We start from the raw sequence: 62,557 nt of genomic DNA on the forward strand, positions 1-62,557 counted from the left end.
TTTGACAGGAAGATGAAAACATGAATGGGAGAGAGAGAGAGAGAGAGAGACAGAGACAGAGGGGGGAATGATATGCAGCAAAGGACCGCAGGTCGGCGTCAAACCTGGGCCCACTGTGTCGAGGAGTAAACCTCTATACTGTATATGGGCGCCCGCTCTACCAACTGAGCTATCCGGGCACCCAGTACAAAAAGAGTTTTAACCAGCCAGCCACGAGATCAATTCTGACCATAAAACATTTGATTCGGCGCAAAAAATACATTTTGAAAATGGCAAAAAAATTTAAAGGTACAAGACTGTGTACATAAACGATCATAGACTTCAGTGGTAGCAGCTCGCTAGCCGTTCACTGGAGCAGTAAACATTTCCATGGTAATAGCGAGCTCCACCAATTGGAGACGTCGCTGTTCTGCTTAAGATTGTGGGTAGTGGAGTACTTCTCCATGACATCGCAAATAAAACATTGGTTGATTTCATACAGACTTGTGGCTTTTACAGGGGCATACACCTTCGTTTCACAATCTTGTAGCTTGTGATAAGTCTACCTCGGATGGTTTAAACATTATGGCTAATAATCAAAATAAAATATAAATAAATGGGATTTTCACTCCCGGAACCACACTCTTGAGATATGGGTGTATCATTTTACATCTTTTGCAGTCTTTGCTCACGATGTGTTATGAAAGACTCAGCAACTTCAACATACCTTTATCTCTGATGACATTTGGAGCCATCCTTGCCTGACCGTTTTTTCGACAAGTGAACACCTATATCATTACAGCTTCCTCAGTATATCATCATTACGTTGTCATTTTCAAACTAATCAGTGTTATCTGCGGGAAAAGTCTCCCTCCAGTAAATTGTTCCTGGAAATGCCATTATAATTATAATTATTAACTCAGTCTTTACTGAATTATACATTCGAAATTCAATAAGATAACGACTGTTGCTACAAATTCTGCATAATGCCCAAGATGCAGCAGGCAATACCTCAAATACAGACGTACGGAATAAACTTTGTGTCTCCTATGTTTAAAATACAGTGCAGAAGAAACAAATCAGTCAGTTAAGTCAGTTTCACAAGTCCACATAAACCTGTCTTTTCACTCATTAAGTCTTTCAAGACCCGTATTCCCTTAAGTGTTTGTAGAAATTAAAATAATCTATTATTAGAAACTGACACAGTGTAAAAAGGTCCACGGACTTCTCCATTATGAAGATGACTTATGTACATGTGCTGTCTTAGTCCTGGCCCAGGAGGATCTCTGTGTCTCCTGTGTCTTATACAGCGTGTATCTGAAAAGGTCAGATAAGAGACTGGTCACACCAGGGCCGCAACAGTCCATTGTGCAGTCCACCAATTCATCATTGTTTAATCTGTAATATTATTAATGAACTAATGTGCCTGGCAGAATTCATTAATATCCACTCGCATGAAATTACAAAAGTTTCTCTGGAAGTTGAATTGGGTGTCTTTTGTCCTACAACATGAACACTGTGCCAAATGCCAAGTTATGTTTTCCAAGCTATTACCTTGAAAAGACCGTTGAATTGACTAAGGTGTATACATATTAACCAAAATACAAGTTGTACGAAAGGTGAGGTGAAGGATCTTTTTCTGCTGGTATCACTGTTTTAGCATGTTTTAATCTAGATGCCAGTAAAGCCCCGTAAAAGCTGACTGAAGTCTTTCTTTTGCGTCGTCTTCGTCTTTTGATGTGACATCTATATTACGTTCTATGTGAGTCAGCAACAAAGACAACAATACTCACTGTCTGTACTTTCTTAGCAGCAAGAAAAAGACACTTCCTAAGTTTATGTTGCTACAACAAACATGCAAGTGTGAAATGTCTATATACCGTATATTTAGGCATTGACTATAAGTCAGAATTTGTGAAATTGTTTGCAGTGTTTGCTGTTCCACCACCAGTGTACATACTCATATGTGATGAGTGCATAACACTAATACACAATGATGTCCAGCTTCTCCAAAGTTCTCCACAGCAGCTGGTGGGAGCAGAGAACATCTGTTTTGTGTGTCCATGTTGTGGCCAAGTTTTGGGTGTGTTTAAGATCCTCAGGCGTTGTAGTCAGAAAGCCTAATCTAACGTGTGTGTGTGTTGATCTTGTAGTCCACTTAGGCCTTGGACAGAGTAGAGAGTGGTTCAGGATAAAATGTGCCTGGATGGAAATACATTTTCTTTACTCCCACAGAAAGTGTATTTTTTAAAGCTGCCATTGTGCTTCTCAAGGGGAGGTGATAAGCAGCGTAACATCTATGTTTGATGTAATGGAATGTGGATATAACGGCTTATAGGTTTCATTTTCTTGATATATTGCATATAGTTACACTAATGTATATATCAAAACATGAAAGCTGATCTTTTTTTCTCCATATTTCCACATATTTCCATTCCATGGTACCTTTTTTTTTAACTGTACTAGACTGTATGCTGCCTGACATAGACATATCCACTACCTACTGTAATGTACACTGTTTCACTGCTAATAGGACTACTATGAAATGTATCTCATTCAGTGAATAGTTAATCTTATTTCAAAATGCAGAGTGCAGATGGATTTTAGAGCAGTTTCCAATAAAAATTTAAACAGGATATTAACAGGAGTTTACTTTGAAGCCAAATTGATATCAGAACGTCCATAGGCCTACATGTTTTGTTAGGATTTTGTTTTTCTGTTTAGGCTTCAAAAGATGTATTTATTTATGCCTTTATTTATGCCTTTATGTGTTTGCCAATAGTAGAGAGATGGCCCCTACACAAAACTAAGAGTCTACAACCAGGCTACTGGCTCCGTTGAGCTGTATTAATGTTCAGCAGTGCTTTGAGCTTACCGCTAACGTCAGCATGCTAACATGCTGATGTTCATTAGGTGCTTATGCTAACATTTCCTAATAAGCAAACAAAGCCATTTCATTTCTGTTCCCAGGGGCTGCTTGCAAGTCTGTCTTATTGCATAGGGGTCTCAAGGGTCATGAGCGAGACACCTCTAGTTGTTGGAGGCGGAACATTCTTCAGCGCCACTGGCTTCCAGTTACTTACATGACCTTCTGTTTTGGTCAGTGAAGTCCCTTGAGCAACTTTTGTCACATAATGACCTTTCCTACCTGGCCCACAACTCTACAGTCCACAATGTACTTTTATCTGCCAGCCCCAGGGAATCCTGCTCCCCTGAATATCACGTCTTTCCTGTGGGGGCTTTTCTGCAGTTGCAGTCTTTCCATAAAATAATGCTTTTGAGAATTTTGCAATTGCCACTTTCCTGTTAGATAAGAACTACTCAGAAAGGTCAGTATTTGTATTTAAGACCGCAAAAATGTTGTATTTGTACTTAGATAGAAACAGAGGCAGGTTTGTCCTTTGGGTTTTTTTCTATGACACTGTTTGCATTTTAGTGCATTAAAGTCATTGCCATGTTTATTATATTAATGAATTATAACAAAAATGATTACAACACCTGTATGCTGAACAGCACCTTTTGAATGCATGGAGCTGTTAAATTCATACTATACTTTTTATAGCACGTATAGTACGTTTATTTAGTCTCTTTTGGGTTTTATTTATTGGGAGCTATGATGTACAACCCACCTTGTGAATGAGTCTGCATTTTCCATGCAATATTAATGTAACTTTGACAAAAAAAAGCAAGTTTAAGCCTGCGGGTGGAGTGGAGTAGCAAAACATTCATTCATTCAATATCTCAGAATGCATGCCTAACCCTATTGCTCCACAAAACAACTTTGCCGAACATTGTAAAAATCTATGGGCTGGGTCAGCAGCTTTTCCTGATATCTTAACTGGCAGCCAGGCAGCGCACCAGGGAACATTACTGTAAGCTGTGGGCCGGAGGGCTCTGGACAGCTTGTGTCTGTCATGAGTGGTTATGTGTACGGTACTGATTGTTTGGGAAGAGAGCCAAACCTGCTGCTGTGCTGTAGATGAGAGGTGGTATAGATGAGATGTTGTGTGTAGGAGAACCATGGAGAGGACAACATCTATCAGGCCAACCTGCTGTGGCATAATACTGCACATCCACAGCCTCAGAGTGGGAAATAAGTCTTTGCCAAGTAAAATAAGTAGAGGTATTTGTCATAGAGGCACATTGACAACTTCCACAGTACAACAGCATTCTAGTCCATCCTGCCATACGTTACTGTAGTTGGACACATGATGACACATTGCATGCCCTTCGGTTGGTAATTTTATAGTGCAGAACTAAGTCAGTAATAGTGATGTTGCACTGAAAGCCACCAACTGTACATTTTTATTAAACATAACTGGTATGCTTGAAAGATTGAATAACTACAGTAAGGGGATGTTGCTTCTACTAAATAATGTGTGCACATATATTTTTACCTGTAATTTAAAGCCCCTGGAAACTAAATCCTATGTAGTTATCCATAACCCTAAATATTTAGAATTAAATAACACAGTTTAAGCAGGCAACCACACAACTGTCATCACATTCTGATTTAAATGTTGCAAAATCCTCATTGGTCCTCAGAAATACATGGCCACTGAGCCCAATCTCACCTTAAACCAGCCAGAAGATCACTGACAAAACACAAAATACACATAAATCTCTCAGCTGAAATAAACAGAACTTTTCCAACTTTGGCATGTGATTTTATATTTATGTAGGACTACATTGCTCATAGTAATAGGAGGATTGAGTTAATAGGTTTTCAGGGCCTTCAAAGTAAAAATATTGAGTGCCAAATTCTTGCATCAATTGTAAAGCCTGCCTCAGAACGGCCACTTCCTAGATCACAGACATTCTAACCTCTTGACAACTTGTTTTTATAGGAGAATATAAAGCTAACTGACTCTAAAGTCCTGTTTTAAGTTTATTTTAAGACAGGTTTTCTTAAACTTACATTTACAGATTTAATTCCCTGCTGTGTTGTGCTCTCATCCTGTTCATTATTTCATTGTATTTGTATGCATGTATGCTTTGTACCTGTCCATTACTGAAATCATTACATTTTCTGAACAGACAAGAAAAGGCTGCTGTCTACGGAAAAAAAGTGATATTCTTCTTCACTCATATAAAACATATTGCATTGTACACGAGTCAACAGTATTACAGCCTCTGGTGACTATATTTTGACTATATAGAGTTTGTATCTTCAAAGAAATGTAGGACTCTCTTGCCAAAGGAAACAATCCCATCAAATTAGGATGAGGGCAGCAACTCTTGAGACTAGACTGCAATAACACTTCATGTTGAAAACAAAGGGTTTTTATTAATGAAAAACAAATAACACTGCTGTTGTATGCTATACATGCAGAGATGATAGACTACGCTTGGGAACTGCTACCACCTCTACTTTTTGAAGAAGCTTTCACCCTTAACTTTCATCATATGAAAAATCCTCAGTCTGTGAAGTATTCTGGCAGTTATTTTGTAATTATATGTCGTAATTTTCCTTTGTGTTGCTATAGCTTTCTTTCAACCTGCTTCAAGCACGTCTACCCATTTTTTTTTTTTTTTTGACGGCTTGGGAGAACAAGTCAGCTCTCTTATTCAGCTGTGGTTTACTGGCTATAGAGTTGACTGGCAGGATTTAAGAAAGGTGACCACTACCTTCTCAAAAGTGAGAAAATAAGACTATTTCACCTTGAATGATAAATAGATGAGCCAGGCCGTTTTGTACAGGAGTTTTGCCGAATTTCCAGAGGGACAGAGAGTGTGTACAGCTTAAGGTCTCTGCAGCCAATGGGCACATGCTTAAATACCTGAAACAGATAAAGAATACACCTGCTTACAATGGCTGTGACTCATTCATTTGGTTGTTGTTTTCAGTGGTTTTGTTGTGGTAACATAACTACAGCTGGTGCCTTTTTCCTATTCGTGCTCTGTTGGTGTTCATTTGTTTTACTAAAAAAAGAACAATGTGACGTAGCAAGGAGGGAAATCCGTCAGTTTAACATTAATAAATATGGATCACAATGCTAATTTTGACACTGGAGAAGTTGAAAATTTGTATTCATATTCATATGATATACCTTACAATTATGAGCCTGCTAAGTGTCCAAGAGACCTGGAGCAGCTGAGAATCAGGAGAAGTAACGGCCTTCGGAGAGAAATTGAGTTGTGGTGTGAGGAGAACCAGTGGAGAACTGGACAGGGGTGTCTTAGTGAGTGACTGGCATTAGCTTAGAGAGATGAAAAGACGCTTCCCTGCCAAACTTTTAGTTTGATAGGAGCTTGTGTGGGAAATGCCAGCACGTGGCCTCAGCTGTGGAGAGTATGTGCTGCAAGGAGGTGGATGCAGGGCTGCAAATTCATATTTCAAAATTTCCAAAAGTTACCAAACACCACTCCCCATTTATTTCAGTGAAAAACGGGGCAAGACATATTTGCTTCCAGTTGCCTTGTTCACTCTGCACATAGTTCAATATTTAACCTGCACCTTCACAGTGCTGTCGCTCAAAACCTTAGCATGGTCTTTTAAGGGCTTGTTTCCTAGTGTAGTCACTCATGTTTAAGTTATGTGTTTATGGCTCAGTTAGAAGCTGCTTGGTGCATTGGATAAAAGTGAAAGAAATGTTAATATCTAATATTATTTCCGTGTGTATTTGGCTGGTTACTTCCTTATTGCTTGGTGTTAAGGTCACATAGTCAGAGTTTAGATCAGATCAGTCTTGGTGGCTTTGATGATGTCATTATGATTCCCATAACAGGCTGTCCTGCCAAACACACACACACACACACACACACACACACACACACACACACACACACACACACACACACTCACTCATTCGCAGATATTAGGATGCCCTCCAACAGCTCAGGTCACTCCAGATTGCATCAAAGGCCCTTTAGCGTTGACATTATCACTGTATATTTGAATAAACCGTGCTTGTGTTATTGTATAGGGTCACTGTGTGTGTGTGTGTGTGTGTGTGTGTGTGTGTGTGTGTGTGTGTGTGTGTGTGTGTGTGTGTGTGTGTGTGTGTGTGTGTGTGTGTGTGTGTGTGTGTGTGTGTGTTTTGGGTTTTTTTGGGTTTTTTCTGTTTTCTGCCTGCATATCTATCTGTCCTGTCCTGTCTGTTTACCTGTATGTCCTTTCCTTAAGGTATACCTCTCTGTCAGATTGATGTCTCTCCTCTCAATGTTTTAGGTCACTCAGTGTTGTTTGTCATGGCCATCTGAAGATGACTGTAGGAGGAGGAAGGAAAATAACTCGAAGTGGAAAAAGTGTATACGTGTATGGCAAATGGCTGCTGAATATACCCTTTGTTGTTCTCTCTGCACACAACCATTTATACAATCACTTCAGTTTTTCTTTGAGTTTTATGAGTGCCTAAGACACAAGATAAATAGAGAATGACCTGCGATATCATGCTTAAAAGTTAACTTTAGAATTTGATATTTATATCTGAGAAAATGGAGACACCTTCTCCTCTCTTTTACCACATTGTTTTCCTTTTTATCACGTCTTATCGCCCCTACATTTTCACTCTTTTTCACTATGTCTGTCTGTAGTCAACTTTCTTTCCTCTCTCTCCCCTTACCATTTTCTCCCTATTTACCTTTGTTTTTCTTCACTCTCTATGTATGACCTCCTCGTTTCACTGTCAGTCCTCCTCCTGAACCTTTGTGTTCCTCTTCCCCCCTTGTCTTTCCCTTGCGTCTCTTTCTGCTTCCAACCCAGTCTCTCAGGTCCATTTCTTTTTTTATCTTCTCTTATTTTCATTGTTCATAGCGCCTTTCTTTCTTTATTGCCCACCCCTGTCTTTGCAAGCACTGATATCCAACCCCATTTTCTTCCAGTCCTCCTCTAGTTTCCCCTCCCCATTCACCCTTTTCCTGACTTCCTTTGACGTTGGTGGGGATCCACTCAGCTGACAAAAGGAGAGGCGATGACATCATAGCAGACATGTTACACCAGCATCTGCTCTGGTCTAAAAATACACACCACAGGGCACACACAGTCAGTCGCAGCTGCACTCAGCATTTGTTTCCACCTCCACGCTCTACTGAGATGGCCCAGCTTTTACACAACTGGGGCTTGTGGGCACTCTGGGTTATATGCTGCTGGCCCACAACTGAGCAGCCTTGATGTGTTTAGATAAAGACTCTAGGTGGATAAGGGTGTAGGGTGGAGGTTTGCTGGTATGAACACAGAGGAATGTTGGTATATTTATTAGATTAACATCCAACCTGTCATTTACTGTATGAATTAATTAAACATTTGATCCATGTATATGTTATCTATATGTTTTACCTCAGACAAATGGGTATCACTAAATTGAAATTTGTTTTAAAAATCATTTACTTTAATCATGTGAAAGAGTTTCTGGTATTATAATCAAACTACCCTACTTTATGTGAAGGATAATATAGAATTGAGGTTACCTGCTGATAACGCCTGCGTCCCAGTCGGGACGGTTAACTTTACCGCTGATGAGCACAACTCTCCGGTGGGAAGCATGGGCGGAAGCCCAGTGAGTAAGCTAACTATGAAGCTGACTAATGCTCTGTTTGCACCATAGCCATTAGCGCTGTTGGCGATCCCCGTTTTCTCCACCCTCTCTCTCCCTATGTGATCCGCTGATTAGCGGTACACATCAAAAACGATTTTATTGATTTAAAGTGGTCCTCCAGAGTCTTTGATAAGTTCTCCATCCATGGCAACGAGGTCCGTTATACAGAAATAACATACTGTACAATGCCATGATTGACCAATCAGAATCAAGTATTAAACAATGTTGTGTAATAAAGCTGGAAAACTTCACTGTAGCTGAGGATGACCTGCCACAACCAAGTAGCTTAATTAGCTTAGTTGCGTAGAAGCATAACATGGAGAGATAGACTCATTAACATTACACACTTCAAATAGCCTAATACTGGTGTGGCATTTAAATAATTTAAAAGTGATGAGCATAATAGAAACATTGTAAAAAATCTAACAGTGATCTTTAGAGTTGTTTAATTCAATAATCTTTTATCATTACAACATTGTCTTCAATGTTGTCACATTCTTCTTTTTTATGTGTTGTATGAATACGGCTTGTTTACTATTGGATGACAGCTGGTTCAAGTTTTCAGACTTACTTAAGAAATTCTGGACAGTCATAGCAACACATGCTCTCCCCCCAGTAATCACTGTCTTAGAGCAAGGCACTGTACCTGCAGCTCCTCTGGTCCTCAACAGTGGAGGGTTGTGTGAGTGCTCAGTTGCTCCCTAGTGCTGAGTGGGTGTTGGAGTGTAACCCTCGCTGACCCTGCATTTACTCCCCGAGGCCATCACTGTTAATAAGAATGTGTTCTTAGTGAAGTTGCTGGGCTGAAAAATTTGTCTTTTTTTTTTTATCTGCACTGATTTTTTGCTCATATGTATGCATAACAAAACTCTGTCCTTTTTCTTCCGCTCTGATATCTAGGCTATATCTGCTACTTTTATGGTAATTGATTAGTGCCATTTCACTGTGTTTAAAAAAAAATTGAAAGTATTTAAGTGTTTACCTGAAAAAACTGAAAAAAAGATGGCTTCTTCAAGGCTACCAGAGAATGACACTAATCTAACATTTTTATTTCTGAAAGTCAGACATAGCATCCACCCCCTAAATGTTTCCAGTCTAGCATCAATTCTATATTAATTTTACTGGTGTGATTGAATTGTTCTGCTCACATCTCAGAAATGTGTCTCTGTGTTTAAACAAAAAAAAAAAGTAATGTATGCTTCTATTCTGTCTCCTGTTTGTGCTTGCATGTGTGTGTGTCTTTTGTTTTTCGGTTGCTGGTGTTGGTATGTAACTAGGGAAGTGGAGCAGGCCTTGGAGATCATCTCCCAGCCAGTGGAGGATGAGAACCAGTACTTGGCTCCTCCAGTGCAGCTGGTGAGTTTTGGCTACAGAGATCTGCCCCTTGCAGCTCTTGACCTCTCGCTGGCTGGCTCTCAGCTCCTCTCCAACGCAGATGAAGATGAAAACAGAGAAGGGTGAGTGAAGCTACTGTTGTAAGCATTGTTCCATATGATAGATACATTTGGTTTATTTGTTTTTAATATGAGTCTGTGGCAAGTGTGAGTGACAGACGTGATCATTTTTTGGTTTCAAACTGCTATTTGGGTTAATTCACAGTGACAACAATTTGCTTCTGTGAACAGTTTGGCAACAGCGAGGTGTGAGTGACACACTGGTGGTAGTGTTTTCTACTGTAGGGGACTTTTTTTTAAAATCAGTTGGAAGTGGCACAAACACATGGTCTGTGTATTTATCATACCTTAAGCTTATCATGTTATGTTTTTTAGAAAAATTGACCTGGTTCTGGAAACTGGTTGGATTTTTACCTATATAGCACCCCTTCACTTATCTCTGCTGGCTTCAGATGATCCACCATTTTCTCTTTCTTATGTTATTACTGATTTCACATCAAAGTGTAGACAAACTACTAAAAATGTCTTCTATAAGAGCTTCCAATCAGCTTCAAATCCTTCTCCATCAGCAAATGAATAGCTAGCCTGCCTTTTAAAACAACCTCTTGTCAATGCACATCATAAAGTTGGTGCACATGCCAGTGATATTACCATATCAGAATACCCTTCTCTACAAAAAAAATGAATGATGTGATTTAAACAAATATCGTGAAGTGGGATGATTGGCAGAGTTTGTGTTTTTCAGTCAGTTTCTCAGTCAACCTGTTACAAACCATAACAGATGTGAGTGAAGAATTGTTTCTTGTTTGTATGCATTTTGTTTGCAGCAGTCATTTCTTTTCTGCTCTTGATACTAGCAGCCGCCAGTTTTTTTTTTCCCTTTTTACATATGTTACAGTTAAATTCTAGAGAGAGAGAGAGAGAGAGAGAGAGAGATCCGCTCAAATTAACCTTACCATTTTGTTTGTATATTTCAAAAAAAGTATAAAATAGAGTTAAAGTAAGAGAGTATTGTGACATTACTCTTACGCCTGCATTCTGGCATGAATCTCAAAAAACCTTAGACAAGGTGAAATGCAAATTAATTTAAAATGCATAATAGCTGCAGCATCACCTGATTCAAAATGTCACACAAATGAAAATGTGTGTTGAATTTTGTGGAGAAATGGCATACACTTATGTCAAGGAGAGTTGTTAGCAGTAAGTACTTACATGCATAATGTGAAAAATGATTCAGAGTAAAAAAGGTTGCTGAACCAATTAGTATTCAGAGCTGGTCAGCTTCACCCTGAGGTGATTACATTGGCCAAAACATCAGACTTAAGAGCCAGTGACAGCAGTGGTAAGCCACTCAATCTTACTGGTCCTATCTAAACATACAGCTCTAGTGTCTTGAAGACCTGATTGATGCAAAGCAAACTTTACTGATCTTCCCATTGTCAGCAGTGTGATATTATATGGTGTATAGCAAATGTCTGCAATGAAAACATACTGAAGAAATATTGGCGATTTGCTGTGGTGTTGTGGTGTATTGCTGTGTAGCGATTTGGTGTCGTGTTGTGTGATTTGCAGTCCTGTTGCACTTCAGGGCCACCATAGCTTGGACACGAAATATTTTTAAGAGAAAGCCTGTGTTGCAAACTTGGGATTTGAAAGACATAGCACATTTTAGCTACGATTCCACATCCAGCTTATGCTACTGTAATTCAGTTTGTCAGACTGTTTATCAATAAAGCTAAACATATCTGAATATACTGACAAGAATAGACTGTCAACCTTTTGCTCAACATATTATCGTAGTTGCTATCTAGTGGTACAATATGGTATGTATGGTAGGATATTTTCACATTTAACAGACTTATACTTATTTATAGTTTTTACCCAAAAGCCCTTGTTTGTGCCTGCATGCACACACACAAACACACACACACACACACACACACACACACACACACACACGCACACGCACATGCCCCATCACATTTGCTTAAATGCCTTATACTGTATGTAGTATGCATGATTATCATCCATCATGTATTAAGTGTCCCTCCCCAAGTCCTTGACTTGCTGTCCCTGTTGCTCACTATTACGTCCATTAATCATTAAGTGACAACCTCTGGGTTGTCCAGCGTCCATAACTTAACTGAGATCAATTCATCATTTCAGACTAAATATCCCCCCTCCTCCCCCTGCCTGCTGACAATATGGGCCTTTATTGCAAGTGACATTTTGCAGCGCAGGAGCCGATAATATCACACTCTTAAGTCTTTTGTACAGTCTAACTATACATGCTGTCACGTTTAATTATTTTATTGGGTCTCACATGGGTGATCAAAAGCAGGCTGTTTAAGTTCCACTTCCAATTGTTTGATGTCATTAATGTAGTACTATGTATGAAGTCATTCATAACTTACACATTGCCACAGACTGTTCTTGACTGATTTGTAAGTGTGTTTTCTATTATTTGTATGTAACCAAGCATCATTACTTGACTCTCGCTTTTTGTTTTGACGATTCCGAGTTTTATTTTTCCTCTTACTGGAAATTCTGTATGGGTTTCTGATGTTAGCCTTCACTGCACCAAGAGCATATTGGACTCAAGGCTTACTCAATTAAGTTCTTTAAACTTCCAAAACAATAAAAATGAATTATATGGATAAAAAATGAGAAAATACCGTAATGCCATTTTAGTCAAAGGCACGTTAAATGTCTGACCTGCTGATCGTGGGCGTGGTCCTTTTCTTTTTCCGCTATAACACGATTGTGTGAAATGCTGGTACAGAGCATATGGATATGAGGTCACATCACAGCTGTCCTTTTGATTAGTCACAACATTAACAGATTTTTTTTCCCCTGTGCAAAACCTGCTCACTGTCCAGTCTTTCTATTCTGTCCAGCAACTCTGACTCAAACCTGGCTCTTAGCTCAAGCTCTCAATAGGATGCACATAAACACCATAAGCTGTAGTACAGGACCCAACACACACGCCAAATCCATACACACTACCTCATCCAAGTACTCCGTTTGACACCAAATCAGGTCTCACTCCATTGGTTCCCTTCAGTTAGCCAGTCATGGTCAGAAACAGATGGATTTCACAGACGCAACGTCAACAGTAGGCGGTGCCGACACTCACATTGTGCTTGTATCAGAGCCAGTACAGCCATTATGTGTCCTATTTCATATTAGGGTCAGTGATAGCATGTATTTCCATCCATATGCATAATGGATAGACGTGCGTATGTTTACTGTGATTGTCCTTGCTGTCTTGGGCTGGTGTTGTTAGGAAACATACAGTGATGAATTATGCATGCAGCATTTGCTATTGTAGGTCAACTTGTGAAATACCTGTAAGGCTGCTTAAGCTTAGAATTGGCCAATAACTGGGTCACGAGCCTGCTGTTGTTGAGTAATCACAAAACGAGACTACCAATATGTTCAAATGAGCTTGGGTCCGGGGGCAAGAGACTTAAGTTCTTCCTTCTGGTCCCGAGGCTGAAAAACTGAAAGCTCTAACAACAGATTTACCAGCCAATGCGGTGAAGGTTATTTTACCAGGGAGCCCTATTTACTGAAACTGTGCTTAGTGCGACGGGGTCACTATTTCATATTCAAGTCATTAGTGCAAAATGTCTGCCTGTAAAAATGCTGCCAGTGGGAGTTGTAAAAGTCATCATTCTTTCGTTTAGTTCCAGTAATATGTGTGTTACATCTCCATGATTCCTTAAAACGCTATACTAATCCCTCGCATTAATCATCTATACTGTATATCTTGCTTTGTGATAATAGAGGTGAAATATTAAGTTGTTTATGGGTCTTGCATCACATCAGGTGTTTTTGCCAACCTGTGAGATTTTTAGACAGAATACAGGGAAGCAGTGAGAATCAGCACTGAAAAACTGAGGACGTGTGAAGAAAAGAGACCTCCTCTGACATTAGGGCCACGTCATTAGAATCAGTGAGATGTAGCAAGAGTGCGTCTCACTGAATGTGTCAGTCAGCCTGACGCCCTCCAGGACCCAATTCTATTTTATTCTGTGGATTTCAGCACCGCTGGGCTTTTGGTCATTACGCCCGTGCCTCCGTCTCCTCATTAACGTATCGATCTACCTCTCAAACAGACAGCGGCCATTAGCCTCCTTAAATGACATTCACAAGCACCACGCCTGTGCACCATCATCATGTTTAACGCCGGTCTCCTGCGGCAGTGCACGGCTTTCTTAAATCAGCACTTTGACATTTGGTACCTGTGATTTGACTTTGTTGGGTCATAATAGTATGTGAGCATCACCAGGCCCATTTCTGTGTTTGCTTTCAGAATGCAGATAGAAAAAAGCTAGAGTGCACCGATTGCTAAACTCACCTTAGGGAAATGGGCCAGAGGAAATTAACCTTATGGGCGTGTGGAATGATGAAGTGAAGTTTAAGGAATGCAAGACAGCAGCAGTGGGACAGCAATCCACAGACATCAAAATGAAAATACATGTGGGAGAAAAATCTGTTAGCTGCTCCACTGACTGTACCTGGGAAAGTGGATTGCCCCACCACCATCGCCACACCTCAACCCCACTCCTTCCAGCCTGCATTAGCTGGCTCATTGGCTTCCTGAGATAGTGAAGGAGTGTCATGAAGAAAGCTGTGCATGGGAAATGTTAAGGAATGCTCTGTAGTGATGTTTGGCAAAAAGAGAGCGCACGCTCCTGAAAGTGAAAATGTCACAACCACGGTAGAGGTGTTTCATCAACATGGGGATGGCTCATTGGGTGAGGTGTGGAAGTTATTCTCTCTGGCAGTTTGGGAATGTCTCAGTGTCAGCAAAACTTTTCTCATCTACTCATTCCAGAAAGAAAGTGGGTGTAAATGAAAAATATGCAAACTAAACAGATATATCTTCTGTTGTGCTGTGTTAAAGGAACACGCCGACTTACTGGGAATTTAGCTTATTCACCGTAACCCCCAGAGTTAGACAAATCGATACATACCCTTCTCATCTCCGTGTGTGCTGTAATGCTGTCTGACGGCTCCAGCGGCATCAGGCCATCACAGAACATGCAGGTGAATGGTTCCAGCAATCCTACTGCTCCGAATAAGTGACAAAATAACACCGTGTTCCTTTTTACATGTTGTGATTTATAGAGTCACAGCGTGTACAAAAACCAAAGTAACACAGCCGTCTTCTAACTGTAAACAAACCGGGAACTATATTCTCAAGCGGAAGAATATAGTACTTGGGCGGAGTGATATGCTCGCAGCAAGCCTGTCTGAGAATATAGTTCCCGGTTTGTTTACTGTTAGAAGATGGCTGTGTCTCATGTTACGTTGTTTTTTGTACACGCTGTGACTATACAAATCACAACATGTAAATAGGAACATGTTGGCATTATTTTGTCACTTTTGTCACAATTTGGAGCAGTAGGCTAGTTGGAACCAGTTACCTCCAGGATCTGTGCTGGGCTAAGCTAATGCTGGAACCGTCAGGCTGCGTTACAGCACGCACGGAGATGAGAAGGGTATGTATTGACTTGTCTTACTCTGGGGGTTACGGTGAATAAGCTAAATTCCCAATAAGTCGGCGTGTTCCTTTAAATGTTTACATCCAAAGGAATGCACCAGCGTGTAGCGTATTTCAAAGTTATTGAACTAAAAACTACTGAAAATGAAACCACAGGAAGAAAAAAATATCACACATTTACATGTTGGGAGTAAGAGACAATCGGCAGGCTGTATTGTTTCTCACAGGTTTATAGATGAGATTACATTACATGTCATTTAGCTGACGCTTTTATCCAAAGCGACTTACAATTGCTACATATGTCAGAGGCTTCACGCCTCTGGAGCAACTATGGGTTAAGTGTCTTGCTCTAGGAAAACATTGGTTGATGTATCAGTGGGAATTGAACCCAGATCTCCCACACTAAAGGCATCTGTCATATCCACTGCACCATCACCACCCATGGTGAATGAACACAGCTTTGTGTTATTATTACTGTATGGTTGCAGCGTGTTTTATTTTAGAAAGCAAGCAGAGGGGATTAATCAAGAGAAAAGGCTCCTGTGTCAAGCTGTCACTGTGTGATGAAGCACCTACTGTCAGCCATGTTTGCATATCATAGCCTGTAGCATTGTGAAGGTGGAGCTGACCTTACTGCTATCTCTCGTATAGTGTGCTGCCCTCACTTCACATGATGGCAAAGCAGTCACTGACACACAAACCCTCCTTTATCACACATATTTGTGCATGCATGAACAGAAACACTGCACATAGAGTATTTATACACGGAGGAGAGAGGGGGGGAACAATGCCAGGCCTGAAAAGCTTTCTCACTGCACTACATAGTGGTTGTTAATCTAATCCTCTGTAATCATGGTTCACTTCATATTCCAGTTTATACTGCGCTGTCACATCTCATTAGGAACAATAGTGTTTCTTCATTGATGCTTCTGCACATTTAGATTCTTCTTTCTCTCTCTTTTGCCACCTTTCTACAAATTTCTATATTCCTCATGTTTTTTTCTCTTGCTTCTCATCCTATTCCCTGCATTTCTTAATCTTTTCTTTTTACACTCACTGTCTCATCTTTTTACATCCTTTTCTGTCCTTGATTTCACACAAAGTATGCCTTCCCATACTGAATACCAATCTGCGCTGTAACTAAACTAAATGCCAAGAAGCAGCCATTATCACTGTACATCATACTGCACACACTTGTCAGCACATCACACTGACCATCACTACCAGCGGCACCTTAAGGAGCCTTCAGGAGCCTCTCAGTTCACAGTCCTCTGGTGAGGGCTGAAGGTTGAAGATTTCCAGCACCCGTTTACAGTATTGTTGCCTAACACAGTGTTCCTATCAGTAGAGACGTGGGCGACATTGTGGGAGGTGGTTTTTCTAGCTAGCATCAGGGGGCAGTTGCAGTGTTAGCAGTTTTGGCATCATGGTAAGTGGAGTGTAGTTATTAATAGAGTTGGGCCCATCCATCTTCCTGTCTAGGAAAAATGCTGGGAGGACCAAGGTGGCGTGGGCTTGTGTTCAGCACTTTCATGGCCGCCCACTCTCCTCCAAGCTGCTTTTGTTTGTTTGCTCACTTTTTTAGGTTGAAGGGTTCTTTTGGTGCATTTCTGCTTGTATCTGTGTAGGCTGCTGCTTGTGTGTGACTTTGTCGGGGGAAAAATGCAGAGTGTAACAAAGAATGTCAAGGAGGGAGATTTGAAGGGCCTGGACCTCATCTGTGTCTTGCATCTATGGTTTAAACTGGCAGTTAAATATTCACTGGTGACCAATCAATCACTCTATCTAAAGCCAATACCATGTAAAATAATACTTTTCAGCAAGGCACCTGAAACGCCACAATTTTCTGCAATACCTGCTCAGTGGCTAGAAATATATTGCTGCCAATGTGGTATGATACACACCTAAAAAGGTATAGAGAAGGTCACAGTGTAGAGCATGATGTATGCCAATCTGATAAGGGGAACTACCTGGGCTTATTGTTGACTGAGAAAAAGGGATAACACCTGTCACCTGGATAAAAGCCTGCAGTGTAGAACTATCTTAAGATTTAAGCTCACCAGATCACCCCAACCCTCCCCCAATTTTGTTTCAAGTGCACACCTGAGCAGTGGAATGATGTCACCTCCCATCCCGGTGATGGGTGTGTGGCTGCCAGACGCAGAGACAGAAGCATATGTTGCTGATACGGCTGTTCCAAATGTGCAAGGAGTCCAGGGTTAGGTACCAACACCAGATGGTTCATCTAAATCTGTAGTGAGCAAGGGGGGGAAAGAGGAAAAACAAGTGCTCCTACCCTCTGCCACCCACCAGCTTAAGGCTATACTGGCCCGTTTGCAAGTTTCCCCCTATCCCTTTAACACTGTATCTCTATCAGTAAGTAAAACCAAAACAGATTTGTGCAACCATCTACTGTTGGTCCCTTTACTGCTCTTTTACTTTAAATGCTGCAACTTTGTAAAAGGAGGGGGAAAAAAGTCAAATGTTAAAGTTTTGCTTTTTGAAATAATGCAATCTCTGAAGGCTCTCACCTGGTCGAGCCAATTTGGTCTGATTTAATTAGAGAGCACAGGAAGTTGTCTGAGACAGCAACCGGGGAGTGACCGGCCTCCCTGTTATCTCCCAGGCTTCTTAATTCCTCTGCCACAGGGATGGCTGCCGGCCTGTACGCAGAGCATAAGTCACTCGGTGGAGTTCTTTACTTCATTGTAAGATGGTACATTACAGGTAGTCATAAGCTGTACATATTGGTAGTAGTTGTTGAAATAAACCCAAATAAATTATACATTAACATCACAGCGCTTATATCTAACGTTACTATTATCTCTTATCAAGGAGTAAGTTATTAATCACTTATTATCGACTACTGAAATTACATGTACAATTATCATACTGTGTAAGTGAAAATATGCATCCTCTCCAGTACAATGATAAACAATGATTTAAAAAAAGAAAAACTATCACACATTAGCTACAAACATGAAGGATGTAGCATGTATAATTAGCATTACTTTAGCAACAAGTAAAGCTTTCTGTCCATCAGGAAATGCCGTAAATCACAGTCGAAGCAGAGCAGCTGGAGTACATCAGAGCCAGAAAAATAATAAAAGTGAAAGTGAAATAATAAAACCAGAAAACGTTTTCTACATAAAATATATGAATACAGATACAGTTTCACCAAAATCAGTGGTAGTGCCGTAAAGCGTTGCACACTTCACCTGGGAGGTCGTTCCTGCTCGCCAAAGTTATTAAGTGCGAGAACTGGTGTGCAGTGGGAATGACAGCAGGCATCATTCTCAGTCGGTGTAGCATCAAAATGATTTTGAAGCTGTTTTTTAAAGGTGAAATAGGTACGCAATGTTGCTTCAAGTTTCACCATTATTAATTGCTCTGTACATTAGCCATTATGTACAATATGTAGACAAATATATGGTAGTTATATGCCCAAATCAACAACAAAAAAATAAGTATTAAAGTTAATATTCACAGACATGAGAAGTGTGACATTGCTTTTCTTACTAATAAGGGAGAGGGATCGAGTGCCGGAGCAAAAACCTATTAGCGAAGACCAGCTTGATTAAGTTGCAAGTAGATCTGTTTTTCTTCCTCCTCTTATTTATGGCGCTCAAAGTTAAGCTAAAATGATAATAACAATAATTATAATCCACCGACATGGTTTACACCTTGTTATTAAACAGACCATGTTAATTTAGCTCTGTTCACTTAAAGGTGCAGTAGGTAAGACTTATAAAACTAACTTTCTGTCATATTTGATGAAACTAACCCTATGTTCGGGTAGATGGGTAGATTTACCAATCAGGGCTAGGGGGGGTGTCTAACTGCGTGTCAATCAGTGCTCATGCATTCATTCTCCCTTGTGGTGGAGTGACTTAGGAGACCGTTTTGGGCTTTAGCAGAAAGGGGGGGAGGGACTGAGAAGTTGTCGATGTTCAGATTTTTTGGCTAAGTCCTGTATTTTCGCAATCCTACCTACAGCACCTTTAAAGGTATTTGAACCTCTGGTTTTGAAAGCACCATGCCTCATTAGTCTATATCGTTCACTAAGTCAAAATACTGTTTTGTTTTGTTTGCTGCATCTTAAATGAGCTTCACAATGGCTTCTCTTTCCAATCAATTCACTTCTGTCACTTCATCTGAGATCTATAAAGATAGATATAGAACATCTCTATCTATGTCTATAACTAACTGCAGTCTATAGTAACAATTTACCGATCTAGGGTGCCTCTGATTGGCTGCACACATGAATGCACACATATGGTATACATGCACAGAATACAGAATACACCCATGCGTGCACTCACACACAAACACACACACTGACCTTCCTGTCCCCTTGTAACATACAAATGAGTCTTTCCCCAGCGTTCCCACAGGGCTGCGAGGAAAAGCTGAACACCAGTTACCCTTGTTCATTGTGTTGTACACATGAGGAACTTCTCACAGTAAACCCAAGCCTCTAGCTGCAGGTGAAAAATATAATCTAAATCATGTTTCTTCCAGTATGTATGTAAATTCTGTATATATACAGTATATATATATATACACTACCGGTCAAAAGTTTGGGGTCACTTAGAAATTTCCATTCCAGACAGAATACCAGTAGAGATCAGTTGCATTGTTTTTTTTAATCAGGGCAGCAGTTTTCAGATTACATTATGTGCTTACATAATTGCAAAATGGTTCTCGACTGTTGTAGACAGAAGTGGCTGAAGAAATGCTTGAAATTCCATGCTTTTTGGTCTAAACGTCATACCCAAATTAAAAGTGGTACAGCTCCCATATACTTTGACACTTAGGGGTGTGCCTGATATCATTGGAAAGGAAACACTCAAGTTGTGTCAGGGTGATTCTAGGCCTTACTGACACAGAGTTACAAAGGCTAGAATGGAGATTTTTTATTTCTGTCCAAGTTATAAATCTGTAAAATTATTAAAATACACTGCTGTAAACACATCTGACAGGTGACAGACAACACAGCATTAGCCACGTCTCAGCTTACTACAGAAAAAAATTCAGAAGCTAAAAGACTCAAAAATGGATTTTATATGAATTCTTTTCTACAAATATGTCTGTGCATTTTTTATTTCTATTTGAAAAGTGCAAATAAAAAAGCCAAAAAACTACAAAATACAACACTTCTCAAATACACAAACAAACCCACATCAATCACCTTTCCAATGATATCAGGCACACCCCTGAGTGTCAAAGTATATGGGAGCTATACCACTTTTAATTTGGGTATGACGTTTAGACCAAAAAGCATGAATTTCAAGTGTTTCTTCAGCCACTTCTTTCTACAACAGTCGAGAACTCTTTTGCAATTATGTAAGCAAATAATGTAATCTGAAAACTGCTGCCCTGGTAAAAAAAAACAATACAACTGATCTCAGCAGGTATTGTGTCTGGAATGGAGTGGAATGGAAATTTCTAAGTGACCCCAAACTTTTGACCGGTAGTGTATATATATATATATATTTATTAGAGTTTTGTTTGTCTTTCTGGTCTTTTGCATCTCTTTCTGGTCATTTGATTGACTTTCTAAAAAGAAATTTTAACAGTCAACAGAAAACAAATGAACAATTTAAAAAAATAATGTGCTTGACCGACAATACTGTTGATGTAAGAAGGTGAATACTAAATTAATAATCCACTAGTCATATTTCTTTTTAGCTTTAGCCGGAGTAAAAGTTTTAAAAAAACAAAAGCTGCTCCATCTCTGAGCAAAAGTCAGTAACTCAGAGATTTATATCTTGACTCCAGGGTCAGTCTTTTATTCCTTTGGTTCTGTTTTCACTTAAAGTGCTGCAGGAGTGTTGGTGCTTGCCTCTGATGTGTTGTGATCAGTGGTGCATAGGCATTGGTAATGGGGAACCTCTCCAATGTAAAATTAATTACCTGCAATCTGACAGCATCGAGGAAACTCAGCATGTATTTTATGCTTAGTTGGTACTCCCCCATTTCCACACTTGCTTTAGCATGAACTGAAGCATTGTGTACGTGTGTGTTTGTGAGTATGTGCATTGGTTGTTGAAATGTGTAGCCTGCTGGAGACACATCGAGGAGGGTAGAATGCTGCCTGTCTGGTGTCTGCTTTGTTGGGTGAGACTGAATTTGACATCAGAAGACTGGGATTTTGCTTAACCCTCCTGTTGTCATCGGGTCAAATTTGACCCACTTTCAAAACATTTCTATAGTAGAAATTTGGTTTTCTTTCAACCAAAATGTAAAACAAAAATAAGATGGATGGTTTCATACAACGCTCTTCACAAGTAAAATAAATGATCAGTCCACTACTTATATTGAATTTGGGAGTTTTATTTAATTTTTATAACACTTGGAGAGAAAAAAATGATAAGAACGTTGAAAAAAGTGACAAAAATTACGGAAAAACCTTAAAAAAAAAACGTTGGAAAAGGTGCAGAAAAAAATCATCGGAAAAAGTGACCAAAAATGGAAACAAACGGACAGAAACATCTGGAAAAGTGACAAAAAACTTGGAAAGAAATGACAAAGACGTCAGGAAATGCTTGAAAAACATCTGGAAAAGTGAGAAAAATGTTTAACCCACAAAAACAAAAAGTTGCATGGTCCACGAGAAGACAACACAAGGGTTAAAGGACACTCTTAAATCCTTCCTTCAGAAAGAAGAGGGTCTTCTTGCATCTGCCCCTTCTCTTCTTTCCTGTTAAATAAAATTCCATGAGCACTGAAGTACTTCTTGACAGCATGTTGTTTGGCTGTATATAAAATGATTAGACATGGACCAACTCTGGGCCTTGTGCCTTGAAGCCGCTGATAGCAGCACTAGCTGTAGGAGGTTCTGGTTTGGCAATAGCACAAATAAACAAAGATGGTGTGTTTACTGCCAGTCAGTAAAAAAAAACTGAAACTGAAGGGCAATAATCTGTACCCACCTTCATTATGTCGTTTTTGTATTTTGTGATCGTACTACTCATGTATGCAGGAAATCATTTGTTTCTGTTTAGTAATTTAAGGAGTCTGTGAGGTCAACGGGAAGTGCAGTAAGCAAGCACAAGCTACATAACATATTTTCTTCTTACATATACAATACACTGATATATGCCCTGAGTATCCCTTGCTTTTCTGTTTCTGCTGATATGTGAGTTTTGTAACAAAACTTGATAAGTTGAGTTATGCAATGTAGCTTTAAATGCGTTAATTCTAACTGGGAATTCTGTTGATTGGTCCACCAGACTGAAATTCCTCAACAACTATTGCCATAATATCTTCTACACACAGTCATGGTTCCCAGAAGATAAAGGCTCATCAGCATCAGCCTTGTCTTTAGTGCTAATTATCATGCTCACAGAGCTGCTAGTGTGGCTGTAGACTCTTAGTCTTAACTAAACCTAAACCATTAAATGCTGAATTTAATGAACTTGAGTGAACACAATGCAATATCTTGCTTTAGCTCTCTCTCTCTCTCTCTCTCTCTCTCTCTCTCTCTCTCTCTCTCTCTCTCTCTCTCTCTCTCTCTCTCTCTCTCTTTCCCTCTGTGCTCTCAATAAGGGTGTAAATGAGTTTCCATCCACTGGGGTCACATTTCTTGCACAACACAACATAAAAAGTGTTGTGACGATATCACTGAACTTCTACATTCACAATCACACCTCTCATTCCAGGAATAGTTAGTCATCACCGATTTCAAAGCACCCTAGGTGATAAGCCAATAATAGAACCCAAAGAAAAAACTCACAAATAGTGGGTACAAATTATTTTCATATTTTCAAATTATTTATTACATGCAATTTATTACCCTTGGTTGATTGTCAGTTTGGAATGAATATGTTCTTTTGTGCCGAGAAAACAGAGCAATCAAATTATGCTTATTATAAATCATCAAAGGACTGCAGCAGCATAAGTTGTACGGTGTTCTTTCTCTCATTATTTGGATTTACAATATTATATATACAAATTTTGGCTGTTAAGCCCATGGATACTGGAAGTGGTTTTCAAACTTTTACAGGGTACAATTTTTTGTAAATGCTCTACACTGTTGAACCAAAGTGAAAGTACATGTACAGGTGTGGTTGAGTATTCAAACTAAAATAACAATTATTTCCATAACTTACACAGTGTGCAGGAGTAACCTTTACAAATTCTATGATATTATGATTATGATTATTATGATAAAGGTGCTGTGTTTGAATTTGCTGGCCAGCTGGGGCTTTTCTTTGTGAAGCTTACATGTTTTCCAGTATCTGTGTGGGTTTCATCCAGGTGCTTCTCTAAGATAAGGGAACTACAATTACTAGTACAACTAGCGTACATAAAAAATATAATTGTAGAAGATTTTTCATCTTAAATGTGCATATAATCTTCCAACATTTGACCCTTTCAGAGCCAAACAAGTACTGTATTGATCGTAATATTGTCAAGAAACTATGCACAGTGCATTATTTTCTTGAAGTTGCTAGTAAAACATGGACAAATTGGGAGTAGAAAAGTAAAAATATTTCCCAATGAGGACAACTTCAAATTGAACTTATACACACTATTTGAGTGAAAGGACTTATTCTTTATCATTGTCTATTGGACAAAGGGTGAATGAATGTTTAAGCAATATACTGTATAACCCCCTCCACTGCGGGGGAGTACTTTATCTGATGAGACCATCAGGTGCTGTGAGTCTGACAGTCCCAGTGTTGGGTGACTCACTCAACATGCTGGTATCGATTACTTTCCCTGATTTGATCTCCCTCCTCTGTTTCCCTGTCCAGCTCCACTCAATCTCACTGGCAGTGGGAAACGGTGACAGTTATATCAACCTGCTCAACACACACTGATGTAGAGAAAGAACGAGTGGACAGAGAAAGAGAGAAAACAGGAGAGCTAAAGACAGAAATGCGGAAAGAGAGCAAATGAAGAAAGACCATTGTGCTCCATGTTTGTGTCAAAAAAGTCTTATTTGACTGAAATGCAAATCAATATTAGGTTGTGAAAAAATGTGAAAACCATGAAGCCAAAGTGCGTTTGAAAGCTAGCAGTTTGGAAGTGACCTTGTCCACTGTATGTGCTTGTCTAATAGTGACTTGGGCCAGGTGGTTCTGTCAGACCGTCAGGGCTGAGCGGGTCAGAGAAACAACATTTGCTACTGTTCTGTTGCTTTAATAGGACTCATTAATATACTGCATGTGTCACCAGCAGTGTCTGACTGTGTCCCCTCTGGGCTGGGCTAGTTTTGGCATGACATGAAGTAAGGACACACACATTCACTGATTCACCCTATTTGTCTAACGTATCAAAACTGAGTTTTTGCACTGCCTGTGATACCCCATTCCTTATTTATCTGTGTGTGTGTGTGTGTGTGTGTGTGTGTGTGTGTGTGTGTGTGTGTGTGTGTGTGTGTGTGTGTGTGTGTGTGTGTGTGATGCTTTGACTTGTGCAGTGCAGTTATCCTGTAAAAAGACATTATCAATTGCTGGGCAGATTGTAACAGGTATATTGCTTTGTTGACTCATAATATCCTCAGGTGATAGATTTGCTCTTGGCCAGCATCCTGCTTTCTGATTTGTTACGCTTGTCAGTTGTTCACTTGTTCACTTTCTTGCTGAGACTTAGATGAAAAGATCGATACCACTCATTGCTAAATATGATATTACAGTAGCCCATTAGCTTAGCATAGCATAAAGACCAGAAACAGGAAAACAGCTACCCTGACTCTGTCCAAAGGTAAAAAATAAATAATTCTGCCTATTAGCACCTCTAAGGCTCACTTATGAACATAAATGGGCTGCACTATTAATTGGCCATGCAGGAGCATTAACTTCCTGCCATATTTGTCGTGTTTCATCCCTGTGTCAAGTTGTTGTTTTGAGTTTGTATTACATTTTCTGTTTTGTTTTCCACTTCCTGTTTTATCTCGAAGGTTTTCTGTTCTCGCTGGTGTTGTATTGTTTTACTTCCTGTTAGTTTTTTCCTGCTTGTGTGATTACCTGTCCCCGCCCTAATGTGTTGCACCTGTGTCTAATTTAGTTGGGTATTTAAGTTCTGTCTTCCCCTCTCCCCAGTGCGAGATTGTCTGTTTCCCATGTGTGCAGCTTTTGAGGGTTTTCCCGGAATGTGTGTTTGTTTGTTTGTTTTTGGATTCCCTGGATTTTTTAACTTTGCCTGTCTCCTGGATTTTTCCCATTGCCTGTCGTTTGTTGGACACTGCTGCTGAGTTTATTTAATTGCTAAATAAACTATTGTATTTATACTTTGAGTCTTGCCTCGTGGGTCCATTATCTGCGTGCTTGATAATATTGTTGTTACCGTGAGGTTTCCATGGCAACCAGCAGAGGCCAGCCAAAACATAAATGGTGCTTTGAAAGAACTTCCCTTAGTGTATTACCCTACCATGTGTTGGGGGTATGGAGGGAAATACTAAAATTACCCCAAAAGTGGAAATATTGTCTTCAGTGGTGTTTATTGTGATTGGCTGCACTATGACATGAAGCTCTTAAAACCTGAGGAGACCAAGGGGGTAAGCCAGCTTCCACAAAGCGTACCTCCTATGGCGCCATTTTGATGCTATCTAGCACTCACCCGCCGTTAGCATTCCATTGACTGCCATTCATTTTGACATCACTTTGACAGCGAATAACTTTACATCTGAAGCGTTTAAAGACTCTATTTGTCCATTGTTTATTTCTAAAGAAACAAGACAATGTATAAAAGGCTCCATTACCTTGTATCTTACGTTATAGCTCCATAGCAGACGTTTTTGTAAAAATAGACTAACGATTGTGTCATAACCACGCGACTTACTTACATTAGCTGTTAAGTTTAATTACTAATGTTAACTAGCATTTTAGTTAGCAATAATTAGCCTTTCAGACAGGTTGCTCACGTCACATCTATGTCTTCAAGCTCAGTTGGAGGCTGCGCAGTAACGTTCAGCCGTCACCGGAAAAGTGCTTCTAATAGCGTTCACTGGTCTCTGTAGAAATCAACGGCGTCACATTGTCCATTTCTTTACGGTCTATGGAGGAGACTGTACCCTTATAAAGTTTGTTTGAAGAGTATTTCACTTTTGGCACTTCTTTTTACCACTCCCACTCATGGTTTTTGCTTCTCTGCAGCATTGAATGAAGCGTAAAATTATTTGATATAAGATGCACTTTGATGGACTATCTAATCATATGGTGGAAGTTTGCTAAACCATAACCTCTGTAAATGGAGGTTATTTGAACCAGTGAAATGTTCGGATGACTGAAATGCACAGATTTCATTCTTTTTTTTTTCTTCTCCCAAAACTGCCTACTTATTCTCACAGAATTGAATGTTTCATACAATCACATAAAAAGGGGTTAGTTAAACAAGACTCTGCTGTATGCTGTTCAAATCCAGAAAGGTGAGAGAAGGTTATTACTGGAGGTTGACAGGTGCAAATACCCAGAGTCTCATGGACAATGTGGGTGGAGAGCAATGCAGAGCTGAAGGACATCATTCACTAAGTTTCTGTTTAAATAAAGAAACAATACTTTATATTTCTTGTTTAATGGTCCCATGATCAAAAACATGAATGTTTTAAGTCTCTCAGTGAAATAATGATGTCTTCAGTTTATTGCATTTGTCTAATTTAGTATGAAGCGTTCTTACAATGATCATTTTGTTGATTGATCGTTTGCTTGATTGGTAGTTCCTTGTAGTGCAGTTTGGAGACATATGCTGTTGGGTGTGGCTGGCATGCATGAGAAGTGGCGCTGCAGATATATTGTTCAAATGAATTTTGAGGATATGTGACTGGACACTGAGAAGTTAATTTTAGTTAAATGTCATGGCAGGATGCAGCTGCAAAGTGTTAAGGTTGGTTGGTAAAGTATTCTAAGGAGTCTGATCCACAGTTTTAGTTGTTTGTCTTGTCTTGGTTATTAATACACAGTATTAGCATATATATTAATATATATGAATACGATGATTTTGTATATATTTTATATATATGTTTATATATATATATATATATATATATATATATATATGTATGTATATATATATATATATATATATATATATATATATATATATATATATATATATATATATATATATATATATATATGTATATATATAGGCTGGCATATAGGCTCGTTCTCAGTACGGCATGATACCTGGCATCCACAGAGTCTCGCCAAGACTCAGGTGGAGCAGATTCTACACCATCTGGAGCTTGCACATTTGTGCCACCCCACCCAAAGCCAAGAAGATGATTGCTATCAGCATGATTACGCCTTTATTAGATTAGCTGTGCATTGTTTACAGGCTTGTGGCTCTGCCCATGCCAGCCTTGAACAAATACTTTCCAATGGGAGGGTGAAGTGATCAACTCAACAGCAGCTAAACACATGTTCCCTTATTGCTACATAAATGTGTTACTCTATAGGAGAAAATAAGGCAAATTTTTGAAAAATGTTCTAATTTTGACAAATTCCCTAAACTGGTTAGAGATTCAACTTAAAGTGTTGATCTGTTGTGGAGGTTGTGTGAAAATATGACAGTTATCCTTAATCAAATAGCCAAAGAGCCACACATGAAGTTAAAAAAAGACACATGCGTGGCCTCTTCCACTGACTGAGCAGAAGTTAATATGTCAGAAATGAGGAGGTGACACGTAAAAAAGTCTCCCCTGGGGGGGATAGCTCCGTAACAGCATTAAATCAACTACAGTAAATGCTCTCGGCCTGTTTTGTAGTCATGTGCTTATACAAGGAGCAGAGTATTCCTCCATCTCAATATCATCTATGTACAGTATGGACTTTTACATGATCTGATATAGAAGGAAATTGATATATTTGATCGAAATTGCACACAATCTGTTATTTCAAAGAGTATTTTTCTATTACATCCCAAAACCAGGGGTGACCCAGTTACACAGCAAACAGTAGGTAAAAGTAGGACTATTATTGGGGATTCATTTGTTTCATTCCAGTACTGTTAGAATTAATGATAGATGTTTAATTTGCAGTTTTTAAGTGAGAACGTGATGTGGTTTGATAGGCTATAACTGGTAATAAAACAGATAAAATATCCAGATTCTTCTGTAATGAGTGCAGCATAATCAGTTTTGAAGCCACGGTGAAAATGGAGCCATTTTGCCACAGTTGCAGCTCATATTAGCACCACGCCAAATAATGAAGACATGATCAGAGGAGAGAAATGCTCTGCCAGCGTCTGTCTCCTCCATGCCAGTGCATGGGGAGAAGGGAAAGGTAGTGGGCAGAGCCAACTTTCCACTCCAGCTGGAGAGCTGGTGAGAGGCATTGTTTCTATCATCTCCTGCTGTCAGCCCTTGTAGTAGCTGGTCTGTAAGACTAGCCACTATTTCAAAATAGCATTGAGTCATCTTGCCAGACACTTTAATGACCTACATGCTGGATTCTTATAGTACAGTAGGTACCTGGCAAAATCAAGCTTTTGGTTTTTCAAGTCTTCAAAATGTTCTCCTACCATTTTCTCTGGAACATACTGTATTAAAGGCAGACAGGAGATTGCTAGCTAATGTGGTTGATATTTCATTGGAAATATTTATTCCATAGATAAACAAACAATTCTCACACTTATATCTAGATGTGAATTTAATTTAAATATGTATTTATGTCTCACACTTTCACTTGTGTCTTGGGCCACTGATTTTTGCTGAACGTGAAATTGTTCCCTCTAAGCAGCATCCTCTACAGTGACTCACTTCATTGCCATGTAAAAAGGAGTCCATCAATATTCCAGTCACACCTACGGCTGCTGGTCAAGTCACTGGTTCACAGAGCTTCACTGTCCCTTTCTCTGTCAATGCTGTCTCTGACCACACTTCCTTTCCCTCTCGCTCTGGCCATCAGCAACAAACTTTGCCTGGATTAAACAGACATTACCTTTCATAAGTGTAAACTACCACCCTCTGTTGGCCATGTCAGGGAGCTCAAATATCAAGCTCAAACCATTAAAATACTGTTTAGCATTGCACTCAGCCTCAGTGCAAGCATAGGTTCATCCATAGCCAACAATGTCAGTTTAAACATGCTGTTCTGGAATATTATTCATTATTTAGGTGTCACTTCTCAGTCAATTTATTTGCCTTAGTTATAGTTTGTTTGGTTACACTTTACTTGAAGGTATCTACATAACAGTGGCATGACACTGTCATGAACGTGTCATAAACATTATAAACAAGTCATAAACATTTATGACATAACGCTTCTTTTAGTAAGTGTCATTCGGTTTTTGCCATGACAAGTTATGGTTATGGTTATGGTTATGGTTATGGTTAGAGTTAGGGTTAAGGTTCATGTGTTCATGACACTGTCATGTCACTTATGTAGATACCTTCAAGTAAAGTGTTACAGTTTGTTTAAAGGAAAGACATTGACTTCAAAAAATTCCATTTGTGGCTATGAAAGATTAATAATTGTTTTAATCAGGGGTTTGAGCCCAGCTTACTTTTATGAAATGTAGTGCCTTTTTATTTTGTTGGTATTGTATAGTCTAGAAATGCAATAAAATAACCTATACTGATTCAAATCTACTTATATATATAATATATATATATATATATGTATATATATATATAAAAAACACCTACTTCTTTTTTTGTGGTTTACTCTCTTTAGGTCCAACTGGCTGAAGCCTTGCTGCGGTCGCCGAGTGGCCCTGTGGCAGGTCTGTCTGCTCAGCGCTGGCTTCAACTGTATCCTGGTGGCCTGTGTCATCCTGGTGGTGCTTTTCCTGTCCTTGGAACTGCTCATAGACACCAAACTCCTACAATGTAAATAGTGTGCATGGCTACGTATTTGTTTCTCCTATTATTTTTTATCGAGGGAGAGGTTTGCAGAGCATGCATATTCTTCTCCAGCAATACACTGTGTGACGTTCATAAAACACCTGGGAGGCATCCAGTGCAGCGTGCAGGAGCAGCTCCACTGGAGTAGTGGGAGTTAAACGCTTCAGTGTCCTTGATCATTTAACTAAATCTTCACTAACTCCGTTGGTGCTTTTCCTCACTGTGACCTACGCTCAATGGTGTTTTAAATCCCCAACGTCTCCTTCCAGGCAGCACTGCAACCGTTGACTTCAAGGCACCTAACCCTAACCCTAACCTTAACCATAACCATAACCATAACCATTGCCTAATCGACTTCAAGGCATTGCTGCGACCGTTGACTTCAAGGCACCTAACCCTAACCTTAATCCTAACTCTAACCATAACCTTTGCCTAATCCTAGTGCCTATTGTCTCCTTCCAGGCAGCGCTGCCTGGAAAGAGACATTGGTGGCTTAAAACACTGATAAACATGACCCACAGTACCTGCAGACAGGTTCAGATTGTTTTTACTCTTATCATTTGCTGTACAGCTACACTGGCACATTTTTACACTCATGGTTTAGAGGCTATACCTTGTTATGGTCAACATAATGACATATAAGGAAGAGCATATCACAGTTAAAAGGTCCTGGTTTAAAAAAAGTGTTGTACTTAAATACAACATTGAGGTACTTGCACTTTAATATTTCAGTATTTTAATTTTATGCTACTTTCTACTTATAATTCAGAAGAAAAATATTGTACTCTACAACATTCATAGTACAATTATAGTTACTGATTACCTTCCAGATTCATATTTTTACATAAAAACTATAAAATATAAATACCACAACATTATATAAAACAATATATAGTTAAATATTAAACCAGTGCATTCCAACCTTTTTGTCTGGAGCCCCTTGTCACATTTCAGTTGTCTATGACTCGTTAGCAGTTCCACCAAAGTGACATTTCCCCTCTAAACGTCTCACATGGTTTCATTCAAATAACTGTTCAAGGTCCCTGACCCCAAGGTTTAGTGCCGCAGGACTATACTATACTGTTATTTAGGTAAAGCATCTTACTGTACTACTTCTTCCACTATATTGACTTTGTGTGTTGTGTGTATACTAGTGGATAAGGGGCCCTAAACTGTCCATAAATATGACTTAATAAATACCGAATACTGTGACAGTAACATACTGTAGACTTAAACCATAAGAAACTTAAATAATCTACACACAAGTCACAAGTGTGAATTTGAATTTGGTTCCTCATTCTATTTTACTACAGTACATACAGTAGGGCAGTTTACAAAGATTCATGTCTGAAGATCCATTACTTATAAGTAATCATCATAATGTGAATGCATTTTGTGTCCACTCTTTCCATCACTGCTGTGTTTGTAGTCTTGCCAGTCACAGAGGAGCTGGTGGTGCTGGATGGTAAATGGTTGTGATGGAGAGTGATGGAGAAAGGTGATAATGAACCAAGTCTCTTTTCAATGGCAGCAGGCACACGTCCCCATTGATTACTGGCCAGCATCCAGTTCTGATGATACCTGAGTCTCGCTGCGGTGACTGCAGGACTCTAGTCACTTCTGATCTATTGTAATCCAGTGCTTTGTCTGCTGCCACTCCTGCAAGACAAACACTGGAGTGGGCAATAAGGTGGGAGAGTGAGGGAGTGAGTGCACTCCCTCACTAAAATTAGTGGCATAGGACATGGGTAGTACATGTTGGCACTGTGGATTCATGGATGAACAGAAGGGTTTCTAAACTTAAATTCTAATTTGATTTGCTTACCTCGTAGATATAGGAACACCTTGTTTCATTGTATCGGCTCTTATGTGCTCCTCTTTGGAACTTTGCAGGTTAACATTTGTCCACGTTTCTTCTCTCAACAGTTTCCAATGCTTTCCAATTTGCCAGCATTATACACTGGATCAGCCTTATCATCCTGTCACTCTTCTTTTCAGAGGTAAGACATACATATTGTTGTCCATAGGACCTTATTTATGGTACCACCATAAATACAAATCCTAAAGTAATCATATAGTTCTCATTCTGTTATACCTTCTTGCTCTTGCAGGATATAAATATTCACAATTTAATTAAACTAAACTAAACTTTATTTAACTGTAGATTGTATGCTAGCAATACAAACCAGGTACAGGCCAAAGGGAAGTAGAGTATGTGGCTGCCATTTAATTTCCTCTATCCTCTCTATTCTAACGTCTAGTCAGGATTCAGCCTTAGCTTCAGAAATACCTTGAGGCTGGATAGCCAGTGAAATGTGTATTGTGTAAACCCTAATTGTAATTAGCCTTAATAAAATTTGAGCCATTGTGCAAAAAAATAATGTCTTATCACCACTCGAGAATTGTGAAAAACAAAATGGAGAATTTGGCCCACAGGCCTCCACTCCAGTGCAAACCAATTACCCTGACAGCCTCAGCCCCAATGCCCTAACCCAAACATTAATTACTAGTGAGCCTGAAGGAGCAATAATTAAAGCTGAGCTTAATGAGCAGTGGGGATGGGGTTACAGTGATACGATCCATCCAAACACCTCGCCCACTGACATCACAGAAGAGTCATCTGGGAACGGTGTTAGATAGATGTAGTATATCACCAACCGGTCCCACTGCACCAATCAGAAAACAGGATTCGAAAATGTGGGCGGAGTCCCTGCACTTCTCACTTGACACCAACACTGTTGTCAGACATGCACTCCGGATGATGGATTAGCAGGACCAGTCGTACATGACACCCTGTGCTAATTGGAGTGTAAATCAATGGCCTTGCTCAACAAATGGTCCCGCAACCAACAGCATTTTTTAGATTAGATTACAAATGTTGCATTGTTCTTTTGTAGGTCAACGATCAAGATCAGGAAACACATTATAGCCACAGATTTAATAGCTTTATCAAAGAGATAAAATGCTTTTGAAAGGAGAGTATTCTGTCTTCTTTGTGATGTTTCTTTGATGTGTCAAATGCAAATCAGTTATATTGTATTCATGTATTGTATGTGTGCACAAATTTCCTATTTGGTAGCGGCAATATATTTTACACTAATCAAACACAGTTATTATTTAAAATTTGTGGCTACTTTTAGGGTGTCTACTGCTCACATAGCATTCTAGCATAGTGATTATTCTCTTCTTTTATTTGAAGAATAAAATTGTTCCACACAGGCCTCTTCTCAGTTTCTAGTCTGTGTTCACAAGTCTTGACAAAGGGTGTTGGATGTAATGACAACTCAAAAGACTAAGAATATCACAAGAGCTTTTTATATGTATCTGCATACTCCCTCACCTTATCTATTTTAATGCTTTCATTTATCTCTCTCTGTCTGTCTTAGACTGTCTTCAGAATTGTAGTGCTCGGGATCTGGGACTACATAGAGAACAAAGTTGAGGTTTGTGCTGGTGTTTATTAGCAGATTTTGATGACCAAATATATATATATATATATATTTTATATTTCCAATATTATATATATATTTATTGTTTTCTTTTTTCCCCAGAGCTTACGCCTTAGAAATAGTTCAACATCTTGGAAAATAGGCTTTACACACACACACACACACACACACACACACACACACACACACACACACACACACACACACACACACACACACACACAAACAACAACAGCAACATTTGCACATATTTCAATTTTTGTGTGTGCTTGTGTGTGTGACCTCTCAGGTGTTTGATGGTGCTGTCATCGTGCTGTCCCTGGCCCCCATGGTGGCCTCCACGGTGGCCAATGGGCCCAGCAGCCCCTGGGATGCCATCAGCCTCATCATCACTCTACGCATCTGGAGGGCCAAGAGGATCATTGACGGTGAGGCAGGCAAAAACATTGTGTCCATCAAATGAGTCTTATTAAGAGGCCTGTATGTGAGACCAATTAAAGTTGAGGAGCAACTCAAGGAAATACCCAATCTTTCTTAACTCAAAAGGATTACACAGATGCATAGAAATCTGTTTGCCTTAAAAGAGCTAAATGACCCTATTCTCTCCATGATTATACAAATGATTTACTATTGAGAGCAATATAACTATTGATCATCCCTCATAGTAAATTGATGCCACTTTGCTACTCTAACTTGTATTGATTGTAAGGGGATGGTTAAGTAGATTCAGAGAGGCCGTAATGAATATATTGGTTGTTCTCCCCAATGCTAATGCAGACCGGTTCGATATCTGTTCAGAGGTCACCCTCACCACGGGCCTCTGACTGCATACAGGATCAGCTGCACACAAACTAAACAGGAACTCAGTGTGCAATTTGTTCTTCTCCAGTGAGATAGTGGATGAGTAAAGGGCTGTTTTCCCTAATATTTCCCCTCAAAGCAATAGTTGGACATTTTAAGAAAATACCCTAATTTGCTTTCTGGAGGAGTTAGATGACGCAACAGCCAGCAGCTGGTTTGCTTAGCTGAGTACAAACACTGGAAACAGATTGAAGCTCTGTCCAATAGTAACAAAATCAGCCTACCAGCACCTACCACCTCACAAATTAACATGTTATATCTTACTTGTTTAATCCATACAAAAACAAGGGGGTTGTGCTGCAGTCTTTATGCTAAGCTAAACAACTAGCTGTAGCCTTACGTGTGTATTGATCTTGTCATCTAACTCTCTACGAAAAAGGTAATAAGCATGCTTCCCAAAATGTAAAACTATTCCTTTAAATATGTACTTAATAGTTACTTGCCATTCCAATGTACTTCTTCAGCCTCAATGATGGCTACATACATTATAAACAGATGGTTCTTTTATTGTCTTAATGGAAACTGTTTTTCTTATTAATTTAGAATTATTTTTATATATGATTCTAAGGTCCTAAATAGACATTTCTGTCTTGGTTGATTTCAGGATGGCTTTAGTCTAGAATCTTAATCATACATGAGCACATAGTTTTATTGGAACAAATATATTGAACTAAAAGGGACACATCATAATGAGATGATTAATCAACTCAGGAATCAATAGAATACAGCTTTCAACATCATTGACTTACTCTGGTAAAGCATGTTCAGCAGGACCATGTTTCCTGCTTCTTAACATGCAACTGCAGTGTTGGTTTTCAGGGAATAAACTTGTGATTTTCTTTCTGCACACCTCGACCTGTTGGGTTTGATATTTGTGAGTGATTGGGTTTCCTTATTAGGCAGGCGGCAACACACCTCAGAGGAAAAAAAATCACACTCAGACCAATAAATGTACAGCTGAGGGACCAGCTTGGTTATTGTAGGGGAGAGATTGAGTCTCTTGCCGAATTAGCTTGACGTATGAAGCTGCGATGTTTGTGTCAGTCCGATGGGAGTGGAAACACAGAGGAGTGAACTGCAGCAGAATTTCTAAGGACTAGAAAGCAGAATTTATTAGCAGAGTGATATATCTGATAGAAATATGAGCCTCCCAAACATGTAGAAAATAGGTGATCCAAAAAATAATAATACTGAAATGTTAAATCTTCCTTACCATCTTCAGATACATATGAAGACAATGGAACCAATTATTGTGCTAGTTGTAATAATGGCTTTTAACAGAGCCATTTTACCAAGTCACCAAATTCCATAATAGTGAATAGATGGTGAATGATGAGAAAAAATGTTTCTAAGGGAATATACAAAGTAGCACAATACTCATAGACAGAAAACTGATTCACTTAAAGTACTACATCAGTTTAAAATGCAGGAAAAACGTTTTTTGTGTGTTGGTGTATAATCTAAGTCCTACAGGTTTGTGTGAACAGTAACACACTTGACTCCAGGTGAGAGAAGAGAGTGTTAGCATGTGTGAAGTTGTGGTGTGAATTACACTGTTATGCATGCAGCTGTCAGTTACACACACACACACACACACACACACACACACACACACACACACACACAGTATAATCATGGAATTGTCGCTATACACTTGCAAACACATATTGACACAGATACAATATGCAGGAGCACTAATGTATTACTGCATATTGTGCGGCTAAATAATGAACTTGTGATTTATCTTTTCATGCATGTTTGAATTCTGACTGGACTGGCCCCATCTGATATCCCCACTTTTGCAATGTGTTTGCCAACATGACTATAAATAGGTACAAGGAGCATGTGGCGATGGCTGTGTGCTTTGCTCTGCCCCCCCACAGTACCCGAAAGGCTGTTTCATTTTCCTCCTAGTGTTTTGACAAAGCCGGCACTTGGGTCTTGTAATAATACAGATCCACAATCTCAACAATAACAGAATTGGACATGTATAACTACTGATTCTGTTTCACCTCTTTATGTTGCCCATAACAACATTCCCCATCAGAATACATAGTACAATATGCATGTGTGACATAATATCATGTGGCTTACAAATGTGATCACAAAGAGGTGTGAGTCTGCCACCTGTGATAACAACAGGTATCCAAATTTACTCTCACTATCCTTTTTTTAGGTACACCTTCCCATCCTGCTCCAGAAAGTGTGTCATGTAAAAATAAAGTGTGCAGTCAGATTGTAAGAGGTGGCGTTACTTTGATTGATCAAGACATAATTTAAGTGTTTGATGCATCAATTCCAACATGACTGCACATTATACTTCCTATACCTGACCCGGAATCATTTAATAAATATATTAAAAATAAAATTAATGAAGTAATACATAAATAAACAACCAATCAGCTGCTGTTAGTATGAAAAAAAAAAAGATTGGTGGGTGCTGATGAGAGTTAAATTAATCAAGGTCACAGGAAAGAAACAAGATTGATTCAAGGCTGGCCAAAGTATGCTGGCAACACTTTAGTGATTTCCATTTTAGTACACAGAGGAGTGTTTTAGCATCATTTGAGGTACATCCCTTCATATCTGCAGTCTATAAGGCTTGTCTTTTTTTTATTGATTTTACTGTTTTTTTTAATTAAAAAGGTTAAACTTTTGGCAATCATTTCACAACTTTTATTCTATAATCTTTGGAAAGAAATACAGAGGTCCAGACCTCGTGACCTCAATGGTGGGTATGGCCTTGATGTTAACACAGTAAATACTTTTTGGTTTAAGCAGAATGGGATGTTCAGTGTCAATCTGGGCTGCAAATATACAAAAACTTAGTGATGCTGTCAAGTCAGCATGAAACAAGATCCCTGTGGAATATGTTCAGCACCTTGCAAAATTCACTCAGTACAGGTATGGGGTTACTGGTAGCCAGTAATTAATGAGGTTTGCATATGTGATGATGACGGACATATATGGAGCAAAGGACAAATGGTCAACCAACACTGACCCTTGACCTTAAGGTACTCAATGTATTTTACCATAAATACCTTCAGCAGCTGTCTTAATAAAGTCATATTTTTTCATTTAGTAAGACTTGATGCCTCCTAACACACCTTGCAATCCGTTTCAGACCATTTCATTTTGTAGTTTAGTCTTTGTTTTAACTCTCTCGCTCCCCCCCCTCTTCCATGTTAGCATATGTGCTACAAGTCAAAGTTGAGATGGAATTGGAGATCCAGCAGTGTGAGAAGACCAAGGCTGTGAGAGAGGAGCAGCTGGAGCGTCTCACTCAGATCTGCCAGGAACAGGCTGTGAGTACCAATTCACCACACATTTAACCTAAATTAGCTTGTAAGAAAATGGGTGTTGGAGAAGGGGGAAGTGGATCATATTGCTGAAAGGTTTCTATATAGCTATTCTACACTTGTTTCCACTTTGAAATTTGGACACTATTGGAATCTGTCCACAGCCTCAGTACTGCATGATGATAGAAATGACAGTGACTGAGTTGAATATAACTGTAAAGTTAGCCATAGTCACACATAATTACTGTGGGCTTATATTGTATGCCAATAGTAAAAGTGTTCCAATTCAATTATAGAAGTTTGTCACTCACCTTAGTCGATTTATAGTCATATTATAGTCGTATAGCCATCCAATCTTTGAAAAAAAAATAAAAAATAAACCTGTCATGGTATTATGGTTTACTACAGTTATAGTCTGATTAAGGCCACATAAGCCCATACTAAATTGCCAGTTCATCTTCCACCAGAGGAGGGCAGCAATACCTTACAAACAGGTCCAGTCTTTCCACACATTTCATTATGATTCCTCAGAGCACACACTTGGAGAAAGAGTAATACATACCTCCTGTATGTATAGTTTGTAAAAATGGTCGCTTTAATAGGTTTTAATAGGTTTGCATGTATTCTCCAGGCCCAAAGCCCTGAAATCAATACACAGAGACATCACCGCTGTAGATCAACGAAGCATACAATTTACCCAACACATAATTAGATGATGCACTTGGAGTAAACTATTCACAATTAGCCTTGATGTTTGTCTATACACATTATGTTACTGTAGTCTTTATTGTATTTTACTCCACAAATTATGTAAACCATAATCTATATAGGTGTTTTCCCTGTTTCGAACATATGCATAATGCTAACAGAGTATGTGACTCTCTTGTGTTCTTGTGTGTATGTATAATGTATGCAGATGACGTTTTCTCTCCCTCCCTTGTGTGCTCGCCTTTTCACCTGCTCCTGTATTTTTGCCACTCCATCCTTCCTTGTTCTCTCTCTTCCTTCCTTCTGTTTTGTTTCCCCCTCCTCTTTCTTTCTTCCTGTCTTTTTATTTTCCTGCCTTCCCTATCCTTTTTTCCATTTCTGTCCTTTTCACTCATACTTTTTAAAATCCATTTCTACTTTCTCTCTTCCGTCACACTCCAAACTTGCTGCTTTTCCTTTCCTTTTTCTGTGAATACACACCAACCATCTCCAGTTTGAGATCAGGCAGCTGAGGGCCCATCTGGCCCAGCAGGACCTGGACCTTGCTGCAGAACGTGAAGCAGCCATGCAGATCCACCATGTATGGAGCAAACAGGGCAGGAGTTTTCAGGTTGTAGAAGGCTTGACTCCTGGGGAGTCTGATGATGAAGGCAGCCAGAGAAACCCCAGGGAGCCTCATGCTACTGCAGGTACAGTATGGTCTCTAAAAAGAGAGTTTTTTGGGACTTGGTTGCTAGATACAAGTGATGGCCAAATGAAGACACATGATGTGAACAATTTTCTTTATATTCTCAGCCCACTTAATGGGGCTTTTGTTTGAAAGAAAAAGGCTCAAGGAATGGCAATTCAGTGTGCCTTTAAACCTTTGTAAAACAGAGAGTGCCATCTAGTGGGGTTTAGAAAATAAATAAAATGGTCCAGAGAAGCTTTATGAGGTTAGATACTGAAAACACTAAATGTAAAGTGATTAGGTTTTATAAACAGTGAAATAAAGCATACGTACTAAACAGATGAATGGCAAGGAATGTAAGAAAGAAAACAAAATATTTTTTATTCATTCCCTCTGATACAGATTTTGGCTCCAAAATGTCCTGCAGTGAGGTTAATGCATTAGGTGAGGATTAAAAACCCTGTTTCAAAAACTGAAAATGAATGCATCTAAGACAAAATCCTGTGGCATTAAAAATATAGGTACCATACCAGGTGCAGTGTTTGCTTGAGAAAGCAGCATGACAAACCAGGAGAGAGGTACAGCATAAAGTATGTACATGATTATGAGGAACAAAAAGTCCCTAACAGTGTAACATCAGGTGAACTGGATGCCAGAGCAGTGTAAAGTTAATCTGGAGAAGTAGCCCTGGAGCATCTTCGAGGCCAGGCTCTTAGCCCCTCCACACTCACACACAACACCCATCTGACCGCAGGCACATTGGGATCAATATGAGGGCAAAATAGCTTTTAGGATCTAGTGAATCCTGGAGAAAACAAGCATGTTCTCTGACACTATGTGAGCTTGGATGGGCTTCTGTCATGCCCCAACTATCTCTCCTACCGCCCCCTTCGTGGTGAGGCTGACCCAGCCAGCCCAGACCACATGGGCTATTTCAGGTACAGAGTGCTCTGTGCATTGGGCCTTGTTCGGGGCTAGTGGGCTCCTGTCAACATCTGTTCCCCTTCACCTGCAAACCACAATAGGGCACCAGGAGGCTCCACGGCGGCCACAATATTACCCCAAGGGCATAGTGGGAAATCTGGCTCTCAGAAACAAGTGGGGCTTTTTACAGGAACATGGTCACTGGGATAAGCACTTAGGCCACAGGGCTCCAGTCAGGTCAACTCAAATCAAGCCAAGCTTATTTGTAATGCTCAATATTGCAGATGCAGTCTCAATGGGCTTCTCTCACACTCACCTGCATGGTGCTATCAAACGACCAAGAACTCTTATCAAGGCCTTCATAAAAATGAAAGTCCCAGGAGATTGAGGGTTTTGTCACCTTAAAGTACCAAACCATGTAGATTTTAGGAACATCCGGTGACAATCAGCGTTAATCAATGAGCCAGTGGAGTTTTCTCTCAGATAAAGAGAGAGGGTTGTAGCCAAGCTATTGGCTCTGTGAGGCTTTACTACAGCAGTGCTTTGAGCTAAATGCTAACATGCTCACAATAACAAAACGACATGCTGATCTTAAGCAGGTATAATGTTGCAATGTTCATTATCTTAATTTAGCATGTTGGCATGCCAACAGTTGCTAATTAGCAGCAGCACAAAGTGCAGATGTGGCTGATGGGAATGCCATTCATTTTGCAAGTCAAACCAAACCGATGATGGCACTAGATGAAAAGTCAGGGGATCACCAACGTTATTACAATTTATTCTAAGAGGGACATGAAAGTCTGTACCAAATTTGATGGCATCCATCCAGTAATCGTTGAGACATTTCACTCAAAACCACAAATGTCAACCTGCTGGTGGCCCAAGAGGAAAGTTTAGGGGATGACCAAAGTTAGTAAGCTTCATCATTCTCATCCTCATGGCTTAAAAGCCTATATGGTAAATTTTCCAAACTGTCACTAGTAAGTTAGCAAAATCAAAGTCTGTTTTCTTTTTAATCTAAAATAGTAATTGCCTGTTTTGATGTACTGTATCTGTATGCAGTGGTTGCTTGTCTTCCTCTCACCCCACTTTACCTGTGGTGTCGAAGTGATATTTCACTCATCAAAATTATAGTTCAGATTTTAACTAAAGGGACCTCAGCATGTCACCTCTTTTTTTTTTTTTTTTTTCAGACGAGCAACCTGGTAACTTGACTGTCACTGAAAGAAGGGCAGAGCCTTTAATGTATGCTGGACAGCCCATTCTTTTTCCTTAAGACTCATGTGTTATTAATTGTGGAGTGATTGTCTCAGTCTTGTTTTAGTGAGTGCAATGCTTCCTCTCCAGGGGTGGTTCAGGGATTAATATTTTATACTGAAAAATAAATGAAATTACCCATCAGAGTCTGCAGCATGTCTCACGGGACAAGGGCTAGCACTCAGGGTACTCTGGGTTCGCACTCAGCCAGCGGACAGTGAGCTCAAGACCAATCAAGCGGACAGAGGAGCATAGCAGATCACAGCCATTCACCACACACACTGAGGCCTGCTAGACTGGAGGGATCTGTGCCTGAACAAAGAGCTCCCACTCTCTCATTTCCCCCCATTCCTCTCATCCCTGAAACCAACCCCACCCTGTCCCTGTCCCAGTTTATTTCTGGTGCACTAGGGTGCAGCTAATGCACAGCGTAGCAGTGCGTGTTCCTGACCACTTGACAATAAAGTACCCGTGGCCTGGGGCAGAAGTCATCTCTGTCAATATTTTGTTGTAAACATAAGAGATATTTTCCATTTGCACTAGTTTGGGTGGTTAACACTGAAATGGACCTACGGACAAAAATGTATGAAATCCAATTACAGTCACTGCCACACAGAGTATTAGCAGTATAAGTCAGTCACACTATATTATACCCTAATTTGACTGGTCATTTCCTGTTATATACTTGCAATATATGGTCCATTCTGTATTCATATTATATATAAAATAATATTTATGTAGGTCTAACAGTATTTGATGCATGTTTTTAATTTATTAATGTATAATTCAAAATTTCAACAACCAGACATCACAATCAAAACTGTGATAACAATAAAGTTGTAGTAACAACAGTGACAGCAGAAATATTTGGCATATTATGCATATTTATACAATGTAATATAATATCGTAGAAACTGTAAAACATTACAGGACAGACAAGATAAAACACATGACATACTGTGTGGACGTATCAGTTTATGTCATGGAGTGGTAGTGAAGAGGGAAAAAAATTAGATGTAAGTATGGAGGTACTGTAGGAGGAAGGCTCTCCTGTTTTCCAAAGAGTTCATATTTTTCCGATTGCACATGCAGCAAATTTTAGTAAATCTGTCAGCAGGTTTAACCAATGACTTATGTACAACATTTTTAGTTGTAACTCATAATCAGATTTTGGACAAATAAGAGGAACTGAAAGGTGTGTGATGTATAAATAATATCATCTGCACGGTGGTATAATTTTGACTGGGTGATGGGGAAAGCATCAGAATCCAGGATGCAGACAGAGGTTTATTAAAGAGTGGAAACAGTAATAGGAATGATGGGCATCCTTGTGTAGCTATGGTATGGGAAATATATGAATACAGTTATTGTTTTTAATAATTAAAACATGTAACAGAATAATATACATGCTTGCTCCATAGAGGAGTTTTTTTTTTTATATATAGATTACATTAAACGAAATCACCGACTTTAGCAACACAGTTGGGTGTTGTTATTCGCAAATATTAATTATGTAAATTCCTTTATTTATTTATCTTTTTTATTTTTTAACTCAGATCCGGTTGTGCGTGATGATATGAACAACTACATCAGCCAATACTACAGTGAAGCAAGCAGTGGTGAGCGAACACCTACAGTATTTACCACTCCACTACATGTTCGTTAAATTAAGTAAAGCAGTGACTCAGGTTACTTAGGAAAAACCTTCATAGGTTTGGTCATAGATTTGTCTGATGCAGGTGATCAATTGTGATAAATATTCAAATGGAAACCCAAAACTTACCTTATTTAGCTTGGCTTTTGCCAGACAAAAATTCTTTTTATAATGTTATTCAACACTTGAAATTACCATAAATTTACATTTAGCAAAAAAAATTAGGAAATCTGTTGAGTAAATATCTCAGACCTTACCACAGACAGCAGCATACTGTAATTCATTTACAAGTTTTGTCAATATGACTGACAGATAGTACACTGGTATGCACTTGTTTCGTTTGAAGTGAAGGGCTAATTTGTTTTATCTGTGTTGACTTTCTCTAAATGTATAAACCGTCTTTCAAGATGCTGGAGCTTCTGGCTTAGGTGCCCGGGTCATCACCACGGCAGCCATCGACGTTCACCTCCCCACCAATTCAAATCCCATCCAGTCAAACTCGATGCTTGGTGAGCGGGTGGGCAGCGGCGTAAGTGACGCCTCAACCAGCATATCTAGGTCCAGTGGCAGCCAGACGGCCCGCCCCCACAGCCTGAGTAGCCACACCCCGGGTTCGTCTATGACGGACTGCAGCAGCAGCACAGCTCAGGACCTCAGTCTGAGCTACAACACCCATCGCTGGTGCCCTCCTTCCTTCTCAGGCCAGGACCCCAGCAGGAACCCTTGCAGGGACCCCAGCATGGTGGTGCAGGAGCTACTCTCCTCCCTCTGAGGACTCCTGCCTTGCTCAAAAGGGCCTGGTAGTAGACCCTGTCAACCTTAAGCTTCCCAGCCCTACTGGCTCAGAAAAGGCCAGCCCTGAGCTGGACAACAGAATAAACATCTTCAACCGCAGGAACCAAGAGGAGAGACGAGGCCGGGGAAGGGGGTGTGTGCTGTTGCAGACTAAGCCACTGATCCACCTGCAGGGCAGCACCACTGAGCCGTCCCTGGAGGAGAAGTACAGGCTCCTGGGACCAGCTGACACACCTCTGGGGCACATGCCTGATACATAGGCTACATTTACACAGAAACAAGTATTTTCTTCTTTTACTGCCACCCTGTTTGGCACATATCTGAACTTTTGTGGCAGGCCAAACCTCATGAGAGGCACATAAGATTTAAAATTTTTAAATTGGATTTTTCTTTTTGCTGTGTAAATCAATCTTAGCCAATCCTGAGCAAGCTTTCACCTTAGCTTCCAGTTAACACTGATGCTCCTTAATTTGACATGTTTAGAGGTCAATAGTAGAAATGACAATTAGAACTCTTAGGCCCTTTGCCATACCTCCCTGTTCCTCCTTGATGGATTTTTGAAATCAGAAATTCCTGGCATAGCACAACAAAGACTAGAACATCCCAGTAAGGGAAAGTCTAATGTGTTCTTGGACACATTCTTCATCAGGAATCCTCACTTTGAATAGGTCCTAAATGCACTGAACTTTACATTAATTAAAACCAGCAAGGGGCCATTCAAGCCTATACTGAACAAAAACTTTAATTCTGAATCATGTTACAAACCAAGACACTGTTCTCTGTTCTTGGAATTTCAAACAGTTAAAAGGAGTGTTTTTTATTGGATTTTTCTTGTTATTCTGTTTATTTTAATTTGTATGATCAACTTTAAACATCAGTCATGCTGTTCTTTGTTCAAACAGCCACAGGGTAAATATGACTGGCTTAACTATACAGCAACAACTGGCAACAGCCAATTTCTTTTTTTTTTACCTTTGCCTTTCTGTCACCTATTTGTTTGATTTGAAACCATGGACCATCATTAGAATTAATTGAATAGCATTTTTGTTTTACTTGTAAAAAAAAAAACATAAGTAGGGTATATTTGTGTGGATGAACTGAAAAGGTAAGTGACTGGATTCTTCACATGAAACTAGATTGGAGTGCTTGTAGCATGAACCTTTAAAACATATGTGCCCTAAATGGCAAGCGAATTCTTTGCACTTTAATGTTTACAGACACTTTTGTGAACTTGATATGGAGGAAGTTATTGCCAAATGCAGGTGTTGTCTTTTGAATGAAAATAGCAAAAATAAAAGTTAGTATTTCCCTAACTGCGTTCAGTTTACTGACTCTTAAAGCTGTACCAAAGATAGTGCAGCATGATAAAAACACTGAGCGAGCTCTAATCAAATACGTTCTTCTCACAGGCTCCGTGTTACAATACACACTGTACACCATTGTTTCATTAGCATCATCTCCTTCTATGCATATGATTTTGAAAAATCTAAATTATTTAAGGTTATTAACATTGGAAGACCTGTCACAACAACTGCTAATTGGTCAAGTCATTGTAAGTGTGTCGTGAGAAGTATCAACCCCCCTAATTACCCTCTCATATCATTAATTCAGAAGATAAACTCCTGTACCATTTTGTTGCTTGTCAAATGTTTACAAGTATCCAGAGAATGTTTTAATTGTTAATAACTATTACGGCTGCAATTAATTAAGCTATCAACACAAGTGGTTTATGTTTTGAGAACTAAGTAGTTAATTTGCAGATCTGGGTATCTGGATTGTTTGTAACATACTTATTTAATTCAATTGTAAACGACACAGTACAAATGGGGAACTGAGGGGACTATTACAAATACTGTTGTGGTGCACATAAGAATATTATCAGTATTTACAAGGATTCTGTCTGCAGCTCTTTTTGGAGAAACAGAACTGAAGACTCAGCCCCCTAAATAACTGATTTGAAGCCCTGACTAGTGGCAATTTTAGACCCTTTTTAGGGGGGCTGTATTTATTGTTACACCTCATTATCATTTCATTTGATTCTGGTAGTCCATAACGGGACTTTCATAGTTTTTTCATATGTTTAATATTTTGCATTTATCTTACACTGTTGTAATAATAAAAACATATAGTCATTGTTATCCAGTGAAATTACTGATTTAGCAGGGGGAATCAATCAATGTATCACATTCTCATTAAGGGCTGAGCCCCCCTAAAGGTCTGATCCTAGAATCGCTCCTGGCCCTGACACTAAATTTAAATGACACTGACTGGTTGGATTGATGTTTAATAATGGTTAGTGCATTTCAAAAACTGCATCTTAAACCCAAGATAATTACTTTGCAAACTGCTAATGTTCTTTTTTCTTGCATTTACATTTCTATTTCATTTTTAGGGAGTATAGCAGGTGTATTTACATCGATAGAGCACAACATCTTTTCTCAATCAAGACTTGAGACAAATTGTTAAAACATATGTAGGCTATATACGACAACTGCAGTGTCTGGACTACATTAGCCCACTCTCTGGATGTTTATGACATTCACCCCATGACCACCATAGTTACCCTCATCACAAGTAAATGCTGATGGCCTATAGCCAATACTGGACGCCTTTTGTGTGAAGAGGCTGCAGCTACTGTATCATTTACAGATTATTTACAGTAGGCCACATATGAAGACTTGACTAAAGGACACCAAGGTGAACTAATCTAAAATGTTCTTTTATTTTACAAGAATCAATTTAAATTTTAACATTAATCATATGGTTCTTTTGAGTCTTAAAACAATGTGGGATTAACGGTAACCTGGTTTTATTTTTTTTGCCGCAGTCTGGGAACAGTATAGCTCAGCATTGTCTCAGTTTCCTACTGTACTATCATAATAAATAAGATAAAATGTTAAAGCAAATGCAAACATGTTGTTGCAAACAATAGCTTTAATACAAATGTTTCATTACAGATTAAAGAAGCCTAGCACCTATTTGAAATGCAACAGAATAATTCAAATAAATGTGAAGCAGCATTGTTATTTTGGAGGTCTATTTGTCACTTATTAGGAATTTATTTTATAAGTTATAAGTTTAATTCGGGTTTAATTAACAACCACTTCTTTAAAGCTTGAGTCATCTCTAACAGCCTAAAAATAGAATATATTAAAATAAAACTTTTTTATGTTCCACTGAATAAAGTTACTTCAAACAATGTTGCTTCAAGCTTTCCATTTTACTTTAAAGTCATCATCAGGAAAATGTAGAGGCGTTGGAAAACAACAACAAATCAGCAGGTTGATGATGTAACACTGGTGTTTAAATCCACCGGATCCTCAAAATCTTTTTTGGTATAAAAACAAAGGTTCCCCTGTTTTTAAATTGTCTTCAGCAGCAAATGGTGTTGTGTGTTTTTTTATTTTATTTTTTTATTTTTAAAGAGCCAACATGTAAGTTGATCACCTGGATCTGCAACCTTCTAGCTATTACTAGACCCATCACATCAATCTAGTTTACAAAAACAACAATGCCTATCTCATGCCATGGAACAAATAAATAAATAATGATCTGCTTGGCTCATGACACACACAAAGGAATCCTGTTGAATATGGGTGCCAAGGCCAGGCTCAGCCTCAATCGGTCACGGCTGCCTTGGTATTAATGTCTCAAGTGGAGGTGCTGCGCTGCGTCTAATCTCAACCCCTTCCAGCTCAACCAGCCATGTAAAAGAAGAGACAACTCGCTGGGTTCAACTTCCAGCTCCACCATCAGATACACTGCCTAGTGATGCTAAGCTAAATTATTTGTACACTGCTTATAAGTGTAAACAACGCTGATGATGGCTAATGCCTTTCCTCTGCTACGAAACGTCAAACGAAAGGTGTGCCTAAATGATTCATATAAACACAATTTGTCAATACGTATCATACCAGGTCAGTCTGAGTTAAGTGCTCTATTTTGACAGGCAGGGACAATGAGCAGACCTTTAAGAGACATGTTAAGAAGTAAATTGCTTTTGGGACCTATCCGACAAATCAGGAGGGTCCCTGTCACACTCACAGGAAGCTCAGTGTATTACCAGTGACCATTAGACACTTAATAATTAAAATGTTTTAATAATGGCACAGAGGGAGTTACTTTAACTGCATTAAGATTACATGATCATTGTTGATTTACATCTACTGACTCTGCCTGCGACTGAACAATAAGGTACCCTTCCTTCCTACAATATAGAAATATGTGAATTCTTCATAAAACACTGTAATAACAGCGTAACTGCGGGGGTGAAAAGCTGATCGGAAATCTGACACTACCATTAAGATTAGAAATGTTAACTCACTGAACGCAAAAACGCACTGAAGCACAAAGTTAAATCTTAATGTTAAAAGGCTGACTTTGAAATCACATATCAATTTATATTACTAGCTCCTTATATATGTCACCATACAAACTTATTACACCTCTATCCTATTTATTATTTCATGTATATTCTGTATGTGTGCTGTGTATCTGATATTTTGCTGCTGTAGCACCGTAATTTCCCATTTTGGTATCATCAAAAAGCTATCTATCTATCTATCTATCTATCTATCTATCTATCTATCTCACCTTGGAAAGATCGACCACCAAAATACAAGTCCAAGTTTTTGATTTTGAGTTAAGTTTTTTTTTCTATGATAGCTGTCACCCAGTACAAGGACAATGAGTTTGCATATAAAATAACAACCAAGTATCTTACCATTAAAATAAGCTGGTATTAATGCGCACATTTGATGTTATCAATTGCTTGTCCAAGAGGCATTTACTGAATCAACACCTAAGTGGTTTTGTTTATGAATGTGATTTATTTTCAAGTGTGTGGAAGAGATTTTGAATGCTGTCATAAGGCACAGAACAGCTGGGTATATGTTGAAAAAGGTCAATCTCATTGAGAACAAACAGATGTGGGGAGTTTGACTGCATTACTGCTGCGGTCTGACAGATTCAGAACACGTCTCACACAGGACACTCTTTCAAAAGGCTCTGAAGCAGGAGAAAAATACAAATAAATTATACATCATTCTTTAAAAAGCTTCTCAGGTTTTCTTTTTTTGAAACATATTTCTTAAGTGCACAGGATCCAGAGGTTCACTTGGTGGAAGGAATACACTCAGGAGACTGTTGTCATGGCTACAGAAGTTTTTTTTTTTTTTTTTTACATTTACATAAAACAGTTTTCTTCTGGTCCCCTCCCCTCAGATGCTTGTTGTGCTACCTGGGATAAAAGTGGGTCAAACTGGAACTGGAAACAAAACTCACTGAGTGACCAAGCTCAATCACTTCAGTCCTCTTGAGATAAAATATTAATTATTACATTATGTATTTTTTATTTGCTAATAAAAGGAACGGCAAACTATAAACAGCTATAAGACAGAAACTAATTCTTGAGTCTGATGGCTCATGTTAAGTTCTTTGGCTTTTTTTAAGTTCTTCCAGTGAAAAATACTGATAAGTTCTCATGTTGCTCCCTCATATGTTATAAGCAATAAGATGAAGACGTATATACGCCAAGTTGCTGATGTGATAAACATGAGGACACAGTCCTTTGGGAGATGGGACACTACATCACGCTGTGCTCCAAAGAACTGACTAAAATGATCTACAGAACGTCAAAATTAATTCAGCAATCGAACATGCATATTATGCATGACTTGCTATATAAAGTGTAAATTAGCAAACATTTTGAGTAAAAAGCCCAATTCTTCAGGGAAATGGCTGCCTCAGATTCAACATTTTTCTAAATAGCATTGAAGCCATGTACTAATTCATATTCAATGTCTTGCTTCTGCAACAAACGCATAAACATCCTGACCCAAACACTGACGGTAACGAGATGTAAGTGCATACTGAGTCAATGAAAATGAATGATTTAAGCACCTGCAAACTCATTTTTCATTTAGTTTTTCCACTTTATTTCAAATAATTGTTTCCAAATGACATGATTTGTTTATTGTTCTACTGTAAACATAAACTTTCTGAATGAATAAGAATTTTGAGTTTGGTCTTGTGAAAGTGTTATGATATATTATCCATATATGCATGAATATTAAGAATACATAAAATACAGTGTAGGTAGACTATAAAACACAATTTAACGTCAGTTTTGTGTGATCTGAATTACATTACTGTCTTTCATTGAGCCAGATGCTGAACTGCTGCTGAGATTACTGCAATGTACAGTAGAGCACCAGCATTTTCATAAACACACATGTAGACATATGAATGGAAAATAATTACTCCAATAGCAATACTTTTTAATTTAGTCATTGATAATCATAAAATACGTAAGTAATGTATCCATCTAAAACTAATTGACCAGCATCCATACTCTGAAGTGTTTCTCAACAAAAGTGGCTGTTTGACAACTTAAATCACTTGTTGGGGATTTTTGTACCAGTGAGTGGTTTTCCACGATGTGGAGGGTGATAGGCTGGTAAACTGCTCTTTTCCCCTTATATTTTTTAAGTCGTCTTAAAATTCTTGCTAGCTTTTAAGTTGCCAACTGGTCTACGGCACAAGCAGATATTTTGCAGTTTCTCTGGCCACCGGGCAGACACTGACATCAGCCGTCCTGGCTACAGTAGCCATCAACTTGGTCCGACTCGGTAGCCTCGGCTAAATCACTGTCCCGGCCAGAGCTCAGGGTGTCTGCCAGCGCGTGCTGGGGCCCTGCAACATTTCCATCTGGCCTCTGGGGAGTCGCACATCAATTGCTCTCAGCTAAATGCACTCACATATGAATATTTCAGTACAATTTAATGTTTCAGCTAAAGCCCCAAAGGAGCAGAGCATCAATTTGTGAACACAGTTCTCCTAGAGTTAAAAGCCAGGCCGGATAATACAGTATGAAAGGCGCTGTCAATCTAGAGGGCCTTTTTTTCACTTGAAAGACAGAAAAAAAGCATGCCCCTTTGCCTTCAGTATCCAGCTGCATACAGGCAGCGGCTCAAAGTTTTCTCTAGAAAGTAGTTGACTTTAGGGAGCAGCAGGCAGCTTTTGGTTCAACAGAGTCGCTGGTCGATTTGCCAAGCTCGGTCAGTTTTCCCAAAGCTCTGGTTGCCTGCCATTTGGTCTCCACATGCTCACACACGCTCACACACACACGCTCACACACACACGCTCACACACACACACACACACACACATACGGGTCTATGTGGATTAGCCGGACTTTTTCTCCAAACAGGCCCGGTGGTGGTTTAGATGGACTACCCTTTCCTGAGGTCCTAGAGCTATGGGAGTTAGATTAAAACACTCAAAAAAAATTGAAAAAAATTCAGGTCACTTTAGACTTCAGATACACCCTTCAGAGCGTGATACACACCACCTTAAAACTATTGTGGTTTATAGAGACAGTTCTCCTTTTGAAAAATATGTGATTTATAAGGTCCAAACAAACATTATTGGGACTTTAAAGGGACAATGACGTCACTTAAATAACTTGGCCTCATTAACATAAATACACATTAACCTGACACCACCAAGCGTTAATGGGACTTAATTATTATTTTATTGTACAACTCAAATATCACCATTGTTAATTGGTGACACTGACTAACAGCCAGATAGGAGCCTGTAACAGCTTAACAATAGATTGTCACACAACACAAGTGTCATGACAATAACTGATTTTAGCTTTTTTGCTCAAATCTCATTCTTACCCAACTTCAAAAGACCCATGGTTGATCATAACAAAAATAAATTAATAAGATGTAAAAATAAATAAAATAAGTGCTGGTTTACAGTTTGTTGTTATGATGGCCTCTTTGTATAATTCAACCTTATATTTTTGTACTGAACCTTTAAAATGGCATTATTACAACCTATAACAGGCTGATAACTTGTAACACAAGAGCCACACTTTTTAAAACATTAACACATACAGAAAAACACTACCACAACTGTCAGTGTTTTTAAATCTTTTCTTTTTGTGACTGCCTCTTTGCAGTTATTCCTCTATTTCTAACAAAGTCCCTTATATTTTGCACTGTTCTTTGTGCCAACACGGGATCTTCCACCAGTTTGCAGTGACTGCATTCAGTTTTGGTGGCCAGTTTCCCCTGCTTATATGATCTTTGAAGTGTCGCATTACTGCAGCGACCTCAGCCTTAGACCACACTTTCTTTGCCACTCTTCTGGATCCATGTTCTTTATCAGCATAATTCCCTGGAAGATAGGCAAACAAGAAAAAGATATATCACAAACAAAATGTGTTTTTTTCTTAATAATTCACTTTGGATATCAGTTAACTGCTCACTTGATGTGATTTCACCAACTTTACTAGCCCACATTAGAGTGTGGACAATATGGCGTGTATTAAAGTCATCAGCATTAAAACATTTTTAGAATGTCTTTGCTGTTCATCGGTTTAAGTGGCTAAACCTTTTGATATATGAATTAATTTAAGTACAGTTAGTAATACTACAATTAGTAACATGTCTTAAGTTATTTTGGCATTGTACAACACACCGTATTTTAAATGAAACAAAGACTAGGGGTTTAAGGTCTGATTCTCAGTATAAATCTGATTTCATAGGGTTAGCTAAATAGTGTAGGAACTTGGTCTGAAAGTTTAGTCTTGATATTGAAACCTAACACATAAAGTACGTAACAATCAGCCTAATACTACTTTTTAACCTCTTAGTCTTCCAGATTTTGTGACTCATTAATTTTGAGTCTTTTAACCAATTTGCCAAAAAGAGAATTAATAGAACATACTCATGGGCATCAAGAGAACATATGAAGAGAAGGAGGTAACTTTACTTTTATCTCAAATTCACTATACATTTTCTGATTATAAATTAAGTGTATTTGCTCCCTTGCAGACAAGATGTTTTGTACAAATGCAGTACAATTAAATTTAGGGCTATTTATTTATATCCCTTTCTTTAAGATTACTCTTGCATTTTGATAGTTGAAAACTTCAGACAGGAAACATCACAGAGATGTGCATAAATATCCTTAGGCGGTTACACACTGCAGGCGTGGGCGTGAGCGGGGCGTTTCTGTTGCATGTCAGCTGCGTGGATTTTGTCTGTCTTTCCCCACCAGGAAGGTGTCTGACCCCATTGATAAAATGAAATACCATGTTAAACATAAATATTGATACTGATTTGATTAAAGCAAAGACAACGTCGGCAATATTGAAGGCAAAATAGGCTACAGAATATTTCGTTTAGTATTGACAGGTGCAATACTAGAAAATTGATTAAAAAATATTTTACATTCATATAGGCCTAGGCCTATCTGCATTTATATCAAAACCTAGAGGCTTTCAAACATCAACATGTCATTTGTTAATATGGATTTGTGTCTAAATGACATATAAACATCTTTTCCTATTCTATTTTGCCTGGAAACGCTTCCAACACGCTCGCGTATCGCGAAAAATAGGGCGTTGGTTCTATTTCTAGCATGCACACATCTCAGACGCGTCTCGAGCCGCGCCTGAGACGCGCGTCTCACGCAGGCAGTGTGTAAGCTCTAACCTGTTACCATGGGAGCTGAAATATAAACGGACACGCCACGCGGCTGACACGCTCGCGTGACGCGTCCAGTGTGTAACCGGCCTTAGATGGAATCCAACTGTGGATGGTGCAGTTTTGTGGCATGTGTAGAATACACTGCAAAGTAATTTATGTAATAGTTATTATTTTTATTATTATTTAATTATAAATTATACTTAATTTTATTCTTTTTAAAATGGTATGACTTTTTATTTAGGTCTTTCTTCCTTTCATACCTGGCCTAAAAAAGGATGTATCTTATTCAAAGCACATTAAGGTGCTTCACAATTCACCATGGTGCCCATGCCTTCGCCTCCTGACACTGATGTAACTTTGTTTATTTTGTTATTAGGCATCTTACACACACAGCTTGTGTGTGACAGTAAGATACAGCAGGGAAGAACTTCTGGACATTGGCAATGTTCAACACAAGCTTACAACACTGCCTCTTGAACTTTAACTTTCTCCTACGCCTGAACCAAGCCAACTCCAGCCGGCAGGACACAGCAACACCGGTGCGCCCACAACGGGGACGAGGCAAGAGAGGTGGGCTACATGCTAGGCTGAGCTACAGGACCATACTAGCTAATGTCCGTTCTCTTGACAAATAAGCTGAGAACTAGGACTACAACTCAGCGTGAGATAAGGGAATGTTGTGCTCTTATTCTCACTGAGATCTGGCTCTCTGACAGCACGCCAAACTCGAAGAATACCAGGGAGGCGGCATGTGTACATTAACAACTGATGGTGTGGGAATGTTCAGATTGTTGAAAAGCACGGTTCATCGGACATTGAACTTTTAATGCTAAAGTGCAGGCCCTTCTCTTTATCTTTATCTCCCAAGCGAGTTCAGCGCTGTGCCTCTGCTCGATGGGGATGCTACAGGACCTCATCAGCAAGCTGGAGACTGCACACCCAGATGCTGTCCTTCATCGTGGCTGGTGATTTTAACTACTACAACCTCAGGGAGCCTCCTACCAAAGTACCATCAACAGATGAGCTTTCCTTTGAGGGAGTAGAATACTCTTGACCAAGTGTACAGCAACGTGAAGAACGCCTACAAGGCTGTGCCTCACCTGCACTTTGGACTATCAGTCCACATCTCAGTGTTCCTCTACCCAGCCTACAGGCAACTCCTCAAACGAATGAAGGATATGAACTAGTGCTTCAGGACTGCTTTAACAGTACAGACCGTGGTGGGTTTAAAACTCCTGCTCTGAGAGGGGACTGTACTGTGGACCTAAAGGAATATGCTGCAGCTGTAACTGGCTACATTTGCAGAAAATTATCCCCACTAAACGTTGCAAGACCTACCCCAACGACAAACCCTGGATTAACTGAAGTGTGGTCCATGCTATGTGCGCTCTGCTGCATGTGTCTCGGGTGACACGGAGGACTAGAAAAGGCCAGATATGACCTGCGAGATCAATCAAACAGGCCAATAGACAATACAGACTGAAGCTGGAGGGATATTACACCACTGCTGATCCCGGAGCATGTGGCAAGGTCTGCAACACATCACAAACTGCAAACAGAAAACAAACCGCTCACTTGAAGCCCTCAACACCAGCTGAAAGGGAGGGACTATGGCCAACAAGGGCATACTGGACACACCACTCTGTGTCACTGTGTCACCACTCGGTCCCCACCAGCTTCAAGTCCACCACCATCGTGCCCGTCACAAAGGACACTGTGACTTGTCTGAATGACTATCGGCACCTTTAATTGTAACTGTGTGGCACAGAGCACCTTATTCAACTCAGGTTTCTTTTTTTTTTTTTTAATTCCAACTTAGGTTTATTGTACACTGGAAGTTATATTTAAATTTTATATTTTATTCTATTTGTGTTGTGCATTTGTCTTATTATTGAACTGTTCTGTTAAGGGAGTTGGGTAAAGTAAGAATTCGTATGGTATAAACCACTGTGTTGTGACAATAAACCTCTTGAATCTGAATCTTACCTTCAGAGGGAGGTACACTCTCATTTACTGTGGACGACACAAAGGACACTGATCCTGTTGAACACAAAATTTAACAAAAGTTACCTTTGTCCCAGGAAAAAATACATTTTATCAGCAGTGACTGTGAAGTGAGTTAACATACCAAAGCCTCCAATGTCATGGTCTTGCTCTGTGGTTGTAGAGTCAAAATCCACAGGCTCCACAGTTCCAAACTCTGATGCTGTGACTTCTGTGTTGCCGTTATCAGAATCGCTCCCACTATCTTCAGCGTCTTAACGCAATCTCATCTGGAAAATGGCATTAGTAAAACTCACATAAATAGCTGGACATACGTGGTTGAAATAGCCACATCAAATAAAAAGACCTAGGGAAAAGATAGTAGGCCTGTGGTTTTGTACTTGCCACTTTTTGCAAAGTAACTATTTTTACTTGAGTAGTTTTGAGCTATTATACCTGTGTTTATGTTTAATGTGGTCCATGAGCACATAAGATAGAACAATCCATGTACAAATGATTACACAATATGATATTATGTTAATATTTAACGTAATTCGACTGCACCTCCACAAACATAAGTTTGAATTACTGTCCAGCCATACTGTATTTTTATGCTTATATTTCTGAATAGTAGTCCTCAACTCATATTTGGACATGAAAGGTGATTTTTTTGGAAAAGGATGTTGACTACGCCAAGTCTAGAGGTTTATAAATTAACATATCAAGGAAAAAACAAACACTCAGATAATATCTACAAGGGCTAATTTCTATACAAACCTTCAATTTCAATATCATCCAGTGACTTCCCCTGCATGCTGGAAAGGTGTCCTTTCTCCATTGACAAAAGCAGTTTGGAAATCTTAGCCAGTTGTGTTGTGGGAACTGGTAATCTGTAGAAGTCGCAGTGAACACGGATGTCGTGACCCAGGAAATCTGCAACCTGATCAAGTTCATTGTTTTTAAATTAAGGACTTGTGAGAGTGTGGCAACATGTTTCCTGAGTTGTGTTGACCTGAGGTACTCCGGTGCTTTGCTCCACACTGGTTTGCATGAACACGCAAACAGTCCTGTCCTCTGTAGTGGCTCATTGACGTTGGTCTTGCAAACAGGAAGACATTTGTGGCACAAACGCCACATTCAGTTCTTCTACTGGCAAGTAGTGACAAAGCATCCACCACCCTTGGTGTGAGCAGAACTGCAACCTTTCTGCCCCTTTTCCCCAGGATTTCAATTCGGCTGAAATAGTTGCAGAGCTTCTGTTCAGTCTTAGACAACCCCATGGCAACATCTTCATGGAGCTTTGTGTTGTCCCTTTCATGAAAACTTTTGAGGCGCATTTTGAAACTTCCCCAGCACGCCTTCGATTGAACACAATGATTTGTGCAAGTGTGAGTTTTGCAAGTTGAGCATAGTTCTGAGTGGTGGCCTCTTCCTTCAAGCTGCAGAAGGCACTTTCTGCAGATTTCTCAAGGTACTGATGAAGGATCTGAACATCTTCAGTGAAGGGCAATGTTGATGGTTTGTTGTATTTTGCATCGCTCAGTGTGTTCAGGGCACTGTGAGACACCAACTCAGACCACCTGGAGGTGTACAACTTCTTGAATGTGTCAGTGTACCTGATCAACTCTTCATCTTCTGCCATGAGTGCCCTACAATGAATAATGTCAGCAATTTTCTGCAGTGTATGCCCCAGTTTCAACGCAAGGCTTGGTTTCTGGTACAAGTGTTTTCTTCATCAAAACCTGAAACTTTCTTTACTGCTTGCACAACTCTCTGGAAGTTAGCAGGTTTAACAGCCTCCTCTAGGTTATGTACTGAGAATTCTGTCGCAGGCATAACAACAAACGCCCCACTTCACGGAGCTTCTGTCGAATGTATTCATATTTTGTAGGGTCTTGTCCATGTTTGTTGTAGAGTGACTGGGCAAACTGAATGATAGAGAGGTCATTTCGCACAACTGAGGCCACCTCATCTTGTTTCATGACACTAAGGAGCTTCCACACTCCACTTGAGATCTGCTGACAGAATGTAGACTCCAGAGCTACAGCCAAGCCCAGTACTTTGGTTCTCCCAGGTTGGTCATCCAAATCTTCGTTTTCTGGCTTAAAGGGGCATCTGCGGACATGTCTCCAAAGCTCCTTACGTATGTACATCCCTTGACAATACATACAGTGAATAAACTTTCCTGCCAGTGTTTTAGCTTTTGGCTTTCTCTTCACTTTCAGTGATCCTGTTCCATCTTGCAAAACTGCAGTGTTATGTTTAAAATTTCCCTTATTCCTCATTTTTTCTAATAATATCTTGCGCTCTTTTGAGTCCTCAGGAAGGGAAAATGCATGGACAATTTCAGCATGTGTCTTGTGTGTTTTCAAGTGGCGGAAATTTTGCTTTGTGGCTTACCACAAACATAACAGTAATTCTTTTTACTCATAATCAGATGTGGTAATTCTTGTTCATGAGTCACAGTTTCTTCCTCTGGCTTTTCCTTTGATGAATTCGCTGAATTAGATGTGTCAGCAGCATTGGGAATCATCTTATTTTTAGGGGTGGCCAACATTGTGATGTACTGGGCACAACTGGGGTGCCTATGTCTGACCCATAAGATGTTCCAACATCAGGTATTACCGTTTTTACTTGAATATGTGCAGCTCTTGCCTTACTTGACATTAAGTGTATGCTGGCATCTGAATCATATTCATCATCCTCAGAGTCAGGTATGTATTCCTTGTCAGACATGTCCTCAGCATCATCAGATGATATTTCGTCCAATTGTGGATGTGGAATTTTGTCCTGATCTGACATCCGTTCATCCTCAGAAGCCTCAGAAGACTGCTGTGCCTGAATTGGTGAGAAAGCATATTATTTTACAGGGTGATTGAATGTTATAGACAGTTCAAGTTCAACACTCACTCAGTAGATACTCACCTGTGCTGTGCTGTGCAAGTAATCTCCTGTAATTTGCTTGAGGCAGGATTTATGCCAGACCCTGAACAAACTGTAACACATTTTGAGTAAAATAATGTTAACACTGTAGGTCTATTTAAGTGGTTAGAGCACAACACATGTACACTCTATACTAGGGCTGCACGATTATGGCCAAAACGATAATCACGATTATTTTGATCAATATTGAGATCACGATTAATTATCACGATTATTTGTTTTAACCAAAACAAATTTTATTGTCACATAGGCTAATTATAACCGCTTTTACATCCATATTGTGCTACATTCCTCCTTTATTGAAGGATACTGTGAAGGAGTATGCCATTTCAGCTGTTGTGCAACCGCTTTCCACACATGCATGTTTGCCGTGAAAGATACAGGCAACGCAATTTTCTACAATTTTTACATGTCTGCTTTGGGCTCTGATGCTCGAAACCCGTTAATAAATATTGCTGCATGTCATGCTAGTAAACACTAATAACACATTACATGGCAGGTAACGTTAGCCTACTGTTAGCCACAGTAGTAACTGGATTAAACACGGCTAAAATGCTGACAGCTAACGGTGTAGTGTGAATGTATTTCACTGTAGGATTCCAACAGCGGGACTGCCAACAGTCTGCCGCTAAAGCTGTGAGCTAAAAGAAACAAACTAGCACTATGGTCCTTGCTGTTGTATGAAAAAAAAAAAAAAAAAAAACAGATGGGACAAAATGTTGCATTTACTGGTAAACTGGTAAACATCGTGACAGACTTATGATGCCCGATTGCTACCTGTTGTGGAATTTTCCGCACATAACTCTGTCCTCTGTGACTGTCTACATCTAAAAATTGAGCTGAGCGGTGCAGGAAAAACTCTGATTGGCTCACACAGACACGTGATCAGCCAGTCGTTGATGGAGCGCTAGATTGGCTTTGCTAAAACTGTTCTATGAACGGAATGACACATTTTAAATATAACACAATCACGCAAATTTGATCGTGGGAAGCAAAAATCGTGATCGTGATTAAAATTTGATTAATTGTGCAGCCCTACTCTATACTAATTCACTAAATATCTAACCTGTGCATCGATAGCCAAGCCACTTGAAGGAAGATACGGGTCCCACACAATTAACACACTTGTCCAAGGAGGATACTGTTGCGCACACCAGGCGGTGTTTTTGACACTGTTGGCGAAAAAAGTAATTGTAGTATTTATTTATGCCACATAGTTTGGACAGAAAGACATTTCATATTTACATGTCAATATCTAATAACTTTAAATCCAATACCAATGTGATATTTAATTTACTTCATAAATACATACATACATACATACATACATACATACATACATACATACATAACTAATAGGGTGCCTATCCATTACCTGTAACCAAACAACTTACCATTCACATTAAACCAACATACAGATCAAATGCAGGCAGTCCAAGTGTTCTTAAAAACCAAAGCGATGCCTCTGGTGACAGGACCCTCTAAACTTTATGGTCCTCCCAAGTCATATTTGGGTGGGGTTCACCATTTGATACACATACACTAAGATATTATACTGACTGAAGCTTGAAAAAGCATGTTTAGACAATGTCCTTCCATTTCATTGTCCACATAAAGCATGTTCTACTCAACATTGTCCACATAAAGCATGTTCTACTCAGGCGACTGCACACACATACACACACACACACACACACACACATTGAAATAGGTTGGTAGATTTAACATTTTGCCACAAATAACTTCACTAAGTTGTACATGAGATTTAATTTACCTCTCCAACCTTGGTGAGTGGGCCGAGCTCTGGACTGGTCTGATTTGGGTGGCTGACAGCTGTATGGATGCACTTGCTCTCAGTGGTCAGCTGTAGAAGATGAAACAGAGACAAAAGGACAATAAAGAGAAAGTCCTGGGGGCGTACTACTAGAGAGATATTTGACATCTGAATAAAAAGAAGAAGACCTACCTCTTCAGGCTCATCAATTGAGGATGGGGATTTGTGGCACCACAAATCTTTGGAGCCATTTCGTCATCAAGGGCCTGTAAAAGGAAAAAACAAAAGATATTTTAGACCGTGGACTATGAAAACTATAATCTGATGAACACAGCATTTGATGACTTCATTGTTTTTGTTCTACCAGTCTGTAATGGTCAGTATCATCTTTGCTATGGTGTGCTGTGTAGGTGGTATCGGGACTGGTGGTGCTATCAAACTGGGCAAGCTGGTGAGAATGCCAGCTCTGTGGGAAGGATGGATTTGACAGTGTGGAGGCAGTGACAGACAGCGGATGAGAGGGACGCTGAAAACTATAAAGGACTACCCTCTCTTCCTGTGTGTAGAACTGAGGCAGTTCAGGAGCATGTAGCCACAGGCTCAGTGAGCCGCATGCCTCAAAGCACTTAGGGGGCTCTTTTGTACCATCAGCCATCAGACTCATACATGTTATTACTATTTTATTGCATTGTATTTTATTGTTATTTATAGCGTATCTTAGTTATACGCAGCTTATTTATAGCATATCCTATATGAAGATATAACTTCTTCATATTTTTAAATTGTAGATGGGGAATTTGTGGTTAGCCTCAGTGCCAGGAGCTGACTTGTTGTAGCCCAGTATAACTAATAGGGTGCCTATCCATTACCTGTAACCAAACAACTTACCATTCACGTTAAACCAACATACAGATCAAATGCAGGCAGTCCAAGTGTTCTTAAAAACCAAAGTGATGCCTCTGGTGACAGGACCCTCTAAACTTTATGGTCCTCCCAAGTCATATTTGGGTGGGGTTCACCATTTGATACACATACACTAAGATATTATACTGACTGAAGCTTGAACAAGCATGTTTAGACAATGTCCTTCCATTTCATTGTCCACATAAAGCATGTTCTACTCAACATTGTCCACATAAAGCATGTTCTACTCAGGCGACTGCACACACACACACATTGAAATAGGTTGGTAGATTTAACATTTTGCTGCTGCAAATAACTTCACTAAGTTGTACATGAGATTTAATTTACCTCTCCAACCTTGGCGAGTGGGCCGAGCTCTGGACTGGTCTGATTTGGGTGGCTGACAGCTGTATGGATGCACTTGCTCTCAGTGGTCAGCTGTAGAAGATGAAACAAAGAGACAAAAGGACAATAAAGAGAAAGTCCTGGGAACGTACTACTAGAGGATATTTGACATCTGAATAAAAAAAAGAAGACATACCTCTTCAGGCTCATCAATTGTGGATGGGGATTTGTGGCACCACAAATCTTTGGAGCCATTTCGTCATCAAGGGCCTGTAAAAGGAAAAAAAATATATATATATATTATCATAAATATCTTGAAGACAATATGTTCCCTGTGTAGTATTCTGTGAAAAGATATCATGGCTGTATTGTTGAGTGTTTTGTGGAAAACATGTAGTCTCTGAAACAGTTCTCTAGCCACTGAACAGGCCACATGACTACAGTCTGTAGACTATGAAAACTATACTCTGCTGAATACAGTATTTGATTTCTTCTGCTTTTTATCAATTGCCAGCCCACTTGCTAGAATGATCGCACTTCTAGAATAAGGGGCTGTAAGCTTTTACATGGAGTGACTTTTAGTCCTTTTATAGTTCTTAGATTTACTATGATTCTTTTAAATTACTTTTTCTCATGAATTTTCGTCAGTGCTGTTGAGTGGGTGGCCATCCACTAGATGTACCTAAACACCGTATCATTCACGTTAAACCAACATACAGATCAAATGCAGGCAGTCCAAGTGTTCTTAAAAACCAAAGCGATGCCTCTGGTGACAGGACTCTCTAAACTTTATGGTCCTCCCAAGTCATATTTGGGTGGGGTTCACCGTTTGATACACATACACTAAGATATTATACTGACTGAAGCTTGAACAAGCATGTTTAGACAATGTCCTTCCATTTCATTGTCCACATAAAGCATGTTCTACTCAACATTGTCCACATAAAGCATGTTCTACTCAGGCGACTGCACACACACACACATACACACACACATTGAAATAGGTTGGTAGATTTAACATTTTGCCACAAATAACTTCACTAAGTTGTACATGAGATTTAATTTACCTCTCCAACCTTGGTGAGTGGGCCGAGCTCTGGACTGGTCTGATTTGGGTGGCTGACAGCTGTATGGATGCACTTGCTCTCAGTGGTCAGCTGTAGAAGATGAAACAAAGAGACAAAAAGGACAATAAAAGAGAAAGTCCTGGGAACGCATTTTACTAGAGAGGATATTTGACATCTGAATAAAAAAGAAGAAGACCTACCTC

General features: G+C 39.4%; 1 protein-coding gene and 1 long non-coding RNA gene across 2 annotated transcripts; one reads left to right on the forward strand and one right to left on the reverse strand.

Moving 5' to 3' along the window:
* The first annotated feature begins 6,242 nt into the window (after nucleotides 1-6,242).
* LOC114553583 (transmembrane protein 266-like) lies at nucleotides 6,243-44,093 on the forward strand. Its single transcript, XM_028574853.1, is given in 11 exon segments — nucleotides 6,243-6,271; nucleotides 9,794-9,973; nucleotides 30,047-30,201; nucleotides 32,143-32,216; nucleotides 33,603-33,659; nucleotides 33,955-34,093; nucleotides 37,716-37,831; nucleotides 39,027-39,222; nucleotides 42,941-43,003; nucleotides 43,446-43,803; nucleotides 43,805-44,093. Coding segments are annotated over 11 exon segments (1,656 nt in total).
* Nucleotides 44,094-51,920: 7,827 nt separating this feature from the next.
* LOC114559152 (uncharacterized) lies at nucleotides 51,921-55,578 on the reverse strand. Its single transcript, XR_003693020.1, has 3 exons — nucleotides 55,468-55,578; nucleotides 55,326-55,379; nucleotides 51,921-52,023 (listed from the first exon to the last, which is right to left on the reverse strand). It is a non-coding gene; the product is annotated as an uncharacterized LOC114559152 (long non-coding RNA).
* Between the last annotated feature and the right edge of the window lie 6,979 nt (nucleotides 55,579-62,557).

Source organism: Perca flavescens, chromosome 1, assembly GCF_004354835.1.
Source record: "Perca flavescens isolate YP-PL-M2 chromosome 1, PFLA_1.0, whole genome shotgun sequence".
In the NCBI taxonomy this organism is placed as follows: domain Eukaryota; kingdom Metazoa; phylum Chordata; class Actinopteri; order Perciformes; family Percidae; genus Perca; species Perca flavescens.